At 45.1% G+C, this 72,089-nt stretch overlaps 1 protein-coding gene across 5 annotated transcripts; it reads right to left on the bottom strand.

The window, feature by feature from the left end:
• Positions 1–29,699: 29,699 nt before the first annotated feature.
• On the bottom strand, positions 29,700–53,084 carry ST3GAL5 (ST3 beta-galactoside alpha-2,3-sialyltransferase 5). 5 transcript variants are annotated; one of them, XM_058803161.1, is made up of 7 exons: positions 52,931–53,084; positions 41,086–41,207; positions 39,279–39,393; positions 37,069–37,412; positions 35,504–35,690; positions 33,486–33,644; positions 29,700–32,310 (listed from the first exon to the last, which is right to left on the bottom strand). In XM_058803161.1, the coding sequence occupies exons 2-7, from the start codon at positions 41,127–41,129 to the stop codon at positions 32,047–32,049; spliced, it is 1,113 nt and encodes a 370-aa protein (XP_058659144.1). In that variant the 5' UTR covers positions 41,130–41,207; positions 52,931–53,084; the 3' UTR covers positions 29,700–32,046. The 5 variants fall into 5 exon arrangements, with proteins under 5 accessions (XP_058659144.1, XP_058659141.1, XP_058659142.1 ...); XM_058803158.1 differs by having other exon boundaries at positions 41,096–41,207; positions 52,931–53,078; XM_058803159.1 differs by having other exon boundaries at positions 41,096–41,207; positions 52,884–53,076.
• Positions 53,085–72,089: the final 19,005 nt, after the last annotated feature.

The following is a 72,089-nucleotide window of genomic DNA, read 5'->3' as shown; positions in this document are numbered from 1 at the left end:
AACCTATTTTTCTGGAGACTTTTCCCCTACAGCTTTTTCCCAGGACAGAAAAGATGTGGCCATAGTACATTTTGCACTGTGGCCTCAATCTGGGGACCAAGTCAATGCTCTCCCCACCAGCAGCTTGCACAAATCCATTAAAAACCCAAATTATTTACGAGGCCACCTTGTCTTTGCCAAATTTTGTTGACCAAATGACTCAGGTGAAAGTGATGACTGGATGGCAGAGTGTTTGCTGAGGAAAGAGAAAGGACCAAAGGTGGAATGAAACATACCCAAAATACTTGGCAGGACCCTTGGTCTTTGATCTGGCTACCAGTGAAAAGCCACAGGCAATGTGTCTTGTGCACCAGGCTGCTCAGGAGAGCAGACAGGACTGAAATCCATGGGCAGGGACACATCTCAGTAATGTGTCACTGATGTGCCATCCTCCAGCCTGTTCTGTCCAAACTCACAGGCTGAGCTGCTCTCGGCCATAAGCCCAAACCCAAACTCTGTTAGCAAAGGCACTGCAAATCAGGACCAGATTTTGGGATTCTGGGTAGCATAGGCTTCAGTTAGGCAACTTCAAGTGGAGGTGCAAACCTCACGTGGTGGGTAGAGATGTTGCCCATCTGCTCCTATCTCCTGGCTAATTTTCTGATTATTCCAGAAATGCATCAACCAAAGGCACTTTTTAAGCCTCTGTGGCAGAGAATGAATCTCAATCCTCCACAGCCCGGCTCCCCTGGGTTTTGGGTTTTTTGTGTTTTAGGGTTTGCTGCTGAACACCTGTAAAAAAAAGCCCTACTGTGGGAAAGCAGTATTTCAGCTACCCCTGGAAATACAAAAGCTGATTCCTGCTGGAAGAGAGCAAGGATATAATCCCCATGGATTTTCCACCTGACCCAACCAATTCCGAGGCAAAGTTCAACCACCAAATCTCAGAGCTGGAAACACTTCAGCTGATCAGATCTCTCGGGCTCAAGGGCTGTGTTTGCCTCTCCTTGGCTTTACCTCCTCACTGCCCTCCTTGTTCTTGCTACCCCTCCTCATGTTCCCCTTCCCCAGCCCAGGCTCTTTCCCAGCTCTCGTCTTTGCGTCAAAGCAAGGACTGCATCCAAACAAGTGTGACCAGCAGGACAAGGGAGGGGGTTCTGCCCCTCTGCTCTGATTTTGTGACACCCCACTGGGGTGGTGTTCATCTCTGGGATCCCCAGCACCAGAGGGATGTGGATCTGGTGGAGCAAATCCAGAGGAAGTCGCAGAGATGAACAGAGGGTGGGAGCATTTTCCCTATGGAGACAGGCTGAGACACACGAGCTTGTTCAGCCTGGAGAAGCCTCTGGGGAGACTTTCTAGAGCCTGGCAGTACCTAAAGGGACTGCAGGAGAGCTGGAGAGGGGCTTTTGATGAGGGCATGGAGTGACAGGACGAGGGAGAATGGCTTCAAACTGAAAGAGAGCAGGTCAAGACTGGATATTATGAAAAAATTCTCTACTGGGAGGGTGGTGGGACCTTGCCACAGATTGCCCAGAGAAGCTGTGGATTTTCCATCCCTGGAAATGTTCAAGGCCAGGTTGGATGGGGCTTGGAGCAACCCGGTCTAGTGGGTGGCATCCCTGCCCATGGCAGGGGCTTGGAACTAAATGACCTTTAAGGTCCCTTCCAACCCAAACTGGTTTATGATTCTGTGATGTTTACCTCTCACCTGGGTCTTTTTCACAGCTTTTCTTGACCCAGAAGGGAAACTAAAGCTTTTACATCCAGTCTCTGGGCTCATTCCTGCATGGGAGACAGCAGCAGCTTCCCCAAAATGGGCTGTTCTCCTCTCCAAAATCACAGCCCAACCTCCTTTTCAGTAGAAGACAACATCCATCCCCTCTCAGGGTGTTCAGTCCAGCCTCACGCTGCGGGGTTGATGTGAGCATCGCTGGCAAACTCCCCACCCAGTGTCACTCTGTTATTAAAACATGCCTCACGCTCAGCCAGCAAAGTCCTGGGTTGTTTTGGGTTCCACAGTCGTTGCTGCTGCTGAGCATTCTGCAAATATGTGATGATATGGTCCTTCTCCTACAGGCACGACGTTATAATTAGTCAAAAACGTGATGGAAGCAAAGATAAAGAGAAAACATGGGTAGATCTGGCACAGAGCCTGCTGCTCTCTTCCTTTGTTTATAATATGTTCAAGGGAGAAGAAGCAGAGGAGAAGGAAGGATTTTGTGTATTTGTGGTGCACGCAGGTCTCACAGCATTATTAAAGGCTAATTTGATTATCTGTAGCTTTACATTCTGTTCTTCCCGAGATCTGTGAAAAAGTACATGGGATAGGCAAAAACCCCAGTGCAAGGGGACTCTAAATCTCTCTCCAAAGACAATTAACTGCTGTGATCATTCAGTAATAATGAGTTCATGTTTGCAAACCAGCCTGACCGCAGAATGTGCTGAACACGTTATCATCAGCTCCGAGCTCCCTGAAACCTGATCGCGCTTCAAAACACGCCGGGCTCCTCGTTGTGAGGAGCGCCGCTGCTTTCTCATCCCCTGCCTCCAAATTTCAGTATTATTCTAAAACTATAATTGAATTTCAATCCTCTGTGTGTGTGTGTGTGAAGAAAGGAAACACTTCTCCCAAGATTTACTGCATGTCTGTTACTGTGTGGGCTGTTTTGACTCTGCAGCGCAGCACAGACCGTGCAAACCGCGCGCGATTGGAATCGGTTCAAACTTTTACAGTCCTTCAAATTGGGGCTGGAGCCGGAGAGGAAATACTAAAATCCTGTATATACAACTTCTGTCTGTGAGGGGGAGAGAAATTCCATGAAAATTAAGAACTCAATGATGTATAAATTTATATTCTGTTTAAAGGGTGGGTTGAGTTTTTTCTTTTTTCCTTTTCTCTTTTGAGTCTTTTTTTTTTTTTTAATGTTGAAAAAACAATTGAACTCTTATATAAGGAAATCCAGGATCTTTAAATAACACTGGGTCCTGCAAGCTGGTGGCAGAATAGGGGCTCAACCTTTTTAAGCCAAGCCATCTAATTAGCATGTGAGCCAAGTTTTATGAAGGTGAGTCAGTTCAGATGTGTTGCTCCTGAAAAAGCTGAGCCAATTTCTCTTAATGGCATGTGCTGTGAGTAATTAAACCAGATTCTGCAATCAGCATATTGTCCTTCCTGGCTGCAAACAGCTGCCAGGCTACAGCCAACAGGCCTATCCCCAGCAGCTCCTGCCTGGCAGGGACTGGGAAGGCCCATGGCCAGGATGGGAGGAGGAGAGAATTCAGGATGCTTTTATCACCCTCTGATGGCCTTGCCCTAAAGAGCATTTCAGTACAAAACCCAGTTCAAATGTAATAAACTCATTTTGGGCTTTCCAGTCCCACCAGTGCAGTGCCCAGTGCTGGTATCCCAATAGCTGCACTCCACCAGTACAGTCCTAGCACAGAGCTGATTTTGGAAACAAGGACACCGTGACCTGCCCTTGCTGGCTTTCCAAAGGGACCTCACAGCCTCCCCAGCTACTGCACGTGGCTCTCATCCACAAGGAAGCTGCTCTAACCGGGACTGTTCCCATATTGTTTCCATTATCTTTTTATGACTGTCATGTGGACAGGGGAAAAGGGGAGGCGGGAGGAGACAAATAAGAGGGAAAGAGAAGCAGGATGTCAAGTTCTGCCTTTGAGGAGGGAGCTGACAAAAATGCAACAGTCAACTCCCTCTAGCACATATTTGCAGACACTGAAAATCTGAGTGAGCACAAGCAGCCCCACAATGGGACAGACCCAGTGCTTCCCTCAAAGGCCATTTTACAGCCTCCCCGTGCAAGCAGGAAGGTTGTAACCTCCACCCCCCTCCATTTTTTCACTTTTTTTTTGTTTTGTCCCGGGCAATTTCCTCTTGATCACACAGGTCAGGAGAAAGTAAGCACAACAGATTGATGAGTTGCTTTCTGCCTGGCAGCCCTGAGTGGCTCCAGCAGGACGCGGCGCCCAGCCCGCCCCAGCCATGCCACATCCTTGTGCCCAGCAGTGACACCCTGACTGCCCCTGGGTCACAGCCCCACCATGGGCACCTCACAGCAGCCCCAGAACCACGGGTGTTCACAGCTCACATCCTCATGCACCCTCTTGCATGTCCCCAGGCCCTCAAACCATCTCGTTCTCCATCCCTGCGACAAGCGTCTGACCCTGCTGGGTGCTGTTTGGGAAATAGGATTGCTTCATTTCCTTTTGAGTGGCTCTCACTGGTGCCAATGTGTTAAAGTGCTGCAGCTTGTCCTCATGTTGATGCCACCAGACTGGAGGAGAAGAGCTCATCTGTCCTACCCCACATGGGTGTCCACACCACGAGGCTTTGGCTCTGCTGCACTGATCTCCAACAATCCCTGCTCTCCACCCACATGTCAAAATGTTTCTGAAGTTCATCCTTCTGCCAGAGGAGACTAAAATAAATCTCACAAAAATTGGTCAATGAACAAAAGTTTGCTAACCTGGTCAGGGCAAGAAAGGTAGAACTGAAGAGTTCTGTTCTGGTTGAGAATCATGTGGCAATATCAGACTGGCTGTCAAAGGAAGAGATGAGACACAGATGAAAAAGGGAAATCATCTTCTCCAAGTACTATTCCTAGCAAAAAGTCTGCACTGGTGAAAGCTTTTTCTGTAGCTGGTCTTTACTGTGATATTTCTTTGAGCTGTGTGTGAGAACTTCACCTGAACTCTCAATATATCCTGAAATAAAGCATGCAGAGTTACTGCCTTTGTATAGGGCACAGACAAATCTCAAAGCAACACACCACATGCAAAGTGATTGCATCCAATACTCCTACAACATGGCAGCAAACACTGGATGCACACAACTAGGGTGGATTTTCTTGTCCATGTATGGTCACATTTCCATTGATGTTTTAACCTTCCCTCAAAACAAATAATTTTTATAATGGATTTTTTTTTTGACCACAGGAAAACCATCAGACCTAAAATGCACATTGCAGTGCTTTATGGGAGCTTCAGTTTCCTCCTGGGGTTTCCATTTTCTGCAGGGGAAAGAGGTGCAGTCAGACTGCACTGGAAGAACAGTCTGAGAGCAAAAAGGAGACAGAAGGATGGACAACCAGGTGGCTGATCAGGAAAAGCAAATTATTGCTGTCACCCTCAGCTGCGGCAGATTCAGTTCCGTTTTAACAGACCCAAGATGATTTCTGTTTTCATCAAAAGTGTCTGCAAAAGAAAAATCACTTTCAGGCAAGCACTCATTGTTTCCTTCCTTTCTGCTGAGTGATGACAGGTCTCACAGAAGCCCTGAGCATAGGTGAAGCAGGAGAACCACATAAATATAAGCTGAAATGCAGCTCTGCTTCCTTCCCGTGGAATACCATCAGCCCTTGTAAATTCTGCAATGTGAGCAGCTGGTTCAGAGGCGGAGGGGAACAATAAACAAGGCAGGAAGAGATTGTGGCATGGCTGGGGAAGGTCACAGGGAGCCCAAAATCAGGGTCCCTGTGGTGATGTGGATGCAGTCCCAGGGGGATACAGGCCAGAGGTGAGATGGGAAAGCGGTGAGAGGTGCAGTAGCTGTCACAGGGCAGAGCCATGCTCTCCATCTGTTCACTCCCTGTCTGAGGAACTGTGTGTAGACACCAGAATAAGTAAAAGATGGGCAGAAACCTCCTGTTCCCACAGTTTGTGCCTCTTTTTCCACCCACAAGTCCCACCAAGCTGTGGAGAGTGGGACAGGCTTCAGGACATTCTTTTAAAAGCCATCTGGAGATGGAGAGTGCACCACCTCTCCAGGTGAGTGACACGGGAGGAAAAACCTGCACCATCATGCCTGCACCACTTCTTAAACTGCTCAGAGGAAAAGTAAACCAGTTGGCTTTGGGGGCTCTCACCAGTGGGGTGTGCATGGTTCCTGAAGCACCAGCACAGCTCCTTCCTCAGCTGTCAGCAACAACTTTTGGGCACAGCAGTGTGACCCCAGCGCTGCTGCCAGCAGGGACATCAGGGGGTGTCAGGGACAGGGACATCAGCTGCTCAGGCTGCCCTGCAGCTCTCTGCTGGCTCTGCCACACTCAGCTCACTGTGCCCTGCCACCCTGGGGCACCAGGCACTGTCAGGCCAGCTGAGATGCGCCCACACACCTCTGCTCCCTAGGTAGCTATCTGCCAAAAAAGCTCTTTTAGGGCACAGAGAGCTGAGAGGAGACACGGTTGCTGTCTATAAATACATTGGGGCAAGCATCAGAGAGGCAGCTGAGCTATTGAAGCTAAAAGACAATGTTGGCACAGGAACAAACGGGTATGAAGAGGCCAGGAATAAATTAAGCAAAAAATTAGAGAGAGAAAACAACTCTCTGAGAAGCTCTTGCCTGGAAGAGGCTTCCAGTAGGGACTACATGATAAAAAGTGGTTTTCAGTCAGATGGATCTGACTAAATTAATGAAGATGTGGGGTGGGCATGGGGGTGGCTGTTTGAAACACCAAAGGTCACAGCATGCATGCAAGGGATCCCTCCTACTCCTCCACCCCACATTCCTGTATGAATGCAGAAGTGTCAATATGCTGGACACACAGGCAAATACAGACACATAGATACACATGTTAGATTTGACCTGAGATGTCCCAATGTCATCACTGAATCACTGAATGGTTTGGGTTGGAAGGAGACCTTGAAGATCATCTCATTCCAAACCCCCTGTCATGGGCAGGACCACGACAGCTTCCACTAGACCAGGCTGCTCAGAGCCCCATCCAGCCTGGCCATGAGCACTTCAGGGATGGGGTACACTGTTCCTGGGTTCCTGAGCAGCCTGTTCCAGTGTCTTCTGACCCTCACAGCAAAGAATTTCTTCTTAATATCTAATCTAAACCTGCTCTCTTTCAGCTTGAAGCCATTACTCCTTGTTCTGTAACTATATGCCCTTGTCAAAAGTCCTGCCCCATCCTTCCTATTAAGATACTGAAGGGATTTAGGTCCTGAAGCTTCTCTTTTCCAGGCTGGACAATCCCAATTCTCTAAACCTTTCCTCACTGGAGAGCTGCTCCATCCCTCTGATCACCTTGGTGCCTCCTCTGGATTGACTCCAGCAGCTCCACATCCTCCCTGTGCTGGTCCAGAGCTGGACACAGCCCTGCAGGTGGGGTCTCACCTGAGTGGGGCAGAGGGGCAGACCCCCCTCACCCTGCCCACGCTGCCTTGGATGCAGCCCAGGACAGGACAGGGCTGGTGTCCGGGCTCCCTGTGCACGTGTCCAGCTCGTGTCCAGCTCTCCATCCACCTGCACCCCCAAGGCCTTCTTGGCAAGGCTGGATTGGGTCTGTTCCTCCCCCAGCCTGGATTGATACCAGGAATTGCCCTGACTCAGGTGTGGCACGAGTACCTGGCCTTGTTAAACTGCATTAGATTCCCATGGACTGAGGGTGTGCAGAGGGCCTGGGGAGGTTCCTCTGGATAGCACCCCGTCTTTCAGGTGTGTCAGCAGCACCACACTGAGGTCGCATCAGAGTGTCCCTGTTTGGAAATGTAGATAAGGGTAAAAAGCCCACCAAATATTTTTCCATGAGTTTGGCCATTTTTGTAACCAATTTGTGCTCATGGCCACCAGGACTCTGTTGCAAAGAGATTGCAGAGGTAGATTTGTGCTTGTACATGATGCATAAACATATATGAAATACAGTTTCCCTGATATCCTTAAACCATACCCAGGTTAACTCAGGTGCTGTAACTCAAATTAATTCTGTAAACACTTCTAGGCTAGATTATCTTTCACATCTACTCCAGCTGTATTATCCCAGTCATCCCAAATGAGGGCAAACAAACCCTTCCCACTACACCCCCTATCACATTTTTCCATACTTTTAGGTTCAGTCTTGGGGATGCTGTTACCAAGCATAGCATTCATTACATGTATTTGTTCAATAAAAATCCGTGGCCATTCTCACATGCACAGAATCATTTTACATAAAACACCACCAGTTCTTCTCCCATTCCATGATCCACAAGTCTTTTTAGGATCTTTTTGACCATTGGAGACTGGAAATGTGAGGAGTTGTATCAGATTTAAGAGAGGGTGAACGTGGAACCATCAGAGAGAAACTGTTTTGTGTCATTCTCCTGATTCCAAAAGAGCCAAAAAAAGCTCCACTGCATCTACAAACGCATCTAAACGAAAATATCTGAATTTTATTTACTTTAACAACATAGAGCAATGCACTCTTGCAGCAGTGCAATAATCCACCATGCAACAGTCTAACTAGCTTAATATTTATTCCAAAAACACTTTCCCCTCACATGTGCTCGGTTTGCAGGCTCCAGGAACGTGCTCCCACTCCTCTCAAGAAAGATGAAGGCATGGACTATTTGAAAGTCCTCTCCCTTCTGGGTTGCCCAAAGACATTCTCCTCCTCATGGTGTGCCCTGGAGAAAACAATGTGTGAGGCCAGGAGCTAACCCCACACTTGTGAATTGAGACAATTTTCCCATTCCAGCACATGGCTCTTGCACATTTTGTTTCAAAATGAAATGGTGTTAAGGAGACCTTTGGGAAGGGAAATAAAAAATGGCATTTTATTTCCTTTTTTGGTTTCCTTTTTTTTTTTTTTTTCTGTTTTTTGCCTCATCCATCAATTCTTCTCAAGACCTCAAGTCCCAGGACATCCTGCCTGACACAATCCAGAGCTGGCCCCTTCAGGCTCTAAACAAAGTCACAGCTTTGGGGGTTCCAGGCAGAAAGTTCACTGGAAGGGCCATAGGAGGGGTTTTGTCCTTCCTAAGGAGGATGAGTAATTACAAGAGAAACCTAGAGGCTGGTTGCAAAGGTAGGAAATAAACTCTTTGAGGAGCAGGAAAAACTCATTAATTTTTTTCTGCTTGTGCCCGTGTTGATGGTGTTTTAACAAAGTCTAATTTAATTTGAGAGTGTTCACAGCAGCTCACAATAGTGACAAGAATAAATGAGCCACGACTTTTCATTCCAAGAACTGTAGATGGGGAATTCATAGATGGGATACTGTGGAAACTCTGAGCTCCCTGCAGGTTCCTCCTCTCTCAGTATTCATCTGAAACACTCATTTTTCAGCTCCCTGTTCTAGCACAGGAACTGCCTCCCCTCACTCACCAGAGAGCCGCAAGATCCTCAAATATTCCTGCATGGGAGCATCTCCTGTGCACCCAAAGGACATCCCTTTCTCCAGACCCTCCCAGAGAGGACAGCAAGCCCCAAATCTGCCTAAGGACATCTCAAAAGGAGGAATGGAGGTGATGCCTCCATGCTTTTCACATTCTGTGAGTAAAGGAGCATGGGAGAAGAACACACTGCAGCTAAAGGTGCTTCTATTTCTGGAGATGTTTCTCCACTTTATGATCGTGTGCCACGTTGCTGTCACTGTGCTGCCACCTCAGGGGTTAGAACTGCTGTGTCTCCAAGCACAACTCTTTAAAGCTTCATGGTGACCCAAAAATCCCTGAAATTCAAAGCCAATTTCTTTGCTCTGCTTGTCTTTCAGATGCAGTGAGAAGGAGGGATCCACCTTGGAGCCCAGTGACAGCATATTGGCCCATTTCATCCCCACTCACATGCAATCGGGAAATCATTGTCACCTTATAAAAGTGGCCACTTATTCTGAGGACCCAGTAAGTCAGAGCCTGCTTCATACGTGGAGCTTGGCACAGCTTTCCTCCCAACTTTCCTATATGAAATTTTAGGCTTAACACCTTTTTTTCTGCAAAATTTGCTTTTGAGTGTTGAGCTATTTTCCTGCTAAAGTTTGCCTCATGCTGAAATCTAAAAAACAGAGCTTTTTTGGCTAAAAACTAATCGCTGAGGTCAGAAAGTTTCTGCAGACCTCATAAACTCCATGGTCCTAAGTGATTTAAGGCTACAGCCCTAGGATTGCTTTTGGGACAGTCTTTGAACCAGAAATTTGGTTGGCCACTGGTCAGTTCCCTGTGAGACTGTCACTTTAGGAGGAATTTTACAATATGAGGTGTATTTCAAGATGGTGGCTCTGACAGGAGCATCTACTGTGTTGTATGGACTTTAGAGACAAAGGTGACTGCAGCAGGGCAAGAAGGGAAGAGGGATTCCTTCCTGGGCCTCCCTCCTCCATCTCTGGCCCTCAGCATCCTAAATCACTGACTTCCCAAGCCATGCTCACATTGCTCCTCAACAGAGCACTGCAAATCCATTTTTACAAATATTTGCCTCTAATCCCCCTCCTCTCCCACCTGGAGGGTGACTTGCTCACCTCCCACACTAGGATGCTCCCAGTGCAGCCACCTGGGAGCCAGCAGCCACTCAGAATGCCAGGGCTGTGGTTTCCAGCACAACAAAAATAACATCAGGGCTATCAGCCTATTTCAGGACCCTTCCCTCACGCAGGGCTACCCAGCCAAACTATTCCAGGCTGCTACTGTACTGTACTGGCTGCTGGGCACTGCTGCCTGTGCCCTGCATACTGTACATTCCCTTGTAAGGGCTTGCCCCGTTCCCTGCTCTGCTCTGAGGTGCCATCTGGCCTTTTGCCCCATGGAAGAACTTAAATGAGGGATGCAGGACTCCAGGCACCTCTCTAAAATGCAGTTTATTCTGTCTAAGAGGTTACAGCAGTGCAGGGTGGTGGGTGACAGAGCTGTGCCCACAGCTGTCAGCTCCAGCTGCAGGCAGCCCTGCAGACCCTGAGTTTAGGTTACAATGCATTATAGACTTTTCTTTTGTTACAATGCATTATAGACTTTTCTTTGCTGAGCATCTTCATACAGTAGAACCAATCTATGCCTTAACTTTTATCTCTAGCCTATCATAACTACTGTAATTACCATATTCATGTTACTGTTCTTCAATCACTAAAAGTCAGTACATTACAGTTTAAGCTAGAAGATGTTTTTCAGTTTTCTTGCAGTGGAAAATTCTGAGACCTTTTTTCTACTTGCCACATTTGCTGACTTGTTTTCCTGTGCTCTCTTTCTGCTTGGTAAAAACATCTTGTTTGGGGTGGGTTTATCCTTTGCTCTAAGCCATAAAAACCCCTTCTCACTAACACAGCCTTTGCCTCCTTGGTTATCCAGTGAGCCTGGCTCAGCAATTCTTTTCATCTACATCAAAATTTGCTTCCATCTCTGTTCCTTCATGAGACTCTACATTCAAAAATCTTTGTGCTAAGCACACATATCTGTGAGAGTTTCTTGTCAAACTTTCATCCTTCCCAACAGCCCCACACCTGCTGGCAGAAAGGTCCCTTCAACACCCAAAATCCCACTCCCAAGGCTTTCCTGGGAGCTCCCTGGCAGGATACAATGGCTTTGAACAAAGGAAGGAGCTGCCAGGGCAGAGCTGAGGTGCTGGGCTGTGGTCCTGAGGTGCAGGCTGTGGTTCTCTGTCATGCAGAAGTCATGCTTCTCTGTAGGATGTGTTTTAAAACCCATTTTTCTGTACTAGGTCCTCTGCAGTGAGCCAGGGCCTGGAATTAGGGTGAGGGAGGAGGAGGGTGACATGAAACCCAGGTCCAGCACAGGTCCCCAGCTCAGCTATCCATCAGAGATCCTAGAGCTGGAGCTTCTCTCAGGGTTTATCATCATTGATATCAGCAATCCATGACAGCAAACCCAAACCTTTACAAGATTCACGGGAGCACTTTGATCATTGCTGAAGAACAGGATGACAACAAGCTGTGTTGGTGTGAGATGGGATTCTGGGCCTCACCAAGGCCTGCAGGGATGAGCATTGTTAATGATGTTGTCTTGAAAGAGAAATGGGCAAAGATGATGAATAGCAGGCTTTACAAGCGTCAAAGAGTGCTGAGGACTGGGGACTGGAGTCATTCTATCCCTCTGTATTTTTAGTAAGATGTCTCACTGTTCTCACTGTGTTTTCTTACAGTCTGTGGCAACAATTCAAACCTTAGGTCTACAGCAACTCATCTGTTGACTTCAGAGGGAACTTAGGTGCTGCTTCAGAGTTAAGGACCTGATTTAGTGTGTGAACTTAAGCTGAAACCTTCAGTTTAGCACCAGAGATCTCCTCTACGAACATCCCTGTGACACAAAGATGTCTGAGAGTGCTGACCTGTGGAAAACACCTCGAGACCAGGGAAGAACTGCAACCTCCACAGTGAACCAATTGCAGGAAATCTCTGTTGGACTGGGAGGTCATATCCAAAATTCCTGCCATGGCAGAACCATGGAATTATAGACTACACTGAGTTGGAAGGAACCCACGAGGATCATTGGATCCAGTGCCTGGTTCTGCACAGGACAGTCACCCCCTGTGCCCAGAGCATTGACCAAACACCCCCTGAGCTCTGCCAGGCTGGTGCTGTGCCCACGGCCCTGGGGAGCCTGGGCAGGGCCCAGCCACCCTCTGGGGCAGAACCTTTTCCTGATATCGCACACAAACCTCCCCTGGCACGGCTTCAGGCCGTTCCCTCAGTGCTGGCACTGTCACCACAGAGCAGGGATCAGCGTCTGTCCCTCCCGTTCCCCTCAGGAGGAATTTGTGGCTGCACTGAGGTCTCCTCTCTGTCCCTCCAGGCTGAACAGCCCCAGTGCCCTCAGCCTCTCCTCACACAGCTTCCCCTCAGGGCCCTGCACCCTCTCTCCCAGTTGAGCTTTCGAAGGGAACATCTCCTCCCACAGTCTGCACCCATCAAAGATACTGGGCACCTGACAGACACACCAGGAACTTTCAGTGCTTAATTCAAAATTCACATCCCTCAAATCCACCCAGCTGCTGTTTACTCCTGGAGATAGCTGAGATTTGTACAGACATGGCTCCCACCAGCAAGGCGCCTTCCTGCCTGTTAGTGGGCAGTGTCTTCCTTTGTATCACTGTTTTTTTACTTCCCTTTTACTCCTGCTTTAATGGAATAAAATATTTAAATATCCAATTTAGAAATGAGCGTGGTTCTCACCATGTGAGGCCCACCAAGAGCAGCATGAGCAGGAAGAAAAGCACACTAGAAATGCCTGCTTTGCCTATTCACAGCCACAGTCCTTGTGAAAGACTCAAGACACATTTTCACATTGCTCATTTTGGCATTGCTCATTTCTCACACTGCACTCAGAGAAAGTCACGGTGGTGGAAAGTGCTTGGGTTTTGTTCTGGAAACGGATCCCTCATCCATGGCACAGCAGCCATGACAATACGTGTCACAGGAGGCACTAAACACCTGTCAAGAGCCACAGGAACAGACGGGGCAGTGTGTGGGGCAGCCTTGCAGCAGGAGATGCTTCGTGCTGCCCCAGCCAGCACCCATATCTGAGGAGCTGACTGTGTGACTAACCAACACTGAAGGATGAGATTTTCTGTCTAAGCAGCACCATTTGCTGCAGAACCTCCTTCCCTTTTTCAATGGAATCATAGATTGGCTTGAGTCAAAATGGACCTTAAGGATCACCAGGTCCAACACCCCTGCCATGGACAGGGATGACACCCACCAGACCAGGTTGCTCCAAGCCCCATCCAACCTGAGCCTGAACACTTCCAGGGATGGGGCAGCCACAACTTCTTTGGAAAACCAGTCCCAGTGCCTCATAAACCCCATCCATGGGGTTGAACCAATGAGGATAGTTCAGCTTTCAAACCCAGCAGAAGCTCTGCAGATTTTAAGCAGTACTGTGTGTCTGCTGTCTCTGCAATGTTCCTTCAGACAGGCACAACCTTCAGTCAAAGCACTGCTCACACTGGGCACCTTCAAAATCTCACACAGCAATCCCAAGCCAGCTCACTGCCCCACTGCCTCACACTGAGAGGAGCCACTTTGCAAAATCTGGAAGCTGTTTTCCCTTGACCCATCAGATAAGGCTGCTGCAGGATCCAATTTCCCAGCAACACTCCTGGCCAGCAACTAAAGCAATTCCTGCAGTAGCCCAGCCTGATAAAAATGCTGCTAGATTCCTCCCTTTTTGGCTGAAGATTTAATTTGAGATCTAGCATCCCACTGTGCACTCCCCCAGACTTCCAAAATGTTCTTCTCTAAACAGCCTTCTGTCTTGCTCTGCCAGGCTTTGCACATCTGGACTCCAGACCTCATTGTCACTGACCCAGGACTCACCATAGCTCTCCTCCTCCAGCTCAAAATTAAACACACACAGCCACCCTGATCTGAGCACAGCCCTTCTGCCAGGTGGTGTCAGCACCCCACAGGGCCAGCTCCAAGAGCTCACGTTTGCTTTTTAAACAAAACAGCCCTGGCTGAAGGTGCCCACGCCGAATTCCTGGGAACCCCACAGAACGTCAGCTGTGTCCCCAGTAATTCATACAGCCACATCAGTCTGAGGATGGAATCAGGGAAAATCTCTTATTTGGCTCCTTGCTTCTGCTGAACGTGGAAAACCCTGCAAATAGCCCATGGAAATGGTTTGAAATTGCATCCCCTCAGAAGGACCAGCCAGTCACCAGGTGAATCCCCACCAGTGGGAAGCTTCTGCAGGTGAACATCTGGTGAGTGTAATTTCTGTTCCATGCACTATTTTGGAGCACAGAGCAGTTAGGATCAGGCCACAGGAGCCAGGCTGTCCCCAGCCCCTCAGGAAGCACCAGAATCACCCTCTCCTCCCCTCTGCTTTATGTATTTCAGATAAAGGGACCCAGCTCCATCCCTGCTGTATGCAGCGTGTCTCCTGCCTGCGTGTCACCCTGCCCAGAACCAGCACACTGACATCTTGGAGCTGTAAGCCCTGAGGATGGCACAGGACCACAGGAAGAAAAGAAAGATCCCTGTCATACAGCTGCTTTGCTCTAAAATAATAACCTACCCTTGCTCCATACTGTTCCCTGCAACCAGTTGTGAATTTGTGTGAAGCTTCTGGTGACCTTCAGGGTGTCTCTGGAAAGATTCCATACAATAAACTTCTGGCAATAAAACACTTTCTTTTGTCTCATCAAGACGAATCCCTTCGCTTATGGAGCTTGGCCCCTTCCAGACATCCAGCTCGTTCCAGCACAGAAACTCTCCAGGTGCAGTTTGTCCTGCTCCTGTTTGAGGAGAACATCCTCATCCTCTCCATCTTCTGCTCTGAATTATCAGGTGTAAATCAGCACTAATGATTCCCACCTGGAAGAGTCTGGTGGAAACACAGACTGGACAGATGTTCTGCTTTCAGAAGACAGCAAGTGATACATCTGTAGGAGCAACTGGCAGGGTGAGAGAAGTGAGGCTGCTATTAGCAACCCTTGGAGGGAAGGGTCAGGACCAGCCACTGTCAATTTGATGCTATCAAGCAACAGGGAGAAGCACAGGGAGATCTGAATCCCTCCTTCAAAAGTTCTTTCCTCTGGTATCACCTAACCCGACCCTTGCTGTATTCAAAACGTAATTTTTGCTCAATTCCTGAATCCCAAGGTCCCATCCATCTCTGAACACTGTGCTGGGTGCCAGGACCATGTCCTGCACATGTGTCTCTCCTCTTTAGCAAACACCCAGAGTTATCTCAGTGCATCTGGTGTTGACAAGATGGGCTTTAACTCTGGAGAGCTCTTGGGTGCCAGAATGACAGCACTGAAGAATGAGATCTTCTGCTGCTGGAACGGGCGCGTGTTCAACAATGACTCAGGACAGGAAAATGCCACTTACTGAAACTCCAGTGCTTGTTTCTCAACCAGCCAAAGCTCTTGGAGGTCTCCCATCTAAATGCTAACCAGGCCTGGAGCTGCATGTCTTTTGAGACCTCACAAGAGCAGCTGCAGTACAAGGAGGACACTGTCCTATTCAGGGCAAACTGGGAGACAGTCAATTTGTAGAAAGACCCTCCTGGAATTTTTAATAGATTAATATTGAACATTTTATTTCAGCTCTCCTGCTTCAAATTTCACTGATCAGTGGGTTGCTGGGCAAAACACACAGGTTTTGTTGGTGCATGAGTGCAATGCTATGAGGCACAGAGTCTGTGACCAGGGAATCTAAAGGAAGAAGGAGGCTAGTCAAAGAAAAAAAATGCTATTACATTAATGAATATGGTAGGGTGGCAGTTTTCTCCTGGCATCATCTCTCAAGGTCTCAGCCTGCAATCTGCCCGCAGTGTGCTTGTTCAGGCAGAAATCTACAATCAGAACATGGGATTTCATCCGTGCTCTCCCTCAGCCCACTCCGAAACACTAATTCAAAATAAATTACGCCAAAAAGAGAAACCCTCCCTAAGAATCGTGCAAGGATTAGCATCGTGCAGGGATCTCTTTAAACCCTTCCCCCAGCCCCACACCCCATCCTCGCAAAGACCCGGACCGAGCTCAGGTTTTAGGGGCCGGAGCTGCCGCCAGCCGGGGAAACGGAGCCGGAGCCGGCGCGGCCTCCTCCGCCCCGCACGGGGCTGGGGCTGCAGCTCGAACCCGCCGCGATCCCGCCTGGAGAGCCGGGAGGAGAGCGGAACCCCCTTCCATCCGCCGGTCCGTCCGTCCGTCCGTCTGTCCGGCACTGCCCTCTGCCGGCAGCGCCGCGGGTCCCCGCGCAGAGCCGAGACTGAGCGGCGGCAGGGCCGGGCTGCGGGCCGGGGGTGCTCGGGGAGGATGGGGGGGTGCGAACCTGGGGGTGCTCGGGGAGGATGGGGGGGTGCGAACCTGGGGGTGCTCGGGGAGGATGGGGGGGTGCGAACCTGGGGGTGCTCGGGGAGGATGGGGGGGTGCGAACCTGGGGGTGCTCGGGGAGGATGGGGGGGTGCGAACCTGGGGGCCTGGGGGTGCTCGGGGAGGATGGGGGGGTGCAGACCTGGGGGTGCTCGGGGAGGATGGGGGGGTGCGAACCTGGGGGTGCTCGGGGAGGATGGGGGTGCGAACCTGGGGGTGCTCGGGGAGGATGGGGGGGTGCAGACCTGGAGGTGCTCGGGGAGGATGGGGGGGTGCAGACCTGGAGGTGCACGGGTGTCACAGACACATTTTATGAAAAATCCTTCCCTTAGGATTTTTCCTCCTGAGAAGCTGAGAGGCCTCAGGAACAAAATGCAAACAATGGTTATCTGCTGCTGTGGGATGCAACAGGTGCATTTGGGATTGGTCTCATGTGGTTGTTGCTAATTAATGGCCAATCACAGTCAGCTGGCTCGGACTCTCTGTCCGAGACACAAACCTTTGTTATCATTCCCATTCCTTTTCTATTCTTAGTTAGCCTTCTGATGAAATCCTTTCTTCTATTCTTTTAGTACAGTATTAACATAATATATATTATAAAATAATAAATCAAGCTTTCTGAAACACGGAGTCAACATTCTCGTCTCTTCCCTCATCCTAAGACCCCTGTGAACACTGTCACACACAGGGGAGGATGGGAGGATGGGAGGATGCAAACCTGGGGTGCTGGGGATGCCCGGGGAGGATGGGAGGATGCAAACCTGCTGCTGCTGTTCCCGGCTGGGCTTTGGGCCCCTCCCGCAGCACGCAGAGATGCTGAAACCCGACCCCGAGCAGCGAGAGATGCCGCGATGCACCCACACACAAACACCCGCTGGGATGGTGCAGACACCTATGGCATCCGTAAATTATAAACACACTGGGCACTGTAAAACTAGGAATAACCTCTCTTGAACCACAGTATAAGATCATTTAAACAGCACATTTAAACCACAAGAGCATGTGGATGCTTTCTAGCACTCCTGACACAGTTAGACACAATTTCACATTTATCAGTGCTGGGATTACCAAAAAGGCAGACAGAGATGATGTAGGTGCGCTTAGGAGGCACCCTGGTAACAAATGTTGCTAGAGGGAAGCCAAGATAAACACAAGGGGCTGCAAAAAGGCAGAGCATCCCCTCAAAACACAAGGAAGATGGCTGGTAAAGAAATAAAATTATATAAAAGCAGAGGAGCACACCACCATCATCACCCTTCCCCTTTATGGGAGTCAGCAGTAGCAAATCAGGCATAAATTGGAAAATAGAAGAAGAAAGAGAATGAGCAGATTGGCTCTGATTTTCTCCCTCAAGCCTGGCTATCCTGAGCTGGGTGACTGGGAGGCACCAGCACTCACTGCACAGCACTCACCAGTGTCACTGTGATATTCTCTGAAAAATCCTCTTTGCCCAGGATTTCCTCTCCTGGGAAGCTGAGAAGCCTCAGAGAGGAATGAAAGCAATAATGATCTGATTGCTGCTCCTGTGTTTGCTGCTTTGGAATGTGGCTGGGACATTGCTTACCAACAGGTGAATGTTTGATTGGTTCATGTGAATTGTTTTTAATTAATGACCAATCACAGCCAGCTGTGTCGGACTCTGAGGAGTCAGTCACGAGCTTTCATTATCATTCTTGTGAAGCCTTCTGATGTATCCTTTCTCTTTCTTTAGTATAGTTTTAGTATAGCATGATATGATATGATATGATATGATATATGATATGATGATATGATATGATGATATGATATGATATGATATGATAATAAATTTGCTTTCTGAGAACTTGGGGACAGATTCTCATCTCTCACCTCATCCTGGGGACCCTCACAAACACCACACACCCGCTGTGTGTTTTTACCCTGATGTGTATGGGATTGCTGGAGACTGACCGATGGATGGATGGATGGATGGATGGATGATGGATGGATGGATGGATGGATGGATGGATGGATGGATGGATGATGGAGGGATGGATAGATGGATAGATGATGGATGGACGGATGGATGGATGGATGGATGGATGGATGATGGATGGATGGATGATGGAGGGATGGATAGATGGATAGATGATGGATGGATGGATGGATGGATGGATGGATGGATGGATGGATGGATGGATGATGGATGGACTGGTTCATATGCAACACAAAACTCTGCTGGGGAAGGACTACAACCTCTTGAACAGGAGGGCCTCCTCCTAAACTTTAAGCACAAGAGAGCAGCTAAGGGCCGAAAGCAGTGCTCAGATCTGCTCCAAAACCTGTTAGCATAATCCCTTATGGATCCAGACTAGTGTTGTGATCCATACAAATATCCTACCTCCCTCTGAATTTTGCTAAGTGCCTGGATTCAGCAATACCCCTCAGCAACACGTTCTAGAAAATGATTGCACTTTCCATGAGAAAACTCTGTGCAGATGCCCCTTGAATGAGGTGTGTGACATTAAAAGAAAACGCAATACAATCACATAAAACAGTGGGAGATCCTCACTTTGGAGAGCAGAGCAACAGCTCATCTCAGAAAGGAAATCCTTGATACTGGGGCCAGGTCCTCAGCCTGGATTTTTCCTAAGCTCTGCACTTCTCTAACCACATAGGCTGGGAAGCACTGTAATTGATAAAAAAGTGAAACCCACTCTGTTGTAGCTCCTCACCCCTCCTTTTCATATGGAAGGAGGCTATTTCAGAGCTGAGCTCCAGGATCTAAAGGCCACAAACTTGGGCAGCGATCAATGGAAAGTCTATCTGAGGGTGTGAAGGAAAAGAAATGCATTCACACAGGGAAATCTGGCATCAGTAGAGGCAGCAAATGAGACAGAGAAAAAGGTTTCCTCTCTCTTGGGGGAAAATGAACCAGAGCTATCCCCGCAGCTTTTATGGACCATAGTGCTGTAGCCAAACCTGGAATCTCCTGGCTGCTGCAAAGGACTTTCTGACATTCCCCCAACACACACAGTGAAGTAGCCTGTTTCACACTTGTTCCTTTTGATTTATGTCCACCAAGCTCTGTCTGTTGGAAGACAAACAGAGCCAGTGACAAGCGAGGCTCTCCAAGGAGAGTGCGGCTGTCCTCAGGATTTCCCTGCAGGAAGGGCTTTGGAGCAGAAGCAGCACAAGCTGGATAACCCAGCAGTGAGAGCATTAGTGAGCACACAGCCACTCCTGCTGATCCTTCCATTCCTGCCAGCTCAGCCCAGGGATGGGGCTGGGCTGTTTTCTCTAACCCCAACAAGATTCCTTGCTCGTTGCTACCAAGGAAGCCTTCAAATCCATTAGTTCTGCCTGCTGAGGATGGAACTCTTGCCTGCAAAGACTCCCTGTGGAAATTTCAAGCATCCTCTTTTCTGGCAAATTGAAAAACCCCATGGATCATGCTTCTGTAACCCTAAATTCACTCCTAAAACTGCAAAAGCCAAAGTTAGAAGGTCTGTGAACAGCAGGATTAAACAAGACTGGATTCCCACCAAGCAATGCAGCTAGAGCTGGCTGGCTGAAACTGGGTGGGAAATTATTTACCTTTATTTCTTCCCTGCTCAGAGATCTTTAATTGTTTATGAACTTGTAATACCTTCAACAACTCTCCCCATATGTAAAGTTTATTTCAAAATGGCCATGACCTAGTTGGGGGACCAGCAGGCAGAGGTCACAGTACATAATCTTAGTTTCTTCAGTAAACCTAATGAAAAAAAAAAAAAGGAAATAAATAAAGTAAACCTAATGAAAAAAAAAAGAAATAAATACTTGTTATTCAACTTACCAGTGAGTTGTTCAAGGAGAAGGTGAAAGCCAGGTGCAGGTTACAGCAAAGGCAGCAGCTGAGGTGCAGCCACATCCCCTCTGCCCTGCCCTGCCTGCTGTGGGCATCCCTGCCTGCAGGAGCATCAAAACTGCTCTCATGTTAGAACTGGAACCCAGCCCAAGAGTCCCAACTCAGCCTGAGCTCAGAGATGTCAAAAACCAAACAAATAAACAAACAAACAAACCAACAACAAATAACCCCAAAAATAAAAAATAAAAAATAAAAACAAAAACAAAAAACCAAAACAAAAAAACAAAAACAAAACCCCACAAAATACCAAAACCAGAAACCAGCAAATTTTGACCTGCTAAAAGATCATCAGTTTAAAGCTTCCCCTGGTGTTGTCCAAAGGTTGGAGGTATTCCAGCATGGTTCTCCAACAGGAATGCAGTGCTGGACCTGCAGCTCCTCCTGGAGCAATGTCTGTACACAGCAGATGGATAAAGGGCCTCACCACTCAGCTGCCTCCTTTTTTCTGGGTAAGAACACACTTTCTTGTGTGCTTCCCTCTTTCCAGGGAGCTGGGAGCACAGGAGGGACTGCAGGCTTGGGGTAATGTGCATTTTACATCTCCCTGTGATGTTCCCATTCCTTTCTTCCCCACCGCCCTTTTATGAGATGATGGATTGAGCACCATTCAGTTCTTGCCTAACAGCTGGTACAGATGGGGAGAAACAGAACCAGAATCAAACCACTCCAGGTGCATTTGCTTCACTCCCAGATTTTGCAGTCATGTTCCTAGCACCATTGGTTGAGAAATATGTTTTTGGCTCACATTTTCACGGCAGCTTTACACTGGGAAATATCTCTGTCAGAGGACTGAGAGCTGCACAGGAATGTGTTTCATTTGGAGCTCTGCAGGTTGATGGTTGCCAGTTGCTGGGCCCAGCATCAGGATCTCCTCACAGATCCATCAGGGAGTTGTACTACCAGGCGTGACCATTTTATGGCAACTCTGTCTTTTTTTGGACTGCAGAGGGAATTGACAGCAAAGCTCTGATGTGGAAATGCTGTGTGGACAGAGAGAGTGGTGTTCTCCCTGTCTGGCCCACATGTGCATGGGGTTAAAAAGGATGAGACCTCCAAGCAATGTCAGCTGCAGTGGGGGCCCAAAAGATGTCATTGCACTGCCTTAACCCTGCAGCCAGCAAAGCAGCCCAGAATGGGGCAGGAGGCTTCACTGTCACGTGGGCTGGATCAGGGACAGGCTGCATCCCCTAAGAAGAGTCAGAACAGGCTCACAAGACAAGCTAAAGGGGCCAAGAACAAGTCATGATTGCAAGTATATCCCAAAACAAGAGCAGGAGTGGTATGCATACAATCCCTTCAGAGTCAAGGATTGGGCTGGAGGCCAGAGATAAGCAGAGCTTGGGAAAAATGCTTGGGATTTCCAGGCCAGTGTCCTCACCAGTTGTGTTCTACTTTTCTTTCTCTCTTCACTGATACAGTGATCAGAAAACTCAGAGAGACAAAGCAGAGGCTCCTCAAACGCAGGGAAGAGATTGCCCAGGGACATCAGCCATGGCAGAAGCAGCTGCAGTGCATGGTGATGGGTGAGCTCACACCCTGCTGGGGCATCCATCAGTGCAGCTCCCAGCTGTGCAGGTTTGTGCCTGCAAGGAACCCACCCCTGCCCTCACCTGGGGGGCTTCCCCAGGTCTGTGTGTTGAAGATTGCAATGCAAGTTGTTTTCCCTTGCCATCTGTATGGCAGATTACCTTTGTCAAGTGGGCAGTTTGCCTTATCTCTCTCTTTGAGTGACCACATTCACACCTCCCTCCTGATAACAGCTATTGAATGTCCCTGCATGGCTGATAAGAACTGCAGCATCCCATTGGGAGATGTGAGCCCAGAGGGAGGAGCCAAGCATTCCTACCCAGATATAATCCAGAGGTTTTGAGACACCAGCACGGCTTCTCCACTGGATTCCCCAGAGGAACAGCAGCTGCCTCTTCTCCCACTGGATCTTCAGAGGAAGAATCCATCCTTCTCTACAGGATCCTGCTGCAGCAGAACCAGCCCTGACACTGCAGGAGGGCTGAGCCACAATTCCAATGGCACTGCCACCAACACCCTGACCCACAGGGTGTCAGGTTGTGTTCTGACTCTGTCAGTGTTGTTCCAGTGTACTGCATTGTTTATTTTATCCTTTATTGGTTTTTCTTTTCCCTATTAAAGAACTGTTATTTCCTGCTCCCATATTTTTGCCTGAGAGCCCCTTAATTTAAAATGTATAGCAATTCAGAGGGCTGGGGAGGGTTTGCATTCTCCATTTCGGGGAGGCTCCTGCCTTCCTTAGCAGACTCCTGTCTTTGCAAACCAAGACAGTGTGTTGTACCAGACTGAAACACATTTCCCCTGTGCCACCCACCCCACCGTGCTGCAGGTTTCACTGGCAGCTCTCCCTCTGCCAGCCCGGTGCAGGTGCAAGGAGCAGCTGAAGCAAAATGCCAGCTGAGAGTGCAATGAGCCACAGAGCAAATCCTCCCTGGCCAGGCTGCAGGCAGGATTTCACAGGGAAGTGTTTTACAGTGTCAGGGTCGATTACATCCTTTGGCTCCAACTGGCTTCTCCACATTTCGCACATTATTTTCACAGGGGGAGAGAGAGATTAAATGGAAGTGCAGAGAGCAGGTTTCCTGCAATTTTTGAGCCTTCTCTTTATTTCTGCACAATGGGGAACCTCTTTTGTCCCCAGACCTCCTCTCCCAAGCTGACATTCCCAATCACCACTCAATGAGATAGGGAAGTTCTAGCCCCAGTGCTCAAACATACCTGAAGACACATCTCCAACTAAATAACAACCTCTTCAAGCTGATAATGCACTTTTTCCAAGATGGAAAAAATCATTTTTATAATTTTAAATCAGTCCAGAAGATGCTGTAATTTCAGCCATGGTGGGGTTCAGCTTGCAGCTCCTTCTGAATCAAGGACTTTCATTCCCTCCCCTCTGCCCCAGCATCAGCTTTAGCCACAGGGAAGAGTCTGTCCCCAGTTCTATGACTTTTTCAAGGCATGTCCTACAAGGAGAGATCCAAAAAAGCCTCAGGAGCAAGGGTGAGTAACCACTGCCCCAGTATCAGTGTCTGATATCATGCAGTAACTAAATTGAAAGGGCAAAATAGAGGCTGGAAAGAACACTCCCTTCCTCCCCCAGGGCAGCTAAATCCATGCCCTGCCCACAGTGGGATCAGCTGCAGCTGAAAACGTCCTGGCTGGAGCTTATCCAGTGCAGCCTTCAAACTTTCCAGTGCTGGAAGGCCTCCCTGCACAATTCACACTAATGATTCTCTAATCTCACGTTAGAAAAACCTCCTTATTGAACCTAAACCTCCCAGGATGCTTTTTTGTCTGTTACTTTTTGTCTTTTCCCCAGAATGATGCAGAAGGAAGAAGGTAATCACTGTCTCTGCTATTGACCCTTTGCATGCTCTTCTCTGGACTAGCTGGTCTCTGCTCGTCCAAATGTCCTTGTCAGCCACAATTTCAGAGATCTCGGGGGATTTTTTTGCCCTCCAGATTTCTCTGGTGACACAGAGGATTGAGTCAGGCTGGACAGACCTCCCTGCATCAGCCCAGCTCCCTGGGGAATGGAAGGACCAACAACCCGTGTAGCATTGCTCCCTCTAGGGCTGAAAACTGCTCCCTTCCACAGAGCTGCATAACCATGGGATAAAATCCCTTATCTTGAGCTTATCTGAGTCCCTCATCTGAGTCAGAACCCAGGAAATTCCTTTGGCTGCCCTGGAGGGCTCGAGCTCCTGCCCAGGGGGCTCAGAGACCTTGGCACAGAGCCCAACACCCCTGTGCCTTTGGTTTAGCCTTTGGAAAAAACAATCACCAACCTTTGTATAAAGGATTACAAGTCAAAAGAGTTTAAGCAGAATAATAGTTAGATTGTGGCGGGGTGAAAAATAGATTTTTGAAGGTTTTAGAATGGGAGTTCAGGGTCCCAAGATGGAGGAATCTGGGTGTGTCCAGCCTTTCTCCTTCTTCTTCTTCTTGGCCCCACTCCTTCCACTGCCACCCCTGCACATCTTCTTGGTGATGGTGGCACTTTTAGATTGGTTTAGAGTAGAAGCTCACTGTCTAACATAGGTGATAGGTATTGAGAAGTTATGGTAAATAATGCACATGAAGTTTTTAGTATGAAAAGATAACACCAGTGTGCCTCAACCAGACCTGACAGGCAGACCTTGGGGGGTTGGAGAAAGGATGTTATAGATAAGAAACAATAAACAACCTTGAGAATGAGAACAGAAAAATCCTGACTCCTTCTTCAATGGCTGGGCTGGGAAGAAGAGGCTTGTGCGTGTGTCAGAGTCACTGTGACAGCAGAGTCTGAGATTGAGCTCCACTCGTGTGTTCAGCAAGGAGAGCGGCTCGGTGCCGTGCCCTTCCCTTCAGGCTTCCATCCATCCATCATCCATCCATCCATCCATCCATCCATCCCTCCATCCATCATCCATCCATCCATCCATCCATCCATCCATCCATCCCTCCATCCATCCATCCATCCATCCATCCATCCATCATCCATCCATCCATCCATCCCTCCATCCATCCATCCATCCATCCATCCATCCATCCCTCCATCCATCCATCCATCCATCCATCCATCCATCCATCCCTCCATCCATCCATCCATCCATCCATCCATCCATCCATCCATCCCTCCATCCATCCATCCATCCATCCATCCATCCATCCATCCATCCATCCATCATCCATCCATCCATCCATCCATCCATCCATCCATCCATCCATCCATCCCTCCATCCATCCATCCATCCCTCCATCCATCCATCCATCCATCCATCCATCCCTCCCCAGCCGAGGTGCTCCGCGCTGTTTGTGAGGATTTTCCCCGTTTCGGTGCCGCAGCGGCGCTAGATGGGGCTGCGCGCCCGCTCCTCGCTCCCGTTCCTGCCGACGGGAAACTCCTCCAGAGCTCCAGCTGGGAGCAGAGCCCGGGCTGCCTGCGGTAACCCGGGGGAGCCCTCCTCGGGCTGCTGCCACGGGCATTTCCCCTCAGCCGCTTCTATAGCACCGCGCAAAATCCAGCGTCTCTTATCTGCCAGCACGGGGGCAGCGTCTGGTACCCAGGTGATGCTGTTGAGTCAGGGATGGAGAGACAGACTCCAGCCTTCAGGTGGATCAGAAGGCTCAAGAAGAATCTTTATTAGCACAAAGTACTGAGCTTTTGTGGTCTCACTTGCTAAGTGGGACAGGATGGGTCTCAAAGTAGAAAACATCTCACATTATTGGTAGCTGTGAATAGTAGGCTGTGAAGAACCATATCTACAAACAAGGGTTACAGAAAGAGAGATAATAATTGCTTGAAATCCTTCATCTAACATTCCTAGGCTCAGCCTGGAGAAATTGTCTCTGTTCTCTCTTTGACTGAACTGAGAATATCCACACCCAGGTATTTGAAATAATTGGAATTTCTAATGCAGCCTGAACTGTTAGAAGCAGTGGCTGGGGATATCCCATTGCAGCAGGAAGTTTCAGCTGCAGAGCTACAAACTCACATTCAGTTCCTTTCATCTGTGAAAGTGGCTTCATAGCAAAACCTGTATCTAATAATAGTCCTAAATTCCCCTTCTTCTGAGCCAAAGTCTCCCTTGATGGTCTGAGAGATGGACCAAGGTACCTGAGAGCTGCTGAGGGACTCACCTGGGTGTCCAACTGCACCTGTGTCCCTTGCCTAGACAAATCAGTCTAAATCAGGTTTCCGAGAAAGTGAAGCACATTTTAGGTGCCAGATGGGTCACAGAGTAGGCTTAGAAACTGAGCCTGACAAAACCAGGCAGCAGAAATGGTGACACGGTTCAGACTCTCATGACCACGCAGAGGAAAATTCCTTGGGGTTTTGAGCTAAGCCATGATCTGACCCAATTATCTGCTTCTATAAATAGGAATGGGCTTGCTTAAAAATCACCCCAAACCACTCTACCCAGCCATAGAAACTGAAAATGCTCATGGTAATCTTGTTACTCGATGATAGAACAAACCAGCCCTTCTTTCTTTGTGAATATTTGCCATTAAAAAGGCAAAATATGAACAACTGTGGCAACCTGTACACTTCTTTCTTGGAGCAGTACAGTGTGGTAAAGCTGCCCAGGACAAATATCCTGATCTTTTCCTACAGGTACAGTAACACCAAGCCCTGAAAAGCCACACCAGCTGCTTTAAATGAGTTTCTGCTCTCCTCAGTGGAAAGGAAAAGCTGGTCAGGAATTTTTGTTGAGCTATTTTGTGGTCATTTTGTTACAGCAGCAAGAGAGGCCCAAGCACACAGTGACACAGAGGGGTGATCCTGGCAGCTACAAAATGCTGCAAACATTCCTAGGGCTGCACTCAGGTGGCCAAATGAGATGTGTGTGTACATTCCTGCCCCTCCACACCTGTTTACCCCAAACCTGCTCCCCACCATATCCCTTGTCCCCCCAAGTCCTGAGAAACCTCTCAGGTTTCTCTGCTGCAGCCACTGAGCCCAGTAGTCAATGCCTTCACACCACCTGACCACAAAACTGCTTTGCAGATTCTCTGTCTGCTCCACCAGCCCCTCACATCTCCTCATCCTTAACTCAGCCTAAAGCAGTGGGAAAGTAATTCCAGCTTCTGCAAAATGGGGGTTTTTTTGGGTTTTGTAAGCTCAGATCAGATAGAAAAGGGCTGGGAAAAGGGGGAAGTTTGCAAATAGCAATGTTTCTGCTTCCCTCCAGACTGGCTTATATGCTGAAGGCCCAAGCTAGGGCTCAAGACTTCCTTGAGCTACAGAATAATTTTATCTACATGGCAGGAACACAAAGATCACTGGGAAGGAAGTGTCTGATGCTCAGCACTGCCACGGCTGCTTGGATTTCCAAGTCTCCTTTCTCAGAGAGATCACCCCAGCTTGTGGAAAATGATTATTTTCTGTAACTTGCCCACCACATTCTATCTGAGGCTTGGCAGCCCCAGTGCCTGACCACTGCCAAGCCATGCCCTGCAAGTGGAAATGCCTCCTTGCAAAGGCCAGGGCTCCTTGCTGCCCATGAGGAGGGAGCAGGAGTGGCTGCACTGAACAAGGAGCCTTTGTTCTCCTCCATGGCAGAGGCAGGAACTTGGGAAGAAGTTGGTTTTGGCCCAAGCACAGGAGAGGGAGGCTGTGAAAACAAATGATCAGGCAGATGACCCCAAAGGGAGGTGAAGTACGGATGTTCAGCCCTGCTCAACTCTCCAAGTGAGCAGCTTCAGCTCCAGTTCACAGCACAGAAAACACAAGTGTTGACAGGCATGAGAATTTCAGTCACGATTCAGTCACAGGTGTGTTTGGGTTTTTTGTTAAACCACAAAGAGGCGATGCACAAGTGCCTGGAGAAGGAGAAAAGGGTAAATCTGCTGGAACAAGCACTCCTCCACTTGAAAACCCAGCGCTGGCGATTCCTGGCTTTTCACATCCACATGAACCACAGGAGCAGTCACTGCAAAGCTGATTTAACTCCTGCCTCCCACCTTGGCCATCAGAGCAGCCACTGGTGCTGTCATGTCCTCGAGAAAGTCAATCCCATGTGATAGTTTAGAGTGCAGCTTGAGAGGAACACACACTAGCAACCCCCCACAAAAGATCCCTTGTCATCAAGGAAGACATTGTATTGTACTCTTTTAAAAAAATTAAGGGGTTTGTTGCTTTGAGCACACAGGTGGAATAAGCTGTACAGAGAGGAGTAAGGAATACAGGTAGAGCTGGAGCAGAAGGATCCCCTCATGGCAATGTACATGGTCCAACACCAGCACAGAGCTTTGAGCCACTGCAGCTCCTTCCCAGGGAGTGGTGGGGAGGATTGTACATCTACAGAATGTAGGAAGTTTTGCAGCAACCCCCATTTTGGCTGGGAACATGCTGAGGTGCAACTCTCCATGCCCATTTGTAATTCACATCACCTGTGGGACATGGGTGGCTGCTTCAGCCCCTGCTCACAGGGGTGTTTTAGGAATACAATGGTCAGAGAGGCAGAGAAAGGTTTGTGACAAGAAAAGCACCATTTGAGTAGCTCAAAAGGACAATTAGAGACCTAAGGCATTAGGGGCATTAGCCCCTTAGGGACTCTAGGGTGGGTTGTTTATCTCCCAGCACCTCAGGAGATGTGGGACAACGGTGATGCCAAATGGCTCAAAACTCTTTTGACCAGGATGTACAAACGTTTCACAGAATCACAGAACAAGCTGAGTTGGAAGGGACCCCCAAGGATCATCCAGTGCAGCTCTGGCCCTGCCCAGCCCCATCCCCATCCCCTGGTCAGTGCCCAGACACCCTCTGGGCAGAACCTTTTCCTAAGCTGCTAAAATCAAACATTTGTACAAAACCTGCTGCTGGCAGGCTGGAGGAAGGAAAGCACAGCATCAGCATCCCCTCTGAGCTGTTCTTAACAGAGATGCTCTCCCTCATCTTCCCTTGCACAGGTAAGGGATCGGACTCAGGCTACACAGCTGCCTCCCCTGGTGCCCTCCCATTGCCTGCAGGAATTCCAAGAGCACAAGAGCTGGAGCTATCCACACACACCCATGCAGGGAGAGGATGAACTCTCTTCAGCTCCCCATCAGCATCTCAACAGTCCTCATGAGTTTAGCACCCAGTTTTGATACCAACCCAGGACAGACTGCAGTCACCCTTTTTGGCACTTCCCCTTTATGTCTCCTTGTGCAGCTTCCTGCACAGGAACCATGAAAACATTCAGCACCAGAATAGATAAGGCATATCCCTGCCTGGGACAGTTCCTACAAAGAGAGTTACACAGAGGATTTCAATGCAGAGCATGTGGCTTTATCACAGCTCCCAAAATCTTTGTGACTTTTTAACCAAACACTAGTAAGGCCTGTTTACAAAGGATGCAGATTCTTTGCAAAGCATAAATCTGTGAAACAGTAACAGAACACACAGAGCTTTGTTCTTATCTCACTTCCAGCAAGGCTGAGGCACAGAGCAGAAGCTGCAGTGTTTACGCCATTGTAGGAAACACACCCCTGATTTTAAGGCCAATGCTATAACCCAGTCCAAAATATTCTCATCCACATTAACTTCAAAATCTTGTAAGCCCACAATTTGGTCAGTGTTGAGAGGGTTTCTCTTTTCCAAGCACCCGACAGATAATTCCACTGACAGGCATTAAAAAGGCATAAACAAACAGAGAAAAAGTTAAAAAGTTCCCAGCTACCATCTCCCCTGTTTTGGGGTATGTGGGATTGCATCAAGACTTCCAACTGGATCAGCAAGACATGAAACTTCCTTAAAAGAGGAGGGAGAACAAATGGCAAATGCATAAATAGTGACAAATACATAAATAGAAAGTGGTTTCATCAGTTTATTGCTTTTTGCTGCCATTTCATGGAGTGCCAAGTCTGCACAGACTACCATGGAGAACAAGTTTTTATCACAAACCATAAAACAGGTAGGAAATCTAATCCTACGTCCACACAATTTGCAAATTTGACAGTAAATACAGCATCTCCAAAAAGCTATTGGCATTTACACTAATCAACTGATTATTTTTAAGTTGCTGAACAAAATGAAGTGGCGAGGGACCATGTGCTCAGAAATACAGACTTCTGGTGTATTCAAGTCATCCTCCCAGTACACACATTCTGAAATCTTCCAACATTTCATTAATACTAAATGAAATAATTGTATTCTGCTTCCAGTTTAAATACCAGGAGAAAATAGTTACCACATTTTAATATATTAACTAAAGGACTATTTGTATAAAACTCTTCACACATGAAATATTTTTAAATTAAATAATATAATATACTTACAAAAAAAGAAAAAACAGACTAGAAATTTATTGCTAATATAAAAATTAATGCTTTTCATGGAAGAGAAGGCTAGATTAACATTATTGCTATGAACATAGTGCCAGAAACAAGAATTCCTGATTTTCAAATTTGTTCAGCCCCCACAATTGACTTTAAAGGACCTGTAGACATGTGGGACTTAGGAAAGATGAGGTCCACAGCTTTACTCAGCTATGGTTCATGATCTGATGTCCTTTTATTGCCTCTCAGTACAACAGGGAGCATCAGTCTGCTGCTTCTGCATGCTAACATTATCATTCATTGGATCTGCTCTCCACAGAATAAAAACCCAGAACACAACCACCCTAATCTTGCATTTCCACATGAGTATTTTTGAAACGTGCAACTACCCCTTCATTCATCTCTATGTCCATAACAAAGAAAAGTGGGAACATTCACCAGGTGAAGAGTCCATGATAAGAACAATGTTTCTAGGCCAACCCTTGATTGAATTGCTGACAAGCTTCCACTGCCAAAGGAAGCTTTTTGCTCATGGTGTAGATTGAGTAACACAACTCCTCAGTGCAAACAGTCACACCTGATACTCTACCAATAACAAAAATATAAACATAAAAACTTAATTACACATCTGCACAGCCCAGTGCCTTTGCAGTGCACTGATTTCCACCCCCAAGAACACACACCTATAGCTTTCCTTTCTCTTTTTGTTTTTTAAATTTGCTGTTTTCAGCAGTTATCTACCTTGTTACTAGATTATGCTACTTTCTTAAAGTGACTTTCTTCTAAACTTATACACTCACCCAATTACTGACTTGGGGAAAACCAACTCTACCTATCCAATTAAATAGACAAAACTGGACTTCAGAAGGGTTATCAGCATTGCAAACTATTAAGGTGACAATATCTATAATTAATTACTTCAGGATCATAAAATTAACCAGTGGAAATTGTAACCTAGTCACAAGTCACAGATTTTTGCTAAATGATTGATACAAACGAGTGTTTTATAGAACCAGCACTTCTCAATCACTCAAAATATAAATTTTTAAAAAGTGGCAGATTTTGTATTAATGCCACTTCTTTAATTAGTGTAACTGAACTCTGCTGGACATCATCCAGTTAGAAACATTTAGGCAGGTCTTCAGGAATGGAAATGACCTGGACTGGGTTAAAGCCTCCTCCTGGCTAAATCCTCTTCTAGAGTGCCCTGCGCCTGAATGTGCTTCACAAAGCAGGATTCTAACCCAAAACATTCATATATCAATGGTTTTAATACCAATCATGAACATCAAAGTACTTACTACTCAGTTGTTGCCACAACAATTCCTTTTCCTTCACTCCTACATTTGTCCTTCACCCCCCAAAAAATGTATGAGCAAAAGAATATAAATATTTGAGGAGTAAATGCAATGCTCAAGTTCAGGACATGCAAGACTTGAGAAGCATATGCCTTTCTTTTCATGGATGCATGAAAAGGAGTCAATATACCAGGAACTGGATCAACAAAGACAGCAGATCAGGAGAAAATAACTCTTGCACATTCTGTTAGACAATTCAGGCCAGCCACGTGTGTTCCATATACATTTGAAAACAAAAAACCTGATTTTATTCAGACAACTTAAAATATTAAATAATTTCAATGGATGTCTTTCAACTCCAAGTTGAATTGATGAGATATTTACACAGCTATTCACAGAAATGTGCAAAGTAAAGTCTCACAGGAAAATTAATTTAGAAGCCTGACAGCTTGAATGGGACATTAAAAAAGGCAGCAGGGATCCCACGTCCATTTCATGTACACTTTAAAGAACTAAAGAGAGGGAAAGGTTTGATCCAGCTGAGCCTCTGGAAGTGGAACAAATCCTGTCCATGGTCACTAGCTGTGTTTGCTGCAGAATTCACAGTGTATCCCTCCAGTGAGGTCTTTGACAACTTGTTCTTTGATCAGTTTTCGCAGGAATTTTGTTTCACCCGTCACATTGTGCATGAATTGTTCTTTCATGGCAGCCATGCAGAGGTTGTTGTAATAGTGCAAAGGTGTGCTGGGCTGATCCAGGTCATATCCAAATCCTGCCAGGCTCACTTCATCACACAGATGTGTGGCCAGAACAACTGCTGTGACCCCAATTGTAGGTACATTCTAAAAAGGGAAAAAAGTGAAATTTGCTCAGTTCAAACATATTGTCCTTTACTTTAGGTTTATAAACACTTTACACAACTTAATGACTTTGTCTATTCCTTCTCCTCACTTAAAACTGAAATCAGTTATAACTACAACTAAAAATCAATTCAATGATCAAGTAAAACTAAAAACTCCAGGACAAAATACCAATACAATTTAAGTAGTTGGCTTTTGGCTGTCAACACTAAATTTTTTTTTTTCCTGTGGAAGCAAGATGCCCTATCACTGTATAGTTAAACTGGAAGTGATCCTTCACTTCAAACAGTCAAACAGCCCCTGACACAGAGTTAAACTTGAAATTTCTTAATGTACACTTATCTAAGTCTTGAGCAACAACAGGCTCTCTAACAGTATTCTTCACAATATGACTTTTCACTGAACAACCTGTGGAAGAGACAAATATACTACAACACCATTAAGATACTCAGCTTGGTATATGTTATTTTGATAAAAGAAATGTGAGAAGATCTTTCAAATATTTGTGCAATAATCTTAAGTGCTTTCACATTTTGGTAAAGAGATGGTGGTTAGTGTTTTTGTAGTTCAAGAGAACTAGTGACATTCAATTCCTCAAACATGCAATTAAAGTAACAAAAATGCAGTGTATAATTAAACCAGGCAATTCATCACTCTGTGCCACTGCTGGAGCAAGGACAAGGAGGGGGGAAATGCCCATCAGCTGCTACTGAGCATTCTCTGGCACACACAGCAACTCCAGCAGCTGGAGGCTGCTTCACACTGCCCTGGCTTCCAGGCTCTGCTTTCCCTGCAGCTGGAGACATCTGGCTACAGCTGATGGCTGCTTTAGCTCAACAGGGCTGGTTTTAACAGGCTTAACATACATCAAATGCATGTTTTTAAATACTGGAATGAGTTCATGTCTCACTGCATCTGAATGCCATTTCATGTCAGTATACAGGCAAAATATCTCATCTAAAAAGGTGAGCTGAAATCTTACCTTGATTTTGCACAAGAAAATACAAGAGTCTTTTGAAAGCACAATAATTTCCTTATTACCTGAAACCAGCTCTGAAACTGCACAGAGAAAGTAAAAAGCCCAAAACATTTTTCAGTTTCTTATTTTATTTACTTGGCATTTTACTGCCTCTTTTTGTTTAAAGGAAACTTCTTACCTTATCCCAACCCCAGAACTTTGATCGAGGCTCAGGGAACTGTAAAATGTCCAAAGCTGTCTCTTTGACAATGACTGGATTCAGAATCCTAAACTGCTTTGATGTGAAAGGAATTTTCTCAGCAACCTCCCTCCAAAAGAAGAGCCGCATCCACAGAGGCTAAGAGAAATAAAAAATCTAGTTCAGAGGGAAACTGAGACAAACACAGCATAGAAGTCACAGAATTCACCAGTAACCCTGAAAAATTTAGCAGTTTACAGCTAAGGTGGTTTGGAAATATCATTGTACAGACCAAATGAGTGACCCAAAAGAGGAAAAACCCTTGAAAGCAACAGGAATTGCAGAGAGGACAGCAGAGGGAATAGTTGTTTATTCTGAATATCTGACTGCACTTTGTGTTTATCAGTCAGCATATTCACCAGCACCCATGGGTTCTTCATTTCTTTAAATACTGCAGCCTGTCCCAGCACAGTTTCCCACAAACATTAACCAGGCATTCTGAAGCAAGCACCAGATTTAAAACAATTGTGCTCAAACTCTGAAGTGAAGGGCTGTTGTTTGACAGCATCCATCTAGTGATAAATGCAATCCTTCAGAAGAAGATTTACACAGGACTCAGAAACCCAGACTCTGATCTCACTGCAGTCAGTCAGATGCCTGCTAATGGAAGAAGAAATACTCCATCACACTAATTCTGCAAGTCCTTCCATGAAATGGGCAACATTAAGCAAATTAATTTAATTAAAACATTAAACTGATCCAGCTCCAACACAGACCTGTATTTTTTTAAGTATGCTTTAAGGAACAACAGCTTGAACTGATCAAATGCAGGTTGCAGTGCTCCTGCTCTCCCAGCCATGCTCTGGATCAGTTTACTTCAGTGCCAGTGCCTGCACAGAGAGCTGAGCCAACTGACAGCTGAGTATTTGAAGGAAGTAGGGCTGCAGCTCACAGAATCACAGAGCCATGAAGTCAGACAGGGCCTCTGGAGACCACAGGGCCCAACTCCCCTGGCCCAAGCAGACACCTCTAGCCAGATGCTCAAGATCATGTCTGGATGATTTTAAGAAAGACGTCCATGGATATTCAACCTGACAAATTCCCTCTTGTCCTATCACTGGGCACCACCAAAAAGAGCCTGGCTCCATCCCCTCTGCACCCTCCCCTCAGATATTTATTTATGTGCATTAATAAGATCCCCTCCAAGCCTTTTCTTCTCCAGGCTAAACACTCCCAGCTCTATCAGTCTTTCCTCATGGTAGAGAAGCTCCAGTCCCTTAAGCATCTTCCTGACTCTCCAATGTAGCAGTAGACAGCAATGGTCAAGATTAAACACACCTTCTCATACTGTAAAAATCACAGAACTGAGAAAGGAATTTGGAGTACCCAAACTAGCAGAGATCAAACTGTTGAATGACTTGACAGGCTGCCTTCTAAATCTCTCTCAGTAACTTTTACTTGTTGAAATTATCTGCCTGCAGATTAAAAGAAGTGGAAGCCACCAGCTCACATCAATTTGGAAACATCAAGCCTTTCCATCAGCTCCTTAGAAATTTCAGCACTTCTATAAATGTTTAGTAAAAAATAAGGAACCTCATAACAAATGTTCAATTACACATTAATTCCTTGTATGCCCATTGTAGCAGTACAGACTTTAGCAGCTAAAAAAAATGGACTAGCATTCAGAAATCTCATTTCTATTTTAAGCTCTGCAGACTTGGTCAAGTCACTTAAACCAAATGTGAAATGAATTCCACTTCAGCAAATGCTCAGTCTGTCACGTAGCCTGGTGCAAACCACCAATATCTCCACAAAAAAAAAAAAAGCGTTACTGTCAGCATGGGGCTGCAACACAAATGCTGGTCCAACTGTAACTAGGAGACAGAGCTAAAAAACCCACAAGGTTGTATAAAGATCCTCAGCACAATAAGCCAGGAAGTAACAGATCAATCAGCTTCTTTAAGCATTAGAAAACAAAACAAACAAATACAGGTACATGAGACTGTCACATTACATACCAAGGTTTCATTTTTTACCATGGCTTGAAGCCAGCTGAAATCAACTCCTTTAAAGAGGACAGCCACAAACAAGCTTGCAGGAGGATACTCATGCTCAGAAAGGGGGGCTCCTTCGGGGTACGTCATCCGTATTGTTGTTTTGTTACCAACATGATCCATGTAGCCTTGAACTGGTGCATCATTTAACCTGGGGAAACAAAGCCACAATGGAGGGTATTAAATAAACAGGTTACAATCTCATTAGAGTATCAAACACTAAGCAAAAACTTGTTATTTGGCCCACAGATTTTTAACAGAGCAGACCATGGTGTTTTCTCACAGCCCACATGTTCTTGCCTCACGCACTCTTGCAGCCCATTTATCTTTGGGAGGAAGCCAATTCTATTTCTAGATTAAATGGCACAAATGCAGAACTTGGGAAATAAACCTTGAAGAGTAAAGTGACTTAAGACATTGCAGAACTTCCTATCTCTTGCTTTGTGTCAACTCAAAGAGGCTTAAAAGTGGAAGAGGAAGAAAGCACACAGTTGCCTGTGTGATAAGTTTTCACACATATATATTTATACATACACACACACTCATGAGTGTTCCACACAAAAAAATCATTCAAATTATCCCTCCAGTGCAATGCATCCTGTGGGTTTATATAATTTCCAGTTCACCAAAAAATTCAGATGCTGGCACACAGATGACAAGAACAGAATCATCACTCTCCATGAGTTCTGCAGAATAGCTCAAGTCCTGCAGACTTTTCTGCATCAACAGAAAAATCACCTTCATCCTGCCATCCCTAATTTCAGAGGACACCTAATGCAAGTTCTCTGCCCCTCCACATGCTAACAAGGTTTGTATACCTTTGAATAAGGGCTATTGATTCAATGAAATATTTCCTTAATAAGATGAGCAAGCCTCAGTTTACAAAACAAGTTGAGAAAATGCTGGTATTAATTTTATTTGTGACTTCACATGATTCCAAATAAGGTGGTTCAAACTGTAATGTTCAGAAGGCACAAATACAGAGCATGTAATTCAGATATCAGAGATTGTGGCAATCAAAGAAAACAGTCACTGACCTCATAAAGATAAGGGAGGATAAGTGTGTTATAAAGTGGGTAAGCAAACTGTGTACTGAAACACCAATTAATGTTTATAGTGTTTGAAATAGCTGTCATAAAAAAATCTTTCGAATAAGCAGCCAAACTAGCCATGGGGAAAAAAGCAGAGGTGAGTCCTTAAGTCCTGAAGTTTAAGATTTGAAAGCTTTGAAATGTGAAGGGATAAACCCAGTACTGTCTACTTGTCACTAGTTTCCGTCTAGTTTCTGCCCATGTGATTTTTTTACCTGAAGTCCACAAATAATTACACTGAATTCCTTTCCTGTAAACATGACATTTTATTTTGCTCCTAAGACTTCAAATTCCACCAAGTGACAACTAAATTTCTCAAATGCACTTTCAGAAACAGTGTTATGAGTTGCATCAGTGTTGGAGATATTTTCCCCTAAAAAACAATGCTGGCTCATAAAGTAATGAACAAGTTGGAGTCCTTAAGTGGAAAGGACATACCTGATAACAATATCAAACTGATTCAATAAGTGACCCAGCTCTGATCCATGGAGAATTCCACCACTGCCAACAACAACACAGCGCTTACAGTGCTTAGACTTCAAATCTTCTGGTAAATCATGCTCAGGTAAGAGCTCAAGGAGATCTTTAAGTTTATCAGAGAACTTGTGAAATCCAAATGGAGGTTCATATTTAAATAAAGCTTCATCTTCATTCATATTTTTCCTTGCAAAGGGAGGTATGTCCATGCTGTATTTCTCTGCAAACAACTTCTTCATCTCTTTCCTGGCATAAGAAGGTCGGCACTGCTCCTGCAGCACAGCGCTGGCAAACTGCTGTGACCTCTGAAACAAAACACACAGGATTCAGCCAGGAAAGCCAGCTGCAGGAAGGCAGCAAGTCCCCAAACTGTGGGCCACCAGCTAACCACCAGCAGTTTAGCAAACCCAGAAAGCTTCAGCGTGGAAGTACAACAAATTTGAAGCATTTACTCAGAGGTAGATATGAGCCAGTGCACGGTGAAAACCTGCAGAGGAATTCCTCTCCACTTTATCACTTAAATTTGGATGTGAGGTTTTCTGAAGAATATATTAGGTAGTAGAAGTGCTAAGTGAAAATGAGCTGTTTGTACCACCATTTGCAACACCAAATAAAAAAAACCTAGACATACTTCTACCTGTCTAATTTAGCAGCAAGTGGAATTCCACTCTGCTCAACTGCATGACCTGAGTTCTGCTCTGAGATTCCATCAGAGACACATCCATTGGGTAAAAGTTCTGCGCAACAGCAGCTGGACTTGTTACTCATCAGAATGAAGCAACACTTCTTCCATAAATATTGCTAAAGTGCTAACGACTAAAAGGAGTGCTAGGTGGGGGTGTTATGGGCCTTCTCTCAAAGACTAGTCACCAAAATAAGAGACTAGAGTTCTGTATTGCATAAAAAGATTAAAGTGACAGACAGAACTACACATTGATCCATCTCATATTAAAAACAAAACACTATTAGTGCACGCGTTTAGGAATCTGTAGTGGCAAGCTGGTGTCTGATGTAAAAAGAGAAAAGCAAAGGTTCCTCCAGTGTAATTTAAAAAAACCCATGAGAAAACACAGGAGTCAAAGACACAAGATTCAAATCTACTGCTAATTTAGTCCTCCTCTACTGTTAAGGAACAATAGCCTGTATTTGAAGGAGCAGGGAGGGAAGTTCTGCTGCTGGTTTTTTTTGGGTTTTTTTTTCCAACCAAGATTAACCTACAGAACTTCCTCTCCCACCATTATGAAGGTTTCTGCATGAACACCACTCTGGGCAAAGCATGACTGAACAACTTCCCAATGTACTTTTTGAGATAGCAATAAATACAGTCCATGAAGCCTTCAGGTTTGCTTGGTTTAATGTGGTTGTTCTTCAGAATCAGAAGTTTTATTGAAAAAATAAATAAGTCAAATGAGAAAAAAGGGAAGGCAAAGAGGTTTAGAAGGGGAAAAGATAAGCACTGAGGATGATGGCAAGTGGGGGAGGATGCACATGCAGAAATGCTAAGATTAGACTGTCTTAATCCGGGGTTTCTGCTAGAAGTTGCCTGTTAGCATTGAGACATTCAAAGACAGAAATGTAACAGCCCTAGGGCAGGTAAGTTCTGTTGTAAAGTGCAAATAGGATAAGCAGCAAAGGCTTCAACCTCTTTAAAAACTAAAGAAAGTAGCTGCTACCTTGAATGAACAAATGGAATAATAGTTGTACTCTCTTGGACATTTGCCCTGTGATTCCAAAAACATCTGAGCAACTACAAGGCAAAGCAGACTGGGAAACTGGCTTAGGTAAAAAAAAAAAAAAAAAAAAAAAGCCCTTTGGTTTAATATATTACTTTTGGGTGTTTTTAATATGTGACTTTTCATTTGCATCAATGTTCTGCTCACCAGTGTCATCTGCACTGACAAAATGGGATGATGACATGTTCTTTCAAATTTTAAAGTCACACTTATCTAATTTTACCCCCAAAAACTCAGTTCCTCTATGTGCTTCTGCTGTCATTTTACAAGAACAAAAAACAATGTTTACAGCATGAGTTGAAGCAAAATATACTTCTGCTCAACACATAATTCCAGCATTTTAGTTCTTTGTTGTAGAGCCCTCTAAGTCTTGTATTGTCAATTAATAACATTTTTTAAAGTGAAATGAAAAAAAAAAAAAGGCCAAAAAATACCAACCTTTACACGATCAAGGTCCACATATGGCATTTTTGTTCTGTCACATTCCTCAGGGTCAAGATGCAATTTGAGTATATAAAGGAAGCACCCTCCAACCACAAACAGTGCAAGAATTCTAAAAAGCAGGACAGTGGGAGGTAGGAGAGAAAAACAAAAAAAAATTTTTTCTGAAGTTCAATCAACTATTAAATCAATATTTTTAAGCAAATTTAAGACAGTTGAACTTTATGTGAATACTTGCATTTGAATTTAAAAACAACTCTTTTGCTTTGTTTACTTCAAGTTTTGTGTAACTCTTCAAAGTTATCTGAACAAAAGTATGAACACATACAGATGCCTAGATAAGCAAAATGCCTGCCTTATATATTTTAAGTGCATCTCTGATGAGTCAAACAATTCTCCTCACATAATGAAACCAACAGTGACCTTTTTTCCTTTAGAGGTCATATCTTAGAAAACATATTTCCATGCAAGCTGAGAAAAAGGCTGGAACTTCAAATTGGATGATTTTGGACCAATGGCCACCACTGAAACAAAACTTTCAACTCAGTGGCAGGCCAGAATGCAGAACTTAGATGGTCAGGCTGAAAAGCCTTAGTTACTCACAGCCCCAAAACATGCAGCAGAAAAAGTCCAACCAACTTTGAAGAACACAGACTGTTCATATTTTTGATCTACTAATTTCTCATTCCTAAAGAATGCCACTGCTGATATCCAAAAAGTCACTTAGCTCATTTCATGTTTAAACTCATCTGTAGAATATTTACATCATTATTTGGTTAAAGCTGTGGTTCCTGCTCAAGTGTGTAGTTTGAGCTTTCTTATTGATTTTCATTTCCTATTGTTTCCTAAGCACTGGACATTTGTTTAAATGTCTTTTAAAAATGTACAAGTTATTAAGTGCCCAATGCTTCTTGAAACTCTTTCAGATAAAGTTAATACAAATTTCCAAATTTTTTTTAAAAGCTTGCACTATATGCACTAACAGATGCAATTCCAGCACTCAGTGTACAGTAGAGGATGCAAACAAGGTGACCACTGGAAAAGCAGGACTGTTCTCATATCTCACTTAACTAAATTACATTTTCCACTGAGAGGTGATCTAAGAGCTTCATTAGCATGTTAGGCAGCAGCGCCTGGAGATCAGCCAACAGGCAGAGAGCAGGAGATTCACAGCTGACAAATGAGGCTGGTTTTCCTCCAGAAGTTTATCAAATATCCCCAGATCCAGCTGGGGTTGCACCATTCAGGTTATATTCTCCTGTGCATGTAACACTTTATTTGGGTTTTCTAGCTTTAAGACCTAAAAATTCAAATGGCATCACAGTAGTGAACGTTTTAGGTATAAAATATGGTCCTGGATCAATGTGTGCACACATCCTTTAATTCTAACTTGATGTCAAGCTATAAACAAAGGAGTAAGGTTTTTGATATAGCATTCCAGAAGCCTTCATAACAAAATAACTACATGAAAATACCTCCCCAGGACACCCACTCAACATCCTCTGGCCTTCCATTCCCTCAGTTACCAGACTGTACAGAAGTCTCAGCATTGTTATTTATCTGCATGCAAAAAAGATTGGAAATACTTGTGAGTGAAGTACTAGGATCTCACTTTGCCTTGGGAAGACAGGTACTACAACGAGTTATCCTGGGCTCCACCAAGTGTTTTCAGGAAAGCTGTGTGCTCAGCCCTCCATTCACAGCCTGTGGTAATCCCATGCCTTGATTTCTGCATCCATTTTGCAATTGCCCAGGCTGGGGGCAGAACAACTGTCCTCTGTGCAGCTGTGACAATGACACTTACTTGCGAGTACCTTTTAGAAACCAGCTTGGTCTTCTCATCTTCATGTGCAGCCACCTTACACCATTGCACAGGAGGTGAATGATCACTTTTCAGCTTCCCAGAGTTACTGTCACTCAGCATTGCTGTAAAAAAGAAAGAAAAAGTCATCATAACTTTTGCTGAATTGAAGAAAAGTTCACAGGACACCCATGGAGTGACAACTTTGTTTCCCAGAGAAGACTGTGATTCTTAGTTATGGTGCCAGGAATACTGAATTGCTCCTGAGCTCCTTGTGATCAAGAACTTGCTCATTTCAGCTGCATCACCAAAACATGATTCTAAAAATGTTGCCAGGTTTTTGCATGCTTCATAAGCCTGAAGTCTAACACTTGCCAATTACATCAATTACCATCAAACACTCTAAACAATATGCTCAGGGTATTCAGGATCCCTGACTCAAAATCAAATCCCTGTGCTGTGCCCCCCACTAGCTTCAAGGATGCTCTCAGCATACAAAACCCATACAAGCCATCTTCAAAACAGGAGCCCATGTTTCAAATAATCTCCCCAGTTTCCCCAAAGCCAAACAAACATATCTCATCATCACTGCTCTGAATCTACCACTGACCTCTTCAGCAGCCCCAACAACATGGCCAGCAACTCCAACAGCAGGCACCAGAGAGGGTGAGGAGGGAATTTCTTCCAGGCACACTGCAGGACCAGGAGGCTGCCAGCACCAGGGAAGCACAGCACAGCTCCCTGCACAGAGCATGGGATAGCCCAGCAGGACAGCACAGGGCTCCCTCACAGATGGGCAGGGCACTGATCCTTAGCTGATAAGAAGCAATCTTGCTGCTCCCACAATTTCTATCAGCACGCTCCAATATTCATTTTGGGAAGATAAATGCATGCTGGCACATCTCCTCTCCCAGGCTGCTGCCAGTAACCAAAGATGTGAGGGTGGAATGCCCAAGAAGAGCCCACCTGTATGAGCCTGCTGGTTTTCCCAGGCAGAAGGAACACAGGCAAAGGTTTTTCCTGTCCTCCCCACCCAAAGCAGCACTCCCTATGATCAGCCAACCATGGAAAGGGGCAGCCTGCTCCTCCAGAGGGGAGGATTTCAGCCCTGCTCCTTCCTTTGATCTCAGTACTTGACCCTCTCTGCTCTCCACTGCAAAGGTGTTCACCTATTCTGTTCTCCTGCCAACAGCTCTGTCACAAGAACTTCTAAAAAAAAAAAACAGGACTAAGGGAAGGCTTTTCTCTAGGGATGATCTTCCCTTGTTCTCCTTTCCACCTCTTTTCACTGCTTATGGTGATATGACCCATTTGAACCAGCCTGTACAGCCACTTGAAAACTGCTTGACTGGACAAACAACCGATGTTCTTAAACACCAGGATGAAGGAGCTGAGGAGACAGAAGTACCCCCTCCAGATATCAAATCCAGATCACTGAAATTTCAAGGCTATCTAATTCAGAAGATGATTCAAAGTCAGCCTCTCAGCACAGAGAGAAATTACTGATAATCACAGCAGAAGGTCAAATGCCAAAAACCCCTGTGAGAGGGTGGGACACAGACAGACAAAGATCAACAACAGCATCTGAAGCTCTTTGAAGAGCAGGCAGCAGTCAAGTCATGCTTTCAGGGTCACATGCAAACAATTATAACCCACAAACACAGCAACACAGGAAAACCCTAATGGTTTTAGCCAGCAGGAAACGTGATCACTTACCTCAAAGTAACTTGGTTATTATGGCATCACTAAGTACCTCAAATTCCCTACCTGACAATTTACTAATTGCATAGACTCTGAGCTGTCACACCTATTTGCTGGCCTTTGTTCCAGCCCCTTTGAGATCTGGAATAAAATCTGAAGTCACTACCATCATGGCTGTCTTGAAAAGGGGTAAACTGAAATTTAAGGGGCAGGTTACATCCCCCAGTCCCCCAGAATTCTAGCAGTTAAGCTGGAAATCAAATCCAGCTCTCATCTACCACACAGCCTGTCAGGACACAGGACCAAAGAGCAGGTCACAGGGAACCTATGAAGCCTTAATAGCTCCTCATTTTCTCAGAGCAACACCTCATCTTTTTACTGGCTGCATCTATACCACTGAATAAAACCAGCACTGGGGTGCAAAACTGGGTGTTGACAGCACCACCCCAGTCATCCACAGCAGTTTGCTCTGAGATACCAGCAGCAAATCATTCAAGTTCACATGGGTAAAGATGTAAAAAAATGTGTTACAAGGACCATATCCCAGGGCCAGTTATGGATCACCAACTTGAACTGCTCTACCTTGAGATGTTCAGTGCCAGCCCAGCAGGACTGGTGCTGTCACCTTCACAACACACATCCTTCCTGCCACTCTGCACGGAGAAGTCAACTCAGCAGCTCTCATGTGTCGCAGACATCTTTCATGTGAAATCCCTTCCTTAGGATTTTTCCTCCTGAGAAGCTGAGGAGCCTCAAGAACAAAGTGTAAACATTGATTATCTGCTGCTGTGGAATGCAACAACTAGATCTTTGATTAACCCATATTAGATGTTTGTAATTAATAGCCAATCACAGCCCAGCTAGTTCAGACAGAGAGCCGAGCCACAAACCTTTGTTATCATTCTTTGCTATTGTATTCTTAGCCAACCTTCTGATGAAATCCTTTCTTCTATTATTTTAGTATAGTTTTAATGTAATATATACCATAAAATAATAAATCAAACCTTCTGAAACATAGTCAAACCCTGGTCTCTTCCCTCAACCTGAGACCCCTGTGAACACCCTCACACTCCTGCAGCACCTGGACAGCAGCACAGCGCAGAGGTGACAGCCATCCACAGAGGTGCCACTGCCAGGATGCACAGGGACAGCCCCAGCTCATGGAGCAGGATCACACCAGCACTGCAGGACCAGAGGGTGCTGCACAGAGTGAACACAGCCTGCAGAGCGTGTGGGAGCCCCAGGAGTGCCCCACACAGAGCAGAGAGGACATTCCATCGATCACCCCAGAGGAGGCTGCCCCACACCAGCACAGACAAGAGGCACTCAGCAGTTTGGGAAAGGGATGGGATCACTCACCAACACCGATGGCTCACAGCAGGGATGGGAGCACTACAGCACAAAACAAGGCAGCAACTGCATCTGTCAGCCCCACAGCTCTCCACAAACACAGCTGGGGAGAAGCATGAAATGGGACCTTTTTAAAAATGAAAAAGCAGGAAACAAGCTTCACCCATTTTCACCAGAGAACAAAGCAGGTTTTAATTCGTTCTCAAGTAAACAGAAAGAGGTAACTTGATCACAGTCCATAGGAATCTAGGTCAGAATGGATTGTGCATAAAAGAATCAGTCAAACTTGGTACCAGGCTGCAAGAGATCTGAAAGACAGAGAAGGAACCGAAGAGGTGGAGGGTGATGAACACAGAAGGGAGTAAAACAAGAATACAAGACTGCAGTAAGTGCTATCAGAAAATAATTCCTGTCTCTGAGCAAAACAAATTCCAGTTGTTCCCTGATTCACTCATCCTGGATGTGCAAAAAGAAACAATGAAACAGAGAATTTAATTAATCACCTCAACACATCCTTTCCAAGTCCAACTCTTAGTATGCACAATGATTTTTTTTTTGTTATTTTATATAAGTGACATAATGTCATTTTCATTTCCTTTGCAACAGTTTACTTCAGTTTGACTTCTGTCAGTCATGATCATGACAGATGATTCCTTTCTCAAACAAGTCAATATATATAGACCAACACAAGTAAAATGCATCTGACCAGCACAGCTCTTTGTTTTTTAATTACCTAGGGTTGGATCCTGCTCCCTTGTTCAAGTCCAAGAGCCCTTTCACTGGCTGGAATGGTGCTAGACTGCCCAAAGGGGCAAGGTGGCAGTAACAAACACCTCAGAGTGCACCTTTCCCACAGTTCCTGAATCAAAGTCTCCGAGTTTGCAGAGAGAACCAGAGCAGTCAAGATCCCAGGAGGACCAAAGAGATGTTGCATACAAACACCATGACATTCTTTCAGAAAGGGGCCCTGCTGCAGCTGTTTTGAGAGCCATAAATGCAAATGGCTCAATTTGTGTACAAAACACAGCTCAGCAATGTTGTGGTGGTATGACCACATTTTGCATTGACACTGTTATAGTTACTCATTGTGGTGCAATTAGTGAGGAATCAAGGGATTTAAATTTGTTTCATCTACTGAACTTAAGTGATCTGTGCAAAGCTGCTACTAAGGCTAAATTGTCCATTAATACAATATACTCCAAAGCTTTTAGTGGTGTTATTCTTTTCACCATGATTTACTTTTGCCTCATTGTTATTCTTATGTAGACAACATTTCCACACTTGGAGTATTTCAGAAGCAACTCATTTAAGCCTTCAGGAACCCTTTCCATGTGGGAATGCTAAGAGCTAAAAAGCAGCATGTATCAGGTTGTATACAAGCACTGCCACACCCTGGAAAATGCATTTCAGCACCTGGATTTACCCAAAGCCAAGGTCCCTCAGCAGGCACAGGGAGGAAAATGCATTTCAGCACCTGGATTTACCCAAAGCCAAAGGCAAGGTCCCTCAGCAGGCACGGGGACAGCAGCAGACAGCCTGCCCATGAGTGCAGGATGATGCACACACTGCATCCTCACCACACTCCCATCCAACCCCCAAAACCACAGCCCCACACAGGTGATGCTTCCACTTTTCCCCTCTCACAGAAGCCCCAGAAGCAGTGGGAACAGCCAGCTTTACAAGGCAGACAATAACAAGGTCCTGCTGCACAGAGCAGCCTTTGAAATTCTCTAACAAAATGAAGAAGCTTGCAGGGAAAGCCCCCAGAAAACGGAACCCAAAAGTCACACTTACGTAAAGGAATTACAAATCATGAATGGTGGGGGTCATGCAGGCATTGAAACAAAAATGAAAATTAATGCAAAAATACCCAAAAAGCACTTGCTGACTTCATGCCTCTTCCCCTAAATCAGAGACACGTAAGTTACTTGAGCATATTTCCAAAATCAGGACAGGACAAGACAAAAGATACTTTGTTTTAAGCAACATATGTTTCAAAAGAGAAACACAAAGTTTGAAAGCAGAGAAGGTGCTTTTACACAAAAAAACTTGAGCAAGGCGCTTTTTATTGAGATGTAGTTATTGTTCAGTAATGAATTCTGTATGAATTTCCTGTTCTGTGGCTTTTAAACAAGACAAAAAAAAAATCCCACAGATATGCCACAAAACTGTATGCAAGAAGTCAGAAGAGAATAACTAAGAAAACTTTAACTACACATCAGTTTTGGACACATTTGGAGAAAACAAATGGCAAAAACCGACAACTCCAACATTAATGTGTGTGACTACTTGCAAGAGTTGAGCCCATGAAAAGATTACACATTTCAATCTAGCCTCATTATTGACCAAACTGACAATTTATTAACTTTAATTAAGGTTTTCAAAAATGATAAATTATTTTAAGAGAAAGTTATTAATTTATCTCAAAACATGAAAACCAGTTTGGTGACATTTACAGTTAGGATTGATCCACAGCAATCAAAAAGTAAGGGCTGAGACATTGAAAAAGGGAATTAAAGGAATGATTAATTAGGTGGCAGGTTTTTGGTTTATGCTTCAAAGCCAGTCACTAAGCAGAGCTTCTCAGATGATACCTAAAAATATGAAAAATACAGAATTCTTCATCTTCTGTTCTATTTTAAGTCCATCATTACAAAATTGATTCCAAAATCAGTATAAAACTCTCCCAATTCTTTCCTACATCCACCCCACAATCTGTTCAAATCTCTTTAATTGGCAAACCAGTCTTGATTTAGGGAAATTTGATTCAGGATTTTTTGTCAATGAATACAACTGCTAATCATCAATTCTAATATTGGAAAGAACAAAGTAACTTAACTGAGGAGTAAACACTGTCTCTTACCAGCTTACCTACTGTGGCATGGGAGCCCACAAACCCCCCAAGGTTTCCCTACTCAGGGCTCTCCCTGTCAAAGCATGGTACCTTCAGATCCTTCCCACGTGTCTTGGTTTGCAAAGACAGGAGTCTGCTAAGGAAGGCAGGAGCCTCCCCTGAAATGGAGAATGCAAACCCTCCCCAGCCCTCTGAATTGCTGTAAATTTTAAATTAAGGGGCTCTCAGGCAAAAATATGGGAGCAGGAAATAACAGTTCTTTAATAGGGAAAAGAAAAACAAATAAAGGATAAAATAACCAATGCAGTACACTGGAACAACACTGACAGAGTCAGAACCCAACCTGACACCCTGTGGGTCAGGCTGTTGGTGGCAGTGCCATTGGAATTGTGGCTCAGCCCTCCTGCAGTGTCAGGGCTGGTTCTGCTGCAGCAGGATCCTGTACAGAAGGATGGATTCTTCCTCTGAAGATCCAGTGGGAGAAGAGGCAGCTGCTGTTCCTCTGGGGAATCCCGTGGAGAAGCTGTGCTGGTGTCTCAAAACCTCTGGATTATATCTGGGTAGCAATGCTTGGCTCCTCCCTCTGGGCTCACATCTCCCAATGGGATGCTGTAGTTCTTATCAGCCATGCAGGGACATTCAATAGCTGTTATCAGCAGATGTCCCCTGTGTGATTGTGATTACTCAAAGAGAGAGATAAAGAAAACTGCCCACTTGACAAAGGTAACCTGCCATACAGATAGCAATGGAAAACATCTTGCATTGCAATCTTCAACACCATGCTTTCAAACATCATCATCTCTTCAGTGGAAACAATAAACCATAAACAAGAAACCTTCAAATAACCTCCATCTGTTTATATAAAACATGACAGACAAATCTTCTTAAAACAGTGGATCAAGCCTCATCCCAATAACAATTAGGTGGGAACTGCAAAGTAAAAAATGCTGAAGCTAAGCAGAGTTACTTGTGCACCCCATTGAACACAAGCTACAAGTGTTGTACACTTAAACTGCTGCCTTACAACTGCAATCCAAGGTATTTTTATCCATCCAAAGCACAAAGTATTTCTTAATACAAAAACAATTTGGAAACGTATTCTCCTGTGACATGAAGAATTTGTTATTACAGAACAACCAACCTCGAAAATAAAAGAACATCCCCGAGCAAGAGGCACCCCAGAAACTGCAGTGTACTAAAGGACTGCCTGGCTTTCATGGAATCAAGGATTATCCAGCTCCAACCCCTGCCATGGACAGGGACACTTTCCATTGTCCCTGCTGCTCCAAGCCCTTTCCAACCTGGCCTTGGACACTTCCAGGGATGGGGCAGCCACAGCTGCCATGGGAAACCTGATCCCAGAGAACACCACCACCCTCTGAAGTGTTAACACTTCTTCCTGATATCCAGTCTAACCCTGCCTCTGACAGTCTGAAGCCATTCCCACCTGCCCTGTGACTCTGTGCCCTTGTCAAAGAGCAGGTCATGCCCAGCCTCTCACCCACAGCACCCCCAAATTCTCCTCAGGGCTAGTGCCAGCCCATTCTCTGCTCAGCCTGGATTTGTGCTTGGGATTGCCCTGGCAAAGGTGGAGGACCCCAATGGACTTCATAAGGTTAACTTGTCAATGACTTCTGCAGAAATGAACACAAATTTGTCAGCTGAATTTTAAACGCAGGTTTAAGAGATCAGGAAAGCTAACAACCTGCCCACATGTTGAAATTGCATTTAAAATCTATACAAGGAAAGTAAAAAGCCTTTCACCTGGATGGCCCATTTGCCCATATTGACAAAATACTCAGGAAAAGTGGGGAAAGAAGAACAGACATGTTATCCCAAAGGAACTGTGACTGATTGGAAAATCTCCTATGACACAATGAATGCTGAAATACCTTCTTAAAGGATTTTTTGTTCAATGGTGCATGATGAAAATCCCTTTAAAAGTGTGAGGGAAAATTCCAGTAATATTAATGATCCAAGGGAGACTTACTAGGAACAGGCTACAGCATGAGACTTCTGTGTCGTGATTTGTAGCAATATGTTCACTCTTGGATGTTTATCTTCAGATAATTTCCTGATCACCATCCTAACACTTCCTATCGCAAGACATAATGAGAGCATCCAGGGAGCTGTGGCAGATTAGGGACTGACATCTTCTCACCACAGGAAAAACAGGAAGCTAAATTTAAAAATTAGAGACTTCTACCAATTATTTCTTCATCTACCACAACATAAATCCCACAGTAAAGTTGGCACTTTAATATTTAGACACTTGAGAAATTTCCCTTGAATGTTATCTCCTTAGTGCCTGTTACTATTGAATGAAAAAAGCATTTGACATCTGTTTAATGAACAGAGTCAGTTGTTTTGGTTAATTGAAGACTACATCCATGATAGCAGAAAAAAAGTTTAGCCTATAAAATGGTTATAAGCAGCTACAACATACATCTTAAAAAATTAACTTTAGCCAGAAAGGCTTTTTTATCAGACAATAAAAATTTGAAACAATGTTGTCTGTATGGTCTGCAGTTCATTTGGTCAAGATCTGTCTCCTCAGAAAATGAGAACTTATTACTGAACCCTATTTGTGTGGATATAGTTGGTAAAAAGTGAAACAAGGAGCACATGAGAATTTCAGAGCAGCTGACAGAAGCTCTCAAAGGCACCAACAGGATGACAGGTGAAAACTATTTTTTCTGGAGCCAGGAATATCACAAAGCAACATTAGTGACCTAGAGGCATGATGATTTTTCTATCCTTGCCTTGTGACACTCGTGTTTTCTTCTAATTGTTTAATGGGTCATTCCTATATCCTCTTTGCAACATCAACCAGCAACTCAAAGTCATGAACAACCTTACATAATTGTGTCTACTTGAGCACGCTTTTCCTTTAGGAAGGATACACATAGTTAGGCTACAATTTGCTGTTAACCTTGGGTCATCCAGCTAGAACATCAAAAGAAATGGTTTCAGCTCAAATACAGCCCCATTATCAGCTTAACTATACTGTAACTTAACTGTTACACTCTGAGATACTCAGAGTGTAACACCATCACTTCCTCTCAGCACCATTCACAGGAAGCTTTTTGGACACGAGCAGTCCAAAAAAATCAAAGCAGTCCTGCTAAAATAATATTATAGGGAAAGAACTCTTACTGACGTTCTAAATGATAGCTCAGTGTTCAAAACAGGGATATTCTCTTCATTTCACATCTTAGCACCCTCTAGTCAAACTTTGCAGGCTTTTCTCTGAAACCTCCTTCAGGTGCTCTCAAGTGAGTAACAGCAAAAAAACCATAAAACAAACACAAGAAACATCAACAAGATGTGCTTCAACACTTCAGCAGGCTGCTGATGCTTTGTGACACACAAAAGCAGCATCTGAACATGGAATTTTTCTGATTCACAAGTGAGCCACAGAAATTCAGTGTCCCAGCCAAGCAGGAAGAAACGGGTAACTTAAATTATTGCTGTTGTGAACAGTGCGCTATTAAAAATTTCAGTTTATTTCTTACAAGGGAAGCTTTTAGAGTGGTGCAAGGAAGAGTGGCCTGCCTGCCTGGGATGCTCAGAGCCTGATGTCAGCCACCCCTCAGCATGTGCTGGAGCCCACAGACAGTGAATGAGCTGCAGTGTAACAGCATTTTGCTACCCAAAATCCCCCCTCTGCACATCTCATCCCTTTCTCATCCTCCTCCCCAGACCCACAGATCCACACTTGGGGAACCTCCTCAGCACCTGCAGGGAGAGCCACAAGAGCCAGGAAGAAAGCACAGGGCACCAGGACATCCCATCTTGCACAAGTGGAAGAGATTTCTGAGCCCCTGCAAGGAAGCCAAAACAAATCGGGTCTTTCCCCTTACATGGGAAGTTTGAGGGAAAAAATCTTTCCTAAAAGAAATGGTCTGAAAAGGCAGGGCATAGAATTAATCTTTGCTAAGGAAACAAACAAACTTAACACAGCCAAGATGTTTCATATGACATCTGAATTATGCAGCAGAATAGCACCAAAAAACTGGTGGTTATGAAACAATGTCAATATTACAGCAGCATTTTTACCACACTATCATCTAACATTCCAAGACATCACAGTAAAATCACACTTGAGCTTACAGAAGCTAGAGAGGAGATGCCAAAAGCCTCCCATAAAGAAAAGGCAAAAACTAAAATTGCAATACAGTAAAAAACATCGCTGTAAACAATTTTAATGCTTAGGTTCTGAACCTAAGGCCTCAGGACCTTAAAGGATGCAGAGTGCTGATGGGATGGGTAAAGAAGAGCCTCTCCCAAGGGGAACAGAGAGCTTGGCTTGTCCAGATTTGCAAAACAAGAACCGAGAGTTTGTCCCTAGATACACCAAACATGTAAATACCACAGCCAAAACAAAACCTTTCAAACAAAAGCATAATGCTAGCACACAGGAAAAAGTGGACATAAACAAAGAGGGACTACAGCAAAAGATTCCTGAGCAGCAAAGGAACAGCCTTGCCATAGGAGCAATGGAAAATAACAGACTACAAATATTTTAAGGAAGGCTTTAATAATTTATGAATGGCATTATCAGTGAGAGCTGCTTGTGACAGGAAGACTCCTCCATAATCCTGAAGTCCTGTTGGTTTTGAAGCACTGGATGTGCCTGCTGGGGATGCTTTAACCTGTCCTGTTAGGGTAAGTTCCATTCAGACTCACATGGAATTTGAGAATTACACCATGACAAGTTTGAATCATTGCCTGGGTCTTTTTCAGTTATTTATCCTTTATTATACCTCAGGAACTACTGAAGTCTTCCACGGTCTTTTAATCTAAACAAACAACCTGCCCACCAAATGCTCCAACTCTGCAGCAGTCTTGGCATGCTTCACATCTGATGTATGCAAAGCAAACAAAACTGAACAATTTTAGCTCATTCTCCTCGCTAAAGGGAAGTTTCTGCTACCACACTTTGGCCAAATGACTGACAGGCAGTTAGGAGCAGGATGTAGGAAGCCAATCTGCTGGAACTCTGCGGAAGGAAGGATGCTAAACCTCAGAAAGTTGCAGAAAACCGGAGGAGAGATGAGCTCATTTCTCATCATCCCCACGGAAGCAGACAATGCACCAAAATGCTTTTGTGACCTAACTCTCCAGCTGCATTTTGACCTCTTAAAAGAAATTCCCAGAGTCTGGCTAGCAGAGTGCCTGGGAGATAGCTCAAGGTTTCCTGCTGCATGATCCAAAAGGGAGACAGCAACCTCACTGCAGTGTAACAGATGGAATGGCACAGTCGGCATGGAAAACAGCCCTCTAAACTGAATCGGCACAGTCCCATTGTAAGCTGCAGTTTAAAAAGATGTATCCACTCCAGAAGCATAAAAGAGCACTTATCTTAATGAGTTTTCTTTAGGGAAATAATGAATATACATCTTTATCTACCCTTTTCCCCAGAATGACACAAGGCCAGTCATTTTCCACCGCAGAGCTGTTTACATTCAGTAATTTAAAGAACATTTCCTAATCATTTGCCTAACTAAGGAGAGCTGCAGAATAAACATCCCTCCTCCAGCAGCCTCACAGTTTGATTTTACTCACTGAAACAGAAAAAATAGATACAAAACAAATCTCAGCACAAAGGGGGGGGAAAGGAAACTCTTTTTCGTGAGTGGCGCTGAAGCAAACAGAAAGGTTTTGGCAGCAACAGCAGAAGCCGTATCTGGTTTGCATTCACATCACTCCAAGCATGAAATACAGAATCCCTCACAAAACGCCTATCGGAACCCGCAGAGAAGCAGAAGCCTGTACATTTTATTCCAGAGGAACAACTCAAGCCAGCCGCAGCTAACACACCCTCCTCTCCCTCCAGCCCAAGGCAAACCCGCCTTCCACCGCCCCCATCTCCCGCAGAACTCGCAGCCCGCACCTCCCCATCCCCGCTGCTCCCTGCCTGGAAGGGAGGGAGGGAGAGACCTGGAAGCTCCGGCGCTGGCGGTGGGGCACATCCTGCCGACTGCTCCGGCCCGAGCCCGCAGGCCCGGCGCCGCCGCATGGGCCTGGGCCGGCGCGGTCCCCGCTGCGGTGCCGCGGGCGCTGCGGGCGCTGCGGGCGCTGCGGGCGGCGCTGGCGGCCCCGGCGCTCTGAGGCGCGGGCGCGGCGCGGCCCCGCCGCAGGTAGCGGAGCCGGCGCGCGGCGGGGGCGGCACGTGGCGGCGCGCAGCCAATGGGGGCCGAGCGCGGCGCCGCGAGGGGCGGGGGCGCCGCCCGCGCTGAGGGGATGCGGCAGGGCCGCGGCCCCCGCCCCGCCCCGCGGCTTCTGTGCGGTGGCCGTGTTACAAATAAGCGCTTTCTTCTCCTTTCTCCCCACCGCAATAAATCGTGGGCTTGGAGATTTTCTCTCCCCCCTACACACACAGCCCCCCAGCCAAGAGACCCGGGCCCACTGCCCCGTCCTCATGTCCGCCCCGTCCTCATGTCCGCCCCCTCCTCATGTCCGCCCCCTCATTTCGCTGCCGGTGCCTTCACTCGCCCTCTGTGGAAAAACGAGGTGGATCCCCTCAAGTCAAAGCGTTTGAGCTGTTTTTATTGTGCCGTATACTCCCAGGAGCTTCGGAGCTTTCAGGCCTCTCCGCAGCTGTTTTAGGGAATCGTCATTTTTGTGACCCGACGCGCTGCAGAATGTGTAAAAAACCCCAAAAATCTGGTTTAGTTGTAGACCCGTGTAAGCGGCTGCTTGACTCGCAAGGGAGGGAAACGACCTTGCAAAGCCATCTGAGCATGGCCTTAGAAGTCACAAGTTGAACCACCGAATAAAGAGCTGGAAAACCACTGGAGCGAGAAGCGAGGAAGCGTGGGCACCGGATGAGGGAAAGCTGATGAAGCAGAAAAATGGATTAAGTCATTACAGCCTGTCTGATGCTAGGAATTTTTTTTTTTTTTAATATCTGACTTATTGCTATGGTATCTACAAATGATTCCCTAACCTAGATGATTGATGCAAAGCAATCAGTGATTCCAGGCACTGCTGATTATTAGTGCTGGTAGTACAGTGCATAACACACGGCAGAGGTCATGTCCGGGGAGGCAGGAAAGCTTGCCCTTAAAGAAGGTGGGATAAAACTGGCTCTGAGGTGCCATTCTCAGTTAAAAAAGAGTGATATGGTTCAGTGAGAAGAACACAAGGAGATCTGAAAACAACCTGCTTTTTCTGACCAGTGTATAAATGCTCCCTCACTGTAAGGGATAGATGAGCACGTGTCCTGAAGTGGAACAGTTTAACTGCTTTCAAATTTTATACAAGATAAACATAGATATGTTTTCTATCCTTATAATGGTCATTTCTTCATAGTTCCTGTTAAACTACACCTCATTTTCTACAGTGGATATTTCTTTTCTGTTTTGTCAGATGTTTGATGGTTTGAGTTGTAGTCACTGCAGATCCTTGATCACTTTTGGTATGATTCAAGAGAAAACATATACAAGTCAGAAACAAAATATTCCCTGCTCTGTTATTTCAGCTGTTGACACAGTTAAGGATTAGCTCTTATATTTAGTCCTCCTCCATAACTGCAAGCAACTGTTCATTAGTTTGGACTCTCAGATGAAGCCAGATGTAAATAAAGACCCTGAGTGTACAGCCATTCATGAACAAGGGTGTCACAAGGCCTGTCACATTGGGCTTTGGCCAGGAGACAATCAGGCTTTGCAAGCAGCTGCAGCAAACATGCAGCAAAGATGCACTGTGCTGATATTTTGAAATCTGATAGGAAAAGTGAACAATCAGTTTTGATACGTGTTGTATTTTTGAGGCAGGACGAAGCATGACAGTGGATGAATGATGCTGTATTTTAAAGAAAGCTTAGAGGATTCTCCAATTAGCAGTTAATTCTGTCAATAAATAAGGTTTCAGTAGATTGAAGTCCCAGAAATAAATAGGAAAAATGCAGTACTAGGAGTGCATCACCAGTCCAGCTAACAAGGCAGGAAGATCAGAGCCTGAGAGGCAGAAAACACAATTGTGAGTTTAAGAACTCAAATTAAGTTGGATAAATGTCACAGGAGGGAGTAGGGCTGGAGCTAACATTTCAGGAAGTATCTGTGACTGCTTCTTGGGAAGCCAGAAGAGGAAAAGCAAACCCTGGTCTTAAAGAGTGTCATATTATTGACAAAGACCCACGCTGTAGCAGAAACTGTAACATGCTTGGTTTTGACACCCTTGTAGCACCATGGCAAAGAAAATCAGCAATGTTCTGCTTTCTTTTCAAAAACAGAGGAGCAATATAAAACAAGACACACCTTTCATTAAAATGGGGTAAAAGAAAGGACTTGTAACCTCTGATGGGTTAAGTACAAATTTATGAGAAGGATACAGAAAGAAGTTTCAAGACCAGCTTGCAAAAGTTATAAAAATAATAGCAAGACTTTCTAGAACAAATCAGAGAGCCTGTTGGAGTTTGACAGCTCTGTAAGGCAAATAGATTGTTTCATACACAGAAGAAACATCTGGAGAAGATACAGCCAGGAAAAAAAGACTGAATTTATTTTTGCATTTGTGAATGGGATAGATGAGCGTGGGTGAACTCCAATAATGGGAAGCTTCTTTAAGGGGAATAATTAGGAAAACATGTCTTGGATTACAGTGCAAGTATGAAAGATGAAAGAACACATTAACAAGTGAGCAGCAGCCAACTGCTGAGACCAGATGGTGTTCAACCACGGGCTGAACAGCAGCTTAAAGTGCTTCAGGTACTAACTGCTGCCTCTGACTTCTCACTTAAAGTTACCTGGGCATCAGAGGGGTCTGGAGAGTTGCTATTGCGACACCAGATTTTCTAAAAGATTTTGGAGAAGATTGTGGAAGGCCAATCTCCTTGACAGACAAATAAGTAGAAATTGTGCTGAAGAAAAAACTTAGTGGCCACACAGGAAAGATGACACATTAGGGAAAGTCATTATGGCTTTTTGAAAGCAAAGTAGTGTCTCAGGAAAGCTTTCTTTGAAGAAGTCAAGAAGCTCATGGACCATGAAGATTCAATTAACTCTCTGTGATGGTTTCCAAAAGCAACCAGTGAGATTCGTCCCCAAGGGAAGTAAAAAACAAGGCTGCTAATGGATATGAAACTTAGACAAATAACTGATAGAAATGGAGGCCAGTAGTGATTTACAAAATGTGTTGCTGATAATGAGCAATTCAGGGTAGGGCTAACTGAGAAAAACTGAGTGACTATGCTACCAACAGACTCGGTGGCAAAATGGCAGATGAAATTAAATCTGATAAATATGAAAGGCTGCCATGTGAGAAAAAAAAAACAATCCTGAATTTCACATATATACTGAGGAACTTTGAGTTGGTTTTTACCAGTGAGAAAAAAGGCTCTGAGGTTGTGAAAGCTGGTTCTGAGAACCAGCTTTCTCTGGTTCTGTTCTGTTCTCTGAGTTGAGAACATCAACTCAGCAGTGATCAAAGTAGAAACTGAGAACTGTTAAGATTATTGTTAAAATGTATTTAGAGAGAAACAGAGATGAAAAGGGTCATTGTATCAATCCCCGTTTGCACCTGCATCTTTAATTGCCTGTGCCGTTCTAGTTTGAAAATAGCATGGTAGAACTGGAATAGATGAAATAAAAATCAATACAATTATCAGAAATAGTAGGAGGGCTTCAAAAGGGATCGTTGTTGACTCAGCTGGGTTTTTCCAGTCTGCAGGGAAGGGAAGATAACATCAAAGTCTATGGATCCAAGTAAGAACCAGGAATCCAGACTGCTCGCTGACTTATCAGACATGAGAACTGAGCTACAGCAAATGAAAGGAGAACTTGGAAGGTTCAAAACAAACAAAAGGAGATAGTGCTTCATTCAGTCTATACTTAAGGCAGAAGTCTTTGCTTCAGGATACAGTGGGTACCAAAACTTTGCATGAGCTTAAAAAGCAACTGGAAAATCATCAAAGACTCTTGATCTAACTCAGCAAGTTCTTGACTTGTAAGTTGCTGGAGCTGAAAAAAACATTTTGGGGAAGTACAGAACGTGTTTTCCCAGTTCTTTCTGTCTTCCTACACACATCTGTCTGAAACTGCTGGGCTGGGTGGAGCTTTCAGCCAACCCAACATCAGATTTGTAGATTTAAGATTATTTTTACCTCCCAACTCCAGATCATCCAGCTGTCATAATCATAATCTCCCCAGACTATTTCTGGTCATTAAGTAATTGCATAGGGCTTTTGCATTGCTTTTTGTTTTGCCTTTCACTGTATTCACTGCTTTTAGCACTATATTTTAGCCCACATTGATTTTTGGCACTGCCTACTATTTTGAGAAAAAAAAACTCTCATTAAAATCTTTAATGTGTTCTTCCCAGAAGCATTAAAAACAGATTATCTCTTGTAGGTGTAGTACCTTTCTCATTTCTGGGAGAATGCAAGTCATCAGTGCAATCCTAAGTACAACCTATGTGGGAGGAGTGATGTTGTAGGCAGTGTGCTGCTCTGGAAACAAACAATACACTCTATGGTGGAGAAGCCAGTGGTCTAAAGGGGTGGATGCAAAGCAGGTTGTTATTGTTCAGCCATCTAAGCTGGCTTTGTGAATTATTGTTAAACAGAACAGAAATATTCTTACTTCCCATTTCAACTTGTGCAGACAGTGGCTTAGGACTGCTGGAGTGTAGAAGTACCAATATAAATATTTAATTCATATTGATGGTAGACCAGGTATGATTTGTGTCCTTTTGAGTTTCCTTTCCCTAGCAGAAAATATTTTCATGCAGTTCAGTGTTTTAAGTCTATTAATAATTGTACAAAGCCTTAATAGCAGAGATTGTAATGTATATATTAATAATGCATTTGCAGAGAAAAATATATTAATGCTTTTCTAAATGCTCAATTAAGCAATTACCAAATGCCACAAAGCATTAGTAACAGAGAGCAAGTATAACCTTAAATTGTTTTATGATGCTGTAGATGTCTAAGAGTTTAAGAAATCTAAGAGAGGAGCACATGCAGTGAAGCTTTGGGGAGAGAAGCATGCAGCCCACTGTGACACACAGCTTTGGGAGGCTGTCACAGCTCCTCCTCTGTGGCTAGCTTGGCCAAGGAGTGAACCATGGCCACAAGACTATCTGTGCTCTGCCACTTCCAGAACTATTAAATACGATCATAGCAGCCTGAGCCAAAAAGACTTTTCTAGCTCCTTTCTCCTCCTTCTTTCTCCCTTGCCCCAGCCCTTCCTGGAAATGTCCACATTAAAGTAGAAAACTGAATCAATCTAAAACATCAAGTAAAAAGAACTGTAGATTTGTTTAGCAAGCTTTCTTTTGTATTTAAGAGAATTTCAGCTTTCTTGTTCTAGAACATTACTGTGCAGCTTCTGCAGCAGTTATCTTTAAAATGCAATAAAAATCACTTGATACAGTTTGTCAGTTTGTTCCTGAATTTGGTTTACGGGAATCAGTAGATTTCTTCAGAGTGAAGTGTAAGCACTTATCGCCTGTTGGTTTAAATTTCAACACTGATTTTGATCATCCTGTTTGCTTAGTACATCCTCTGTAACCTTTGGTATATATGAAGCAGGGACCTGAAAAAAGAATTGTTGAATAGGAAGTATGTACACACCACAGACCACACTCTGTTCTGTGCCCTTATCAGTTAAGCAAATTTTCAAGGCATGTTGTTTACCATTCAGTAGATAAGCTACTCTGCAGAGAAATGAGGCACATTAGAAGCAGATGGTAATTTGGGTTAGAAGGGACTTCAGGAGGTCTCTTCTCCAGTCTCCTTAAAGCAGGGCTGGCTCTGAGGTCAGACCAAGTTACACAAGATCTTATCCAGCTGGGACTTGAAAATATCCAAGGATAGAGTTTGCACAACCTCCCTGGGCAAGCTGCCCCACTGCTTGACTGTTGTAACAGTAAAAAATAAAAAGCTTTTCCTTATATGTGAATCTCTTGTGTTTCAACTGATGCCCATTATTTCTTCATTCTCCCACCACAGACCTCAAGAACAGCCTCCTGCTTTTCAATGACCTCCTCACAGGAGGGCTGCAATCAGATCTCCCAAGTAATCCCTTACTTTCACCTTCATCCTTTCCTTTCCTGTGAACATCTAAATGTCATAGGTTAGTATCTTGCAGCAAAGTCTTGGCAAGCCTGTGTTAATCCATGCCCATGCTCAGACACACAAAACACAGCCAGTCTTGGGTAGCAGCTTCACAGGGCAGAACCACTGTCTTCACTGATCCATTCTGCTGTGAACTGAAAAGCACTGGTGTGAAAACCATCACTCTTATCTTCACAGCAGCTTTGCATGAGGTCAACCAGATCTGCAGTGATCTAACAAGGCTATGATTGAAGGAAACCTCCTGTCCCCTCCTCTTGGCAGCCTCCAAGAGCACTGCTGCTGCCTGAGCTGTGCTCCAGATGAGCCAGAAGCAGAAGAGACTTTAGGGTGAGGAGCAGAATGGGAACTTGCTGTGAGTGCAGCTGAGCTGCCACAGACAGTGAATGGACAAACCAGAGAACTGCACTGGGGCTACAGCTGCCCTGCACAAACCCTGGCATGCTGATGTGGACCTAAAGCTGTTGTAGAAGAGGAAAGTGCTTTTTTAGCTCTGCTTCAGGCCTGGAAGGGCTTCTTTTCAGGCAGTGGTAAGATCTGGAAAACTGAGCAGATGTGCAAGCTGTTGATCGTATTAGTGTATGCTCTCCCAGAAGTGTTTTAACATAATATAAAGTCTAAGTTAACTCTGTCTGGGCATAACATGTGTCATGCATAACTGGGCAGCAATGTGCTACAACTGCTGAACTGCAGGTGCGTCTGCAGGGCAGGTCCCAGGAGATGTCCTGAGATCAAAGTCTGTGTCTCTGCTTTGGGAAAAAGGAGATTTTTGCTTATGTGAGGCACTGAAGGGTGACCATTGACCTCCAACCAACAGAACACACCCAAACACGTCTGCTTTTGTTGACATGTGTTGCATTTTCTCTGCTTTCTGTAAGCCCAAAGGGGTAATGAGGAGGAGGAAAGAGCTGATTTAGCATTGCCTGACAGATGCAGGAGCAATTAGCAGAACCCATCAAGGCTTTTCTCAGCTGCAGAAAGCGTGAAGAGCGTATTTTGACAATGTGCCACAGGCAGACAGGGTCCTGCTTTGTGTTACGTTGAATAAATAGTGCCTGGCCGTGTCAAGAGTTTATGCAGGGTTTTCAGGATCTGCTGAGGATCTGTTATTGAAAAGTTTCTTTTACTTCTCTGAACTGCATAACGAATTAAATATAGCATGCTCTGCACAGCACTCGGTTTTACTGTGCCATAATAGGAATCAGAGCAGGACAAAACAATTAAAAGGCTTGAAAAAGAACAAGCAAAATGGAGACGGTGTGAGGAACAAATCAGAACAAACACTGTGGAGATGTGAGGCTGTTCTCTGGTGTCCAGAGGGGAAGGACACAAGCTCTGAGAGCAGGAGGTTATTGGTGCAGCACTGGGCACTTCTCATATACCAGCCATGGAAATCCCATCTGTGATCCCTCTTCCCCAGAAACAAGGCTATTATCTCAAAGTCTTGCCCCAGCAAAAGTCTCCATTCCCCCACCTGTGCCAAGCCCAGCAAGGGCAGCGCGATCTGGGACCTACCTGTCTGCCAGCATGTGTTGATCATGCATGACAAGATCATCTTCTGCACAGGTCCAAACCATCTTCTCTATTATTTCTTTCTTTTCCCCCATTCTCAGGCTCAGGTTGGCTTTTAAGCAGTACTTGTCAAGACAGGCCACTCTAAGTCACTGTTAAATCAGATTATTTTGGTTCAACAGCTCTGGGGAAAAGAATGTCCATCCACTTCTTCTCTGTAAATCTGGGGGGATGTTACAGAAGGGACCAGTGGGTGCCCATGTCTTGCCCTAAAAATACAGAGGTGGGAGGCAAGGTGTGCATTTACAGCTGGGGACTCAGCTGTGCTTTTAGGATCCCCCTTCAGGGTGTGGACTCACCTGCCATCCTCTCCACTGCAGTAGGACCACCAACACTTCCTGCACATGGGAGATATCCTGAGAGCAGAAATGAAACTGCTCTTCCTGGAATTGTACAAATGTTAAATCATCCTCACTCACTAAAAACACTGAAATTGTGCCAGAGTTGTGCCTGTGCCAGGATAAATCAGCCCTGAAAGATGAGAGCAGCGTTGTTTGCCAGCTGGGCTGGTGAGCCAGTTCAAAACCAAGTGCCTTGAGCCAACACATGCCAGTTTTACCCTTCCCACTGCTGCCAAATGACTTGCTTAAGATGTGGCATTTCAGATGGAGAAGCAGACTTCGGTGGTTTTGATGCTGTAATAGATTTATGAAGAATTTTTCCTGCAAAAGCCTGTAACCCAGTTGCAGGATTGCTTGGAGGCATCTTTGGACTTTCTCCTTACTTTGGATGTTCCATCTGTTTGTTTTTACTTTGACTTAAATTTGCATTGTCTATTCTTTCTATTTTTGTTTCCCTTTTGTTTTTATTTCTGTTTGAAAAAAAAAGCATCTTTGGAATGTGTGTTGTTTTTGAACACTCTCTGCTGCATGGTTTGTTGCTGAGAGATTGTGGCTAAAGGCTGTGAGGTCCTGGGTGCTGCCTCAGTGAAGCAGCAATGCAAATACAGCTCTGTGGCCAGACCAAGAGAAAATACTGCAAGTTTAATCTTTGCTTTCAAGGCTGGGCTGAGAGAGCCATCCCATCAAAATAATTTGTGGGAAGCATGCTGTGTTTTAAGACACACACAGAAACACATTTTGTTGTTTTTGCATTGTTTTTTATCAGAAAAAAGCTGTCATTCATGTCTCTTGAATATTATTTTTAAGCCTTGTGTAGTAGCACATGTGATCTCCATGAGCTGACAACTACAGGACACCAGTTCTACAGGAACATGGGGAATACTTAGGATGGAGTGACATACTCTGGAGCAGGTGAATGTGGCAGCAGTTCACATTGCCTTGCAGATACAGAGGGGTGTCACAGATTCCCTTGTAATGCACCCCAAGGGCTGCCCATCCCTGCCCTGCATTGCAGCACCAAGTGTGACAGAGGGACCAGGGCTTTTCCTGGCTTTTCCTTTCCCCCCAGCAGTGCTGCAGTATCATCCCCTCCCCCAGCATTGCTATATTCCCTTTTTGCCCAATTTCCCCTCTATCCAAACACCAATTCCCATCTCTCTGACAGTGCCTGCAGCGCTTCCTTCCGTGGCACTCTGAGCTGAGCCAAGAAATTTCCTTCTCTGGGATGCAACCTGAGGTCAACCCAAGCCCTTTTTATTTTGAGCTGAGACTTTAACTGGCCAGGAATCTGTTTGCTGAGAATGATAGCAGAAAGATAAGTCTTTCCAAAATGTATGGGAAATATTAATCCAGAAGAGATACTGCTTGCTAAAATGCCCATTTACAGACTTTTTTCATGCCTCTGATTAGAGACCAGTGAGCCCTTTCTTAGCCCTGCAGTGAGTTTTTATAAAGAATTCCTTTTGTAGGCCTAGGGTGGTGTTTCCCAGCAAGCAGGGCAGAGCCAGGGCAGGGCAGCATCGCTGTGGTGGTGCCAGCACCCAGCACAGCCGGAGCAGCTCGATGGCACTGCGGTTGTGCCTCAAAGTGCTTCCAGCTCACTTGGCTGGAGGTTTTCTGGCACAGCTCAAAGCAAGGCAACAGGCAGCAAGCTTTATCAGTAGGACTTCAGGGATGTCAGCCTGGCCTTTGGTGTTCTAATCCCTTGTCAAAATTATTACTGCTTTAATTAGGGGTATGAACTTTTCTGTTTGCATGAGGTTTTCTTTCGCAGAGGCATCTTACCAGGAAAGCCACAAATATTTTAGTGTAAACATCCTGACATCATTATAGTTTATTTCCCTCCCCAAATGGAAGTGCACTTATGTCACTATTAAAAACTTACTGTCCTGAAGTTTACTAGTTTAAAAGCATTAGAGAGAAAGCAATGCATTAACAAGCACAAGGGTGAAGTGGCTTCAGGGGAAACCCAGAAATGCTTTTTATCCTAATTTTCTGTTCCCTAATGAACAGCAGGCACTGAAGACATTTACCACCACTGTGGCCATAGGGGCCAGGCTCAGTCTTTAAATGAAAAGATGTTTTCTGTGGATTACTTTGAGTGAAATATTGGTGGGACATGCTCCCAGAGCATTTGCTGTCCCTCAACAGACTGCACTCACTGTGGCTATGTTGACAAACATGTCTACCACAGCCAGAAATGAAAAGACATTATAAAATTTATTGCAGATGCCCCCCCTCGATTTTAGGAGATGTTTGATGCAACACATATGATCATAATAATGGTGTGGGGTATTATCACCCTACTGCAGACCTTGCTACATGAAGGAGAGTCAATCCCACCTCAAACATGCCTATTTCTCTTGGCTGCTGCCAAAGGAAGCCCAGAACGCCTGGCTCAAATATCCACATCACTGTGGGAGGCCTGGAGGGTGGGTCGGATAAACCTCAAGAGAAGCCAGCATCGAATTTCAGATAAACAAGGTCAGGCAAGCAGATACAGAGACCTTGTCTTAAGCCTTGAGCAAGGTTGAGCAGTATTAAAAGACTGGAATGGAAAACTGGGGGGGAAAAAAAGCTCGTTTAACTAATATTTACAGGAACAGGGATCTGCAGAACTGGAAATGAAAAATGTGATGTTTCAGATGGCTCATGCATTAGTGTGACAGTGAGTCACCTTATCACAGCTTTTCTTCAGCAGGAGCAGCAAGCGGAGATATAAAAATTAATCTGAATTCATAGGGAGTCACCAGCTTGCAAACCACACAGAAGAGCCACAGAATATGGATATTTAAATCAGATTAGATTTATAAAGATCACTGATAAAGTAATTGTATTCTCTAGTAATTATATTCATATCTATATACTGCTGATGACTTACCCTGTATTGGGGAAGGTGTTCCTTGCTTCTGGTGAAAGATATGAAGAGTCAGGTGGATAACTCTCTTGGAAAATGAGGGATTTGGCTTTATTTCAATCAATATTGTAATTATTTAATTAGTGGGAAGAAGACAGAGCTCAGTTTACTTACCAGCAACCTTTACTTATCCCTACTAAAAAAAGTGGAGTTTTAATACAGCAGCAACTCTTCTAAAAGATCTGGTGAAGATTTCGTCTAATTCAGCGTAAGCACCCTTGGTGCTTCCTGTCTTTGCAAATAACATGGTTTGGTATTGCTCCTGCCATCCCATTCTTCACTGGGGATGAAGTGGGGACAAGGTGAATTTCCAATAAAGTCTCAGAAGTCTCAAACCATGAAAACTTCTCAGCTTCATAACCCCGCAGAAGGGCTGGGTAAAGATGATGGCTGTTGCTATAGGTCTTGTTTTAGCACATGAGAGCAGCAACTCCATTTTCTTTTTAACTTCTAATGACTACAGTTTGTATTGCACTAAATCTGCCCTTGGTTTTCATTAAGCAGAGGTCATCTAAAAAAAAAAAAAAACAACAAAGCTTAAAAATTTAATGGCCCATTATCATCAGTGACACACTAAAAATGGTATTGCACATGTCCCTTTCAGTGACATTTCTCCAGCCATCCTGTAGCAAATTGAGACAAGCCAGTGCCTTGCTCCTCTGCCTGTCTGCTTAAAATGACACCTCCAAAAATATCTGCAACAACAAGGCTTAGATGGGAGACCAGTTTGTCATCTAAAACAACAATCCTGTCATTGTTTTACACTTGCTTTTTTACCTGATGCTCTGCATGCAGGTATCCAAATCCTGCTCTGTTCCCCATTTTGAGGGCAAGTTGTGGCATCCCCAGGCATCTGTGGTGGTCCTTGTGAAATACAGCTGTTCCCCAACAGTTATTGTGGCTTCTATGGTAATAACAATCATTCAGAAATAAGCCTCATCCTTAAGGATGGAGTTTACTTTGTTCAGACCTGCCAGGAAGGGCACATGCAGTTCTCTGATTTGAGTTTTGACTCACCTACAGCTACGTTTTGTCTCTGCAGGCACTGGAAGATTGTGTGAGGAGATTTCAGTATACAGCTGGAACAAAGAATCTCACCTTCCTGTCATGATTTACTCTCCTCACAGCTTGGCAGCATCCCTTTGGTTTGCCTGCCATGAGAGTGTCTCCCACATTAATCATGCTGCTTCCCAGCCTGCACAGTGTACCCAGCTCTGCTCTGCTCAGCCCACCCTGCACGCCTGGCCCTGTTTCCAGCAGCTTTCTGGATGTGCCTTCAATTGGCCTTCAGCCTGCTTGGTGTGTCACACTGTACCAGGGACGCAGCACACACGGGTGAAGCAGAAAGTGTTTGCTTTCTCTTTCCACACTTTGGCTGCCAGCCAGGTGTATTGAGCATCCAGACTTGCAGTGAACACCTTGCTCCTTAAATCCCCCTTTCCCAGACACCATTTCTGGGACTATCACAGCAGCAGTGACTGACTGCCACCTTCTTGTCCCTCAGTTCTCTCTGTTCATTAACAAAAACTCTTCACCAGAACCTGTTTTCTCAGTAGCAGGACCTTGTTCAGCTGACTGCACAGTGACCTGGCACTGCTGCTGATAACAGCACAGACACGTACCCTCATCTCTCTAACAGTGCTGGGTCTGTAAAAGGCTCTGCTGACTCCTGTCCTCCTTTAACGTGTCTCTCAGGTGACCTTTTCCCACATGGTTTCACAAGCTGAGGTTTCCTCTCTGCACCTGGGGATGCTCTGCCTGCCACACCACAGGTTCATCACCACAGGCATGGTCTGCAGCTTGTGCTGGCTGCGCTTTCTGCCCAGGTGCTTTCCTGCCCAGAGCAGCAGCAGACATTTGTCTCTTTGGTGTCTGTATGGAGTGGCCCAGTGGCTGTTCCCATCTCCTCCTCACTCATTGCCTGTTTCTGTTTTTCCTGGGCTTTATCTCCACGTGCTTGGCTTCTTAGTGAATTCTTGCTTGGTTTTCTACTTCTCCCTCTCATTTGGATTTGTGTTTAGCTTCCTAGTTTCTGGAAGAGAGGGTTGATACTTGGCTGGGAAGAGGCCAGGAGGGAACTGGAGGTGGTGCCTTTATGGACCAGTTAGAGAAGAATTCAGTTCATCAAAGGAACGAGGAGGTGTTAAGTGACCAAGCTGCCACTTCCAGAGGGGTAGAGCAGCACAAGAAGGATTTCCCCATCCCTTTAACCTCATCTTCTGTAAGTCACAGGCATCCCTCAGCAAATGTACTTATTAAACTCTAATTAATGATGTCTTGGTGGTTTGGAGGGCACATTAAACTCTAATTAATGACGTCTTGGTGGTTTGGAGGGCACTCTTCCATCCTGCCCACTCACTGCCCAGTAATGATAATTTTTACTTTACTGATTATCTTTAACAACACCAATTACTAGTCAGGGAAGGCAGCGTTGGTTAAAATGATCAAAAACTTGATATACCTTCACTCCTTCTCTCCTTTCAGGGAGAAGAGAAAAGCAAGCCCTTCATTAACGTGCTGAAGACCACTTTTGTGGTAAAGAAAGACCAGCAGAAGAAATGGGGTGAGCTGAATCTGGACTAACTCAGATGGGAAGCTCAGGTGATATTTGCAGCTATAGCCATGGGTGGTTTGCACCAATGTGTTCTCCTGCACTACAAGGGTTCTTAATCTGTTCCAAATATTTCTTAAATTGTTTTAGCTTCTGCCTGCAAATTACTGAATTCTAGTGTAATTGATTTAAGGAAGGGTTGAATTGGGTTAAGTACATCTCCATTATGTACTCTTACTGCTTTAATTAGGTCAATTCAAAAACAATTTAGAAAAGTTGCACCGACTAGTTTAGTTAATGTAGATCAGAGTCCAGATAGGACGAAAGAGCAAAATAATTCATTCAGTCATCAATTCATCATTTTTTATGGCCAGATATCAGATGGTGTAAATTTATGGTTTTGTTAAGAACAGCTGTGCTGGAGCATACATATGTGCTGGGAATTTATTGAGCTGAATTTGAGAACAGTTTTTCCCACCATGCTGCCTTAGACTCCAGCCTGGCTGGGTTTGCTCCCCTTGTTTCTGAGGGGAAGCTTGCTGGAGCCACAGAGTCAGCAGCCTTAGCACCAGCCTGTACCTCTGCACAGCCCTCAGCTGGCTCCTCCAGGACACTTCTGAAGCAAGAACCTCCCTGCCTTGTGCCCTGCCAACAGCGGGATGGCACAGTTCCCTGCTGAGGGTCACACCTGAGGCAGCCTCATGGCCTTTGAGAAGGGGGTGTAGAGGAAAGCACTTCCAGAATCACCTGCACTGCACTGGATGCTGGTGGATCCAGAGGCAGGGAGGAGCATCACATGGTGCTTACTCTAAATTCAGCTCTCCACTGCAAGGGATAACCCTGCACCCCAACCATGAAACCATAGAGGAAGGAAAATAGTGCAGACTGAAGGAAAGGGAGAGACCATTTGTTCTACCTCCTGTCTCAAGCCAGGACTAAGTATGGCAATGGCATTTGTGAGTAGCTAAACCTGCCAGAAAGGTGATGAAGGTGATGGAAAAGAGAAGCTGTCAGGACCACTGGGCAGAAATTCTGGGGCTCTTATCTCCCAACCCATCAGTGTGGACAAAGAAGTCAGTGAAATAACAGGCTGCACTGAACCCTGGGGCAAGGCAAAATCAGAGGGGCAGGCTCAGAAAACCAGGAAAACCCCATGGCTGGCTACAAGGGTCTGTAGCATGGTCACATTCCCCAGAAACAGAAAGGGAGACCAAGGCAGTGCACCACAGCACAGAGACATCCTTCTGAGAGCTCATCTTCCCCCAGAGCTGTAGCAGTTTGGGAGCCAAAACCACTGAGCAAAGATACAGTTCCTTGTGTTTCAACACTGTCAGTGGCAGTGGCCAGAGACTGAGAAAAGACAAAATATTGAAACAACCTTGTGACTTAAAAGATTTGGGTTTTTTGTGGTGGGACTGCATTTGGCTTTGTTCAGGTGTGGCAGGAGCAGCTCCCTGACACCACTGTTGTGCAGATGATGTTGTGCAGTGTTATAAAATGGAAGCTCTTGTTGGTCTGTATTGGGTGGAATGATATTGCCCTGAAGCAGCATCAAACAATTGTAAAATGCCACCATAAAATCAGCCTGATGTCTCCTCACCACGGCTTCAAACAGCCTCACACAACCAGCTCAGGAACAGGCTTTCATCTGGCAACCCCAGAAAAATACCTACACTGGGTCTAGTCAAAAATGTCCATAGCCCAGTATAACTTTCCAGCACTAAAAAACAGAGCAGGGTGAGGGTGATCCTTTCTGTGTTATTATTTCCCAGACCTTGGCCATAAGTGATGGAAAATTTCCTGAAGCAGAGGCTGAGGTAACCAGGCCTGTGGGCCCCAGAGCTCCTGAGAGCCCTGCCCTCTATGAACTGGCCTAATCTCTTCTTAAACCCCCTCAGAATTTTCATCACTGACAGATCTTGTGGCAAGGATTTCCTTGGTTTAATGGTTGCTGGGTGTGAAATGGTTTCCTTTCATGTGAGTAAAGCTGTTTCTTGCCAAGGTCCTGCAAAGGCAAAGCCTGCAGTGTCTGGGTGAGAGCTCTGGTGCTGCTGCTGGGGTGGAGGATGTTCAAACTGCAAGGACTGAGTTCCATGTGCTCAGCAGCTGTTAAAAATCTGTGTGGGAAAGGAATGGGAATTTGGGAAATCATTCACCTGACACTCTGCCAAAGTATGAATGAGCTGCAGGGGGAGTGAGAGGTTGTTGCCACGGTGCACCCATCTGCCTCGGGCTGGGCATTTCATATCAAACCTGGAACTGGGGAGGGGAGCCAGAATATCCCAGGCCAAATTGTGCATGAGTTTTCAGGTGTGTGTTTCTCCACTAAATGCAGATACACCAGAGAAGGAGCCTTTCCTTATAGATAGTCAATAATTAAACATTAACCCAGAACTGGTGATTTTGGATTCTCAGCCAAATAAGTATTTGGGGAAAATACTGTGGGTGATTTTATCTCTCCTCTCTTGGTGGTTGGATCATCTTGTTCTCCCCACCCAGGCAAGCTTTCCAGCTGCAATGTTTAAACTTCATCATGAATCACATTTTCCATAGCTTTCCATCACTCAGATGTGTCTTTTCCAATGCAAAGCTCTGGTTTTCCATCCTTAGCAGAGCCAGAAAAGCCACAGCATTAGACTCTCCAAGGAAATTCCTCATTTGCCCCTTAGTCAAACTGATTTAAAGGCATCCACATGTGCAGTGCCATGAGGAAATCAGTCTCAGGTGCTTCACAATTGCTCATTCCCAGACTTGCAAAGGCACCATGAATAAATTCTCTTATTGCACACAGTGTCAAAGCAATTGAGCTGACAGGCGTCCAGGCAAATTTCAAGATTGTTTGCATAGAGTTATTGCTCTGCAAAGAAATCACTGTGGTTAACTTCTTCATTACTGGGAAGTCTTTTATTTATTTGTATTTATATGCATAATTGTATGCATGCTCAGAGCTGCACAGTTTGTTTAAAGCTGGATTGCTGGGTCTAATGCTTGCATTTTGATTTCCTCAGGAATATTATTTGCATCCCAGTCTTTCATGAAAAGTTGAAGTGATGCATCAAAAAATATGTGTATTGACATACATATATAAGCACACATTCAGACCATAGTTTGGAGATAACCTGTTGTGCTTTTGCTAACAAAATGGGACCACATTGAGAATTTAAAAATAATTAATTTTAAAAAGAGGAAGGATCTACGAGAACAGTGTCTCTTCTGGGCCATAACAAAGGGTTTGTGTCTCAGCTTAGGGGCAGGACTTTTAAAAATAGCACAGTGCAGTACAAATAGCCCATCATTGTCTCACTGTATTCCCAAGCCTGAGTGCAAACTGCACTGCCTGGTGTTTCAGAGCTGGCTCCTGGCAGAATCCAACCATAAAGTGTCCCTGGAGAAATTCTCAGCTGCCTCCTGCCTCTCCTACCTGCTCCCTGGAGCCAAACAAGGGAGCACAGCCTGATGGAGAGCAAGCAAACAGGGTGGAGTAGGAAGGGGAAGCAAAGTGCTTGCAAAGCTCTGTGCAGTTAGGGACTGCTCCTGAGGAGTGAGAAGAGCTTCAAAATCTGCCTGCTCATTTGGAATTTGTTGTCAGCTTTGCATACACGATTTAATTGAATGACAAGGGGTAATGGTAATTGTTTTAAACTAAAAGAGGGTCAATTTGCATTAGATATAAGGAAGAAATTTTTTACAATGGCACAGGTTGCCAAGAAGGGTAGTGGATGCCCTGTCCTCAGAAACATTCAAGGCCAGGTGGGACAGGGCCCTGAGCAACCTGGCCTAGTTGAGAATGTCCCTGCTCATTGTGGGGTTTGGACTAGGTAACCTTTAATGGTCCCTTCCAACCCAAATCTTTCCATGACTCTGGGATTCTTTGTCATGAGCTGTGCTGGGAAGGAGTTGGTTTTATTTAAAACTGTGGAGTGCCTGTCCAAGGGAGCCTGCCACACATGGGGACATGTCACAGCCACTGTGAGGGTGTGAGCAGCACTGGGACTCTGCTGTCCTGCACACACCTCCACAGAGGGGAACAGAAGCAGCTCTGCTGCCCTCCTGCCCTTTGCTCTGCTCAGCTGGCACACACTGCTTGCAAAGCAAGGTGCTGGGTTTGGGCTGGCTCTGACCAACCCCCTGCTCACTGCAGCTGGGCTTAGCAGGCTGGAATCCTGCCTAAGGCACAACTGAGAACATATTTTATATATGTGTATATATATATATATATATATATATATATATATATATATAAACACACATATATATATAAACACACATATATATATAAACACACACATATATATAAACACACATATATATATATATAAAAATACATATATATACATATATATATACATATATGTGTGTGTATGTAAATAATTATTATATTATATTATATTATATTATATTATATTATATTATATTATATTATATTATATTATATTATATTATATTATATTATATTATATTATATTATATTATATTATATTATATTATATTATATTTTTTCACAGGTGCTTGTATCAGGATCCAGACCAGCAGTGAGGAAATGGAAGCAGAGAGCCCTTTCTAAGGGTACTCTCCTGCCCTTCAGCTTCCCCTTCCTCCACCCATGTTGTGCCCTAACTCAGCACTGGCATTTAAGCCCTGCATTAAGCAAGTATCAAATCCTCATCACATCTTCCTTTTTTTTTTCAAGTTTGATTTGTCTTCAAAAACAGCCTCTGCAAACCCTGTCCTGTCCCCAGTCCTGGCATGCTTTAGGCCTAGGAAGTGATTTCAGGCAGCTCTGACAAAGGAGTGCAGGTTTGGGGGTTTATTTAGTGAAAAGCAGTGAGGGCCCTACCAGCAGCAGGACAATCAGCTGCACATCTGTGATATCCTCAGCACGTGTTGGCTCAGCCCAAAATGGGAGATGGGCACCATTGGAGGTGATGCCTGAGCCATGGCTAACGTGCTGAGAGGTGGTGGGAAGGATGGGGATGCAGCCAGAAATGTTTCAAGGGGGACACTAAAGAAGGTGCAGAGGCAGCAGGACTGAGGGTGATTGGGAATTCAGGATGTCTCAGCCTTTGCTGACCCCTCTCTGGCTGATGCTGTGAGAGCTGTGTTGACTACCAGCCCTCTCTGATGTTTCCAAAGCAAATTCCATTGATTTATCCCAGACAGTAAAACCTCACCTCTGGGTCTCACGTTTTGTTCTAGAAAGTAATAATTAACTCTCTCACCTCACACTGGGTACAAAGGCCTGGCCACTTTTTGAGGGCTGGGGGAGCCAGGCTCACCCAGCAGTGCAGGGGAGTTTGGAGAGGGTGGCATTGACCTTCTTCAGTACAATCAGCCAGCATTTGCCATTCACATCTTTAGCAGCAGATTTCCCAAGCAGGAGAATGTAACCCTTCCCTGGGAAAGGCACTTCTGGCAGCTCCCACCAAGCCACGAGAGTGGGGACAGGGTGGGTGGCTTAGGAAGGGTGGCAAAACCTTTGGTAAAACTGTCAGCAGGAGGCTGTTGGCCTCAAAAGTGCTCAGGACACAGCCTACCTCATATACCCATGGCTACAAACCCACCTGATGGTTTGATCTTTTCTGTTTTGAAAGCCTATGGTGTCTGGATTTCCATCTTTCCATTGAAAAGAGGTTTTCTGGGGT

Source organism: Ammospiza caudacuta, chromosome 4 (genome assembly GCF_027887145.1).
Source record: "Ammospiza caudacuta isolate bAmmCau1 chromosome 4, bAmmCau1.pri, whole genome shotgun sequence".
Taxonomy (NCBI): domain Eukaryota; kingdom Metazoa; phylum Chordata; class Aves; order Passeriformes; family Passerellidae; genus Ammospiza; species Ammospiza caudacuta.
Note: the sequence above shows the minus strand (reverse complement) of the source record. Positions and strands in the feature narration are given on the sequence as shown.

What these genes read in the sequence shown, in the direction of transcription:
- ST3GAL5 (XM_058803158.1), bottom strand. Translation starts at nt 53,009, where the DNA reads ATGCGGCGGCGCCGGGCCTGCGGGCTCGGGCCGGAGCAGTCGGCAGGA. An exon ending in GCCAGCGCCGGAGCTTCCAG is followed by an intron (nt 41,208 to 52,930) that starts GTCTCTCCCTCC and finishes TCTTTTTTACAG; the next exon opens with CAATGCTGAGTGACAGTAAC. An exon ending in TGGACCTTGATCGTGTAAAG is followed by an intron (nt 37,413 to 39,278) that starts GTTGGTATTTTT and finishes GTTTTGTTTCAG; the next exon opens with AGGTCACAGCAGTTTGCCAG.